General features: G+C 34.1%; 2 protein-coding genes across 7 annotated transcripts; one reads left to right on the top strand and one right to left on the bottom strand.

Annotated features, from left to right (window-relative positions):
• The first annotated feature begins 16,724 nt into the window (after positions 1-16,724).
• Positions 16,725-42,637, top strand: LOC128987149 (peptidoglycan-recognition protein SB1-like). 6 transcript variants are annotated; one of them, XM_054407879.1, is made up of 4 exons: positions 16,725-16,852; positions 18,055-18,380; positions 18,676-18,812; positions 42,108-42,637. In XM_054407879.1, the coding sequence occupies exons 2-4, from the start codon at positions 18,082-18,084 to the stop codon at positions 42,326-42,328; spliced, it is 657 nt and encodes a 218-aa protein (XP_054263854.1). In that variant the 5' UTR covers positions 16,725-16,852; positions 18,055-18,081; the 3' UTR covers positions 42,329-42,637. The 6 variants fall into 6 exon arrangements, with proteins under 6 accessions (XP_054263854.1, XP_054263859.1, XP_054263856.1 ...); XM_054407884.1 differs by lacking the exon at positions 42,108-42,637 and adding an exon at positions 34,878-35,043; XM_054407881.1 differs by lacking the exon at positions 42,108-42,637 and adding an exon at positions 27,499-27,688.
• A 6,119-nt stretch (positions 42,638-48,756) lies between these two features.
• On the bottom strand, positions 48,757-65,158 carry LOC128986555 (venom protease-like). The gene is made up of 10 exons (XM_054406984.1): positions 65,070-65,158; positions 63,865-63,916; positions 62,761-62,779; positions 62,207-62,479; positions 60,827-60,943; positions 57,062-57,209; positions 55,801-55,973; positions 54,190-54,309; positions 51,976-52,127; positions 48,757-48,931 (listed from the first exon to the last, which is right to left on the bottom strand). The coding sequence occupies exons 1-10, from the start codon at positions 65,156-65,158 to the stop codon at positions 48,776-48,778; spliced, it is 1,299 nt and encodes a 432-aa protein (XP_054262959.1). The 3' UTR covers positions 48,757-48,775.
• Positions 65,159-72,089: the final 6,931 nt, after the last annotated feature.

The following is a 72,089-nucleotide window of genomic DNA, read 5'->3' as shown; positions in this document are numbered from 1 at the left end:
AAAAAGTTGAGCTCAGGTGGTAATGGAAGGCTCTAGATTGAAATATTGTTTTTACGTAGCAATATACAAAACTGAGCACCTGCTACCTACCATCCCCTGCTATAAGGGATGATTGGCTGGTCGAGTAAACTATACTTTAGTGTATACCATGTTCCACCATGTATATGTATATTTGATCTTAAATTCAATTTAAAAATCAATCATATGTTCTGTGGACTATAGAGGTTTGTACACTCATGGCCTATATAACAGGTCTAACATACTTTATTAATAGCTTTCAATATATGTAGTATAATAAGGAATTAAAACCACATCGATAATTTGTAAGCTATATCTAAATAAAATAGGTATTAAAGTAATTATTATTGTTATTTAGAGTTGTACTAACAGCTTCACGCAGTTGTATAAACTAACTTCCTAAAGTTACTTCAGCTTACTACGGTTACTCTATTTTACGACATTAAGTATTTTACTGGTATACAGAGTGTCCCAGAACTCTTTACCAATATTTTAGGGCATTGATCCTGGGTAAGAAACGTACCTAAATATCATATTTAAATTGTCCGGAAGTCCTTAGTTACTCACACAGCCACCATTTTGTTTTTTCAGTTATTAATTTTTTTCTAAAGAATGGTTAAAGATACGAAATGGAAACTTTGCACACACATTTATGACAACTAGACAAAGCTACAAAAAATTATGAAGATTTTTAAAATTCATAAAACAAAATTGCGGCCATTTTAAATTTTCTTTCTTAAATAACTCAAAACCATTGATTTTACAAAAATTTTAAATGACCGCCATTTTGTTTTATGAATTTGAAAAATCGTGATAATTTTTTGGTAGCTTTGTCTAGTTGTCATAAATGTTTGTGCATAGTTTCCATTTCGTATGTTTAACCATTCTTTAGAAAAAAATTAATAACTGAAAAAACAAAATGGCGGTTGTGTGAGTAACTAAGGACTTCCGGACAGTTTAAATATGATATTTAGTTATGTTTCTTACCCAGGAGCAATGCCCTAAAATATTGGTAGAGAGTTCCGGGACACCCTATAACTAAATTTAAACCTTCTCGTTTACATAATGTGATTTACCAAATTAATATTATACTTGAGTTTTCATTACTTACGTTACTTTATCACATTTACGGTCTACATGCATAGTATACCTTATGGATACATTTGGTAAATAATATTTTCCGTTTTGATCTCTCTTTTCCAGGTGGGTTACGGCCCTTCTGGGATCCATTCCAGTTTTCACCTTAAAAAGGTAAAACCGTATATCTTCTAAGCCCCCACCTTTCTTTGCTATCTTGAATCTTAACTTTACCTAGGCTAAGGCTAAATACTTTGGTTTTGATTCAGACTGTAGAAAAGTAGGAAATTTGGAGTATTTCCGAGGAATTTTGATAATTTGCAGTGAAGCTCGTGTGTACATGGCAATACATGAGTACAGGTAAAATAATACAAAAACACTCCATATAAACAACAAAATTTGTACATTCATGAAATTTCACCTGTGAGTTACTAATAATATGAGAAATGAAGATGCGATGAGTCCCCAAAATTTTGGGCGTCCTAAGGCCCTTTTTGGGGCCCTTTTTGTTCCGAAGGGCCCTTGTTCCTGAATAATTTTGTTTTTACGTTTAAGGTCGAGTGAGGTGTGGTTTTCGATGGTTTTAGTTATTTTAAATCGATTGGGACTAGTTTAAAGTGTATTAAACCACTCCATACAGGGTGTTTCGAAATATTATTACTTTTTACGATATTTAAACATTTATTCATAAAATGATAAAATTAGTTACCTCCATGCTCTATATAAAAGGGGATTATTAAAATAACTGTAAGTCTTTACTATATAAGAGGGAAGGATCTCAAGGAGTAAGAGAAAATATTAAATACCCCCGTCACAGCAAACCTGCAGACAAAGCGAATTTTCATTTGCCCGATTTTCAATTAAATCTAATAGTTTAATGAAATGAGGTCTAATAGTTTAATGATTACTTAGGTTTGCTGCTACAAGGAAGCTAATAAAGTGTGTTTATAGTAAAATATTAATAGCCAAAACAAATAAACAAATAAATTTGACAAGTTTTATTAAGACATATCTATAAACAAACAAACAAAATAATTTTACACTATTCTCCTTAAGAATAACATGGAATTTTAAATTTACAATTTTTGAATTTTATTCGTAATTAATCCACTTACAAAACACGTTAATATACTAAATTATTTGTTTTCTTTAAGCTCTTTAAAATGCTGTAGAGAAAAATTGGGAAACTTTGTCTTTTGAGGGTCAAAGATTGCAAACTTTTACCACATAAAACCCTGTTCTATGGACCGATTATGCCGGTATCGTTAAAATTGAACAAAAATTACTCGAGTTATCATGTTTACGGACACGTATATAACATGGATATATTATATATATGTATATAAACACATGTATAATATTTTGAGTGGATGGTGCTTTAGGCTTCTGGGAGCATCGAAATGAAAACGTAAATCGGTTTCGGGTCTATGTTTTACCATAAGACCTTCGGTAATATCTTATCTCCTAAATGGGATGTTCGCTAAAAGGGGATGGATTAAGTTTTACACTATAACATAATAACATAGGTTACTAAGCAAAAATTTCAACTTTTAAGGTGGTGTGAATAACCTTTCAACGTGTTTTTTATGCAAATCTATTAAGACCAATTTCAAATTGATATGTATTTTTCTAAGGTAGTTATTTAATTTATTTTTTTACATTTATTAAAAATTAAAACAATTGTATTTGTATAAAACCTTACATTACATGTTAAAATGAAGTACTTAAACTAAAGCTATTTTTCTACAATTTATGTAGTATCTCTCTTTACAATTTCATCATCACAATAATTATTCTCAGACGACTCATTAACAATTTTATTATTCTTAGCAACTTGTCCATCTTTACTGATTTTGTCCAAGTTGGTGTTCAAGCAGGATTCCCCTTTACAAACCTAAAACCTTGCATATTGCAGAACAGGCAACACCAATCTTAAAGCACGAACAATGTGGTGCAAAAACACCTTTCATACATACTGACGTTTGCAACTTGTATCTTAAGTTCCTCAAACTTATTTTTAATAAATACAAGTACAGTTATCTTTCGTGGTTATGACGACCAGGACAGCACTAAGACATCTGAGCAGTATTGTCGGTACATGCATTTTTGTCCAGAACAATGGGAACGAGGTTTATGGGGTAAAAATTGGGTTTTCTTATTTACTTTACCCTCAAAACACAAAGTTTCCCAATTTTTCTCTAGAACATTTTAAATAGGTAGCTTAAAAACAAATAATCTAGTATTAACGTGTTTTTGTATGGTTATTAGTTACGGATAAAAATTCTAAAATTCTAAATTCAAAATTCCCATGTAATTCTTATGTAGAATAGTGTAAAATGATTTTGTTTGTTTGTTAATAGATATATTTTGATCAAACTTGTCAAATTTATTTGTTTTATACTAGGCTATTAATATTTTACTATAAACACACTTTATAAGCCTCCTTGTAGCAGCAAACCTAGGTAATCGTTAAACGCAATGCTATTTTAGATTTAATTGAAAATCAAGTAAGTAAAACTGAAATTCGCTAGGTCTGCAGGTTTGCTGTGACGGGGGTATTTAATATTTTCTCTTACTCCTTGAGATCCTTCCCTCTTATATAGTAAAGAATTACAGTTATTTTCAATAAGCCCCTTTTATATAGAGCATGGGGGTAACTAATTTTATCACTTTATGAATAAATGTTTAAATATCGTAAAAAGTAATAATATTTCGAAACACCCTGTATGGAGTGGTTTAATACACTTAAAACTAGTCGATTTAAAATAACTAAAACCATCGAAAACCACACTTCACTCGACCTTAAACGTAAAAACAAAATTATTCAGGAACAAGGGCCCTTCGGATCAAAAAGGGCCCCAAAAAGGGCCTTAGGACACCCAAAATTTTGGGGACTCATCGGATCTTCATTTCTCATATTATTAGTAACTCACAGGTGAAATTTCATGAATGTACAAATTTTGTTGTTTATAAAACCCTATTTTACCTGTACTACAATACTCATTGAAACTCCAGCACACCATTTTAAAGTCACATTTACTACAGGCTAATTAACATATAAGGGCTGGGAAGTACCACTCGAAATCTCTAAGCTATCAACTCTTGATAACATAAAGACAGGGATTACTACTTTATAAGCAGGGAAAGCAGTTAGATATTATAGTTGAGTAGATTACTTAAGCATGCCAATAGTAAAACATTATTGCGTTCTTCTTAAAGTTATTAACACCATTCATCCAATATATATGGTAGAACGAGGACTACTATTTAGAGTTTAAATTTACATTGATTGACCAGTTAAGGTTTTTGCAAATCGATTGAACAGTTGATGAACGAATAACACTAATGTTTGTTTCCTTATGACGGCAAAATAATAAAATATAGTTATTATTCTTTTGCGTAGTAAACAATATAATGGTGAATTTTTGCTGTTGATAAACATGTGACGAAAACAGTTGACTTCACACTACTGTAGCGACTATAAAATCACCTGTTTTCGTTATATTTATCATCTGCGAATATACAGATAACAAACACTTAAAGTCAGGCTCAATTCAGTTAAAATACCAAGAAACTACAACATACATTACCCTGGGTGGAAAACAAATCATAGTATGAACAGAGATAAGAAAAGAGAAACATAACGGTCATAACTGTAATTTAATGTTCTATGTCTAGAGAGGTTTCTCTCCAGTAGACGATTATTGTAGAATCACCAACGTTGTATGTTTTGATATTGAACAGCTATTTAAAACAGATATTTATTAAAGTAAAGAATTACAATATTATTTATGTTAATGTCTGGTAGTATATACATATCACTATAATTTATATTCATTATTGTTCAAGAAAAACAATTGCAGTTTTGAAAACGGACATTTTTGTTCCGTCTTCATTTTGGTCACTGTATTCACATAGTATTAAAAGAACTATGGTTATTAAACGTATTTTGGTAATACTTTTCAATAATACAATTATTGCACAAATAATACTATTACCATTGACTATTGGATGCTGTATTAACAGTCAAAGCTATTACTCTAATAATGTGCAGATATGATAATTTTTTCATAACAAGTTCTAAAAATAAATTACTTCATTTTGGTCTTAACGTAACAGATCAATAAGGGTCCTTGTTATTACAAGGAGGTATGAATGCTTGCGATACCTTAAGATGACTTGAATAGGTTTGACTAGCCTCACTAACACTTAGTTCATGAATGTGGTTTTATATGCGGTATTTTTTGTTTTCTTACTGACCCATTTTACCTGCCCAACAGTTAAAAGTTAATTAATTTATTTGTATAAATATGATTTATGATTTATAGTATAATATTATAATGAAAAATACATGTTTTGTATGAAACGAATAAAACTTTACATTATACAATTATGACAATTACCTACTAAACTATAAATTTAAATTATAGCGAGAAACGTTTCATCTTCTGTGGTTTAAATTCAAAAGGTATTATAAGGTTGATTGAAGAAAATAGCTTTGTATGGAATTAGAAAACCATTAGTGAATTTCCCATATAGGGAACAAGCTATTAACGCAGGTCTTATGGTCAGACCTGGACCCAGGATTGATTTACTTTTTCGTTTTGATATTCTCAGAGGCCAAAACACTATCCTTTCGAATTCATAATATATATCGAGGGTCCCGCCCAACTTATAGGGTAAGCGCCTTTTTAGCCAAATTTGGTTATTACCATTTTGGAAAACTTATTACATAACCTCTAGACGTTTATCGTTTATTGAAAATTATTTATCGAGTTGTATATGCAGCAAAGTAAAATGCGTATGACACCAACATGTCGTCTTTTGTTACAGAAAAAGTGCGTAAGTTCTAGAGTTATGGAAAGGGGGCGTTAGTTCCAAGTATTGGTAAAAAATAAGGTTATACGTGGTAAAAGAAAGCTTGAGGGCATTGGTTATCCTAAGGAACCTATAAAAGAGAAAAAGCAAAGAGAATAGTGAAGCCTTTGTTCTCTGCAACTCATACCAGTTCATGACTCCTTAGGATCCAGCTGAATTAAAAGAAATGTGCAAGACTGTCACAATACCTGAAGAATATGGTTCTATAAAGACATAGAAAGCATCCCTCCTACCAAAAAAGAAAAGATTGATAAAAAAATATGAAGACGTTGAAATGCAACTTGGTGATATAAAGAGAACTGACTTTTAAAAATTCCTAAGAAATAAATAAAATTATTTATTTTTATTTGTATTTTAGTTGTTTTTTTTTATTATTCTATTGTGACTTTTAACATTATTTTATTGTTTTTTTTATTATGTGTTCAATAAACATTTACCATACCAGCAATTTTGCTTTACTATATCTTTCCAATCCCTATTTAAACACCGAACAAGGAAATTGTGCTTGAGTACTATGGAAATACTTTCAACATGCCAAGAAAATCTGCAGCAGATCGGACCATGTAAGCGTACTTCTTACATTACGAAATCGTTAATGTTGATTTCCAATTCTTTTTTGTACTTTGTGGCATATGTACTTTGAACGTATAGTGTTTTTGGTTTATATTTTGTTGTGATTTTTATTACTGAATTAGAGAGAATTTTTCATTCATTAACGTCCTTGACTTTTTATTCACCCTGTATACTTTGCTGGTAACATATATATATGGAATTTGGCATCCCTATAGAGGTGCCCTACAACAAGGCCAACAAGGTGTCCTAGCCAGATCGTTGCTTTTACATGTAAGTATGCAGTAACGGTGTTGATAATAAATACTAGACAATTCACCTATAAGCCAACAAAACGTATTACAATATATTCGATACGTTACTGCCTGTATCTATCTACCGTCATTGTGCCCTATTTTTAGACAGGTTCACTTACTTTGGTTTCACTACTAATCAGTGTCGCTACCTGGTAATTCTAAAGACGATTGACAAGAAAAATGCATGCATCGTTAAAGGTGATGCACCTACCATCAATTACTTAACGTAACAGATCAATAAGGGTCCTTGTTATGAATGGATGGTAGTTACACTAACGTAATGAGGTTAGTTACGTTTTTCTGGTAGTTGTGTGTACATAAAACTATATCTCTGGTACACAGAATTTAAGCTATATAGTGTTTTTTTACGCTGAAGTTTAAAAAATATATAAACTTCTACTGAGCTCAGATGGGAATGCGAAGCATAAGAGAGATATATTGCTCTGACGTAGCAATATGCTAAACTGAACATCTGCAACCTACCCTTGTGATAGGGGTTGATTGACTGGCTGAGGGGCTATACGCAGAAAGTGTATTTTGTGTATTTATCAATACTTTCATACAGATAGCATACGTGAAACCATCACGTATACTTGAGTCGTTTTAGTACATTGAATTCATTCATGTTGGTGTAACAAATAACGTACCTATTATAAATAAAATACCCTCACCTCAGCAAACCTACAGACTTAGAAAATTTCCAATAAATGTTTGAAAAATAATTATAAAACATTTCAGATTTATTCCCTATTTAGCTATGTTGAACGTGGTCATACACGTTTTTAACGTAACATGGTAAATAATACTATTATTGAAATGTCTCCTATGACCTCGGTAATAGATTACTGAGAGTACCCTATTAATTTTGTGCTGTGGTCTGAACCGTTAAAAGAGCAAGTGAAATAACGCTGGCCATGTTTTCATATTAATTAATAGCAAGCCTCACGAAATAACATAGAGCTTGGTTAATTAAGCTTACAGTGAATCATATTATTTTTTTAACGATGTCTGCGCTTTTTGGACGAGCAAGTGAAAAAGCTCTGGCCGTGTCATCCTAACTAATGGCGAAACACACGAAATAATATAGAGCTGTTGCTATATACATTTATAATTATATTATGTGATTTTGAATAATAAGACTGTATTAATCTACAACACTCCCACTAGAAATTTTTGTTATTTATGGTTCTTTTTTTAACCCAAACTGTTTTTGGTAAAGCAATGAAATATCTCATGGATAGGTTATTTACCAACCAATTTACCTGCCTGTGAGTGTTTTGATTTTTTACCAATGTGTACTGTTCGTATATATTCCCTTTATTCTATAAGCCCTACTTAGAGATGTTTCCATCATATGGGTGTGTCCCCATATCTCTGTGTGACAAGTTTATGCTTTGACAAATTTATTATTTATTCAACAATTTTATGAAATATAATATTCAGTCTTATTCAGAAAATAATCACAGTTATCTTTCTCAGCTAACAATAAATAATTATTTAACTGAAACTTGAAAAACTTGAAACTAAAAAAAATCTACTTTAAATAAGATCACAAAAATGAAATCATAATTACTCAAATAATAGACGATTCCCTAACTGGCAATAATGTAATCCTCTAAGATAATAAATTAAATTTTGCTAATAATAACCCTAATTCGTAGCGTAGTTTGCAAACTTTCAGCTCAAGACCAACTCCAGCACAAGCCGAGTGTAGTATATGGCGAATGTAGTCTTGAGGACTCTCCTCTTCCAGTTAAAGCCGTTAATAAGAAAGAAGTCTATGCTTTTGCAAAAATATTGCCCTGCCATCACATGGGAGTACGTACCAAGCAGAAAAACTATGACGTGTTTGATGGTTTTACTTCTTCGTGGTTTTGTGTACTTCTTCTTACCCAATCCTCAAACCTGGTGTCAATGTCTTTCATCTGTCACGTCATGGAGGTTAGGTAAGTGACGATTACAAACAGAGATCCATGTCAAGTTATTGTTAATATGAACTTAATAAATATCACAGAAATTAAAACAAATTACAACTATATTATATTTTAAATGATCGAATGATTGGTTGGTATTTAATAAATAATAATTTAGGTACGGTCTTTGATGAAAGTCAAAGTGTTGCCGGCAGACGTTATGACGTCAAAACGACGAGTGTATGTATTGTCGGTTATCTCGAACTATTCAGTAAGTTAAATTTAACTTAATTCCGTTATGAGGGACGATTTTTTGTAGAATTTAATTATTATTACCTAGAACTTGGAAAGTATCAAAGGGCCAACGCTATTTGGAATGAGTATTTTAATTGGTAACTGTTCGAGCCTATTAGAAAATTTGATAGTGATATTGGTTTGATTAATATATATTATTATTAGGGTGGTTAATTATGGTAACGTCGTAAATCCATGCAACAGTTCTATAGCAAGAATGCATTTTCCTGCGTGCTGACAGTTACCAGCTCGTATAATGAGGTTAGCTACGTGCTGGTAGTTACCAACTCGTATAATGAGGTCAGTTACGTGCTGACAGTTACCTACTCGTATAATGAGGTTAGCTACGTACTAGTAGTTACCAACTGGTATAATGAGGTTAGTTACGTGTTGGCAGTTACCAACTCGTATAATGAGGTTAGCTACGTGCTAGTAGCTACCAACTCGTATAATGAGGTTAGCTACGTGCTAGTAGTTACCAACTAGTATAATGAGGTTAGTTACGTGTTGGCAGTTACCAACTCGTATAATGAGGTTAGCTACGTGCTGGTAGTTACCAACTCGTATAGTGAGGTTAGTAACGTGCTGACAGTTACCAACTCGTATAATGAGGTTAGCTACGTGCTAGTAGTTACCAACTGGTATAATGAGGTTAGTTACGTGTTGGCAGTTACCAACTCGTATAATGAGGTTAGCTACGTGCTGGTAGTTACCAACTCGTATAATGAGGTTAGTTACGTGCTGACAGTTACCTACTCGTATAATGAGGTTAGCTACGTGCTAGTAGTTACCAACTGGTATAATGAGGTTAGTTACGTGTTGGCAGTTACCAACTCGTATAATGAGGTTAGCTACGTGCTGGTAGTTACCAACTGGTATAATGAGGTCAGTTACGTGCTGACAGTTACCTACTGGTATAATGAGGTTAGCTACGTGATGGTAGTTACCAACTGGTATAATGAGGTTAGTTACGTGTTGGCAATTACCAACTCGTATATTGAGGTCAGTTACGTGACGTGCTGGTAGTTACCAACTGGTATAGTGAGGTTAGTTACGTGCTGGCAGTTACCAACTCGTATAGTGAGGTTAGTTACGTGCTGGCAGTTACCAATTCGTATAATGAGGTCAGTTACGTGTTGGCAGTTACCAACTCGTATAGTGAGGTCAGTTACGTGCTGGCAGTTACCATTTCGTATAATGAGGTCAGTTACGTGCTGGCAGTTACCAACTCGTTAGTTACGTACTGTACTGGCAGTTGACTCTTATAATGAGGTCAGTTACGACCAATTATCCAATACGAGGGCATTAGGTGAATTTGAAAGTTTCTCTAATCCTTTCAACTCTAAATTCAATTTGAGTTAGGATTGTATTCTCTTTATATTTTTTTACCCCCAAAATTTACAGTTCCTAAATTTAATTCGGATATTTGAATTTAATATAATTTTTAAATTAATTTTATTTATTTACCTGTGGAAAATATTTTTTTGTAAATAGTCCAAATTGATTAAGATTACGAAGCGTTTCGTGAACATAGTGACATCATCAGGTGATCACCTATTAATTGCTTCGTCTTCAATGTTAACATAAAAAAGTTATTACACAATGCGCAAACACAAATTTACTGTTGCGATGGTCACAACTCGCGTACGCAATGATTAATTCTGGGTAACAGTACAAGGTAACATTATTATGTATTAAAAGTCTACGTTCTAGTAGTAGGAAATCATACCGATTATGACGGAGGGTGAGGACAATTGGACCTGTGTGTCACATTACATCCAGGGTATTCTCCGCGCCAAGAAGCTCGACCTTGACCGGGATGCGGTGTAGGTCATGTAGTATCCAAATGCCAAAAACGGTGAGAGCCCTGAGGGCTTAGGTCACATGTTGGCCTGACTTGAAGTAATGTGACAAACAATTCCAGTTCTGTGTCCAACAGAGTAGAGGGGGGTTTTTAGTGAGTAGTCTGTGATAGATTCAGGAGTCTCAAACTACACGATGGCTACCCGTGTGCGTAAAAGCATTTTCCCTCCTCTCCCTTAAAAAAAAAGTAGTAGGAAATGAATTCAAATATGTTTTAACACATAGGTCTATGAATCATTTTAATAAATAAAATATAATTGCTTTAGAATCGTATCTTTGAAACATAAATCATATTTCCGAAATCAATTAGGTTCTCGTGTAGATTCTTAAGATGAAACGTTTCAAGTAGGTTAGAACTTGTTTGATAAGAAATTCCGCCAACTGAAACTAAGTTAAGCCTTTAACCACAAGGCAAGTCGGTGGTTTAAGACCGAAGAGAGGGAAGTTTTGGTCCTATTAAGTTAACAATTATGACGTAAAATGTATCGATAAAAGTTGTTTAGCTGATGAGTTGTTACACAGGGAGGTGTACAAAATAACAATGCTGTAAATCTTTTAGAACTAAGTTTAAACCATAAGGTATTAATTTAATTTTTGCAAGACATTTTAAATTTTCCATCTGGTTATTAACATCTTATTTTAACCCTCAAGTATTCATACATTGGACGTTTTTGAAAAGTTTGAATTTTATTCGACTTCTTAAAGTGGAATTTTTTTAACTCATTGGTGTTAAAAAAAACTCGGTGAAGCTAAGTACGACTTATACAAATTTTAATCTTTCTAAAAACTGATAATGAAAGGAACTCCTCGTATCGAAATGTTTAACATTTCTATTTAAATATTTACATCCTTTGGATTGTTAGTATTTAAAAAGTGATCAAATGGCAAACTAAACCACCTTTTAAAACAATAACACCAATCAAAACATACCAAAATCCACTTAAAAGCTATCTGTGAAAATTGTAAAGTAACAGTTAACTTATACAACTTCCTAGGCAATATTTAATTTAAAGGGTTTTTATTTTTCCAAAATAATAGCTAACTGGTGTTAAAACTTGTTTTGTCTTGTGGTCTTGTATAAAAATCTAGATTTTACAACTTGACTCAGAGTGTAATAAATCGTATATTTTAATTCTTCTGAATATAACCCGTCTAAATATATGTAAAATGTAAACCCGATAGAATACAAAATTAATTTTAAAATAAGTGCTTTAGGGTGTAAAAAGTTAATAAAAAAATGGACAGTTTCTCGATAGCAAAAATATAGTATAGGGCTTCTGTAATATCAACGATAAGTGAAGAGGATGATTTTGGAGAGTAACAAACGATAATGTATAATGCTGCTTCTGAACTAAACAAAGCCTAGCTTTGTGCTAAATAACATATATCTCATTTACAGTCTATTTAAGCCGAAATTTATTTCCTTGTTTTGTTTGCTTTATTGGATTTTCCCTTGCATCTAATGTACGAGGGGAAATAGTGCATTAACGCAAAGCATGCGTATACATTTTACATTAGAATGTGTAAAAGCGTAGATTTAAGTAGCTTCCAAAGCATGCCCAGAATTTAAGTGAGTTTCCAACAAATATTCAGAGAATAGTTTACCTTAATTTATTGTTTTTAAGAATCGTATAAATATAGTGTATTTAATATATTTATAGTGTCTAGTTAATTTTATTTTGTGTTTTGCTGCTAGCAAATTATTTTATTGAGACCTCTCTGAAAGTCCAGCTAATAGCAGGTTGATTGAGGTGTGTTTTAGCATTGTTTTAGGATTGTTTGTTATTGATCGATAGGTAATTTTAGGTTTATTTAACCTTTGATAACCGCTTTTATTCTAGCGGTTACCCTTGTCACAGACCCTGGAATTTCACTTGGCCATTGTAGTGTGAGCTATCTTAGCAACATTGTAAATATTTTTTCTCCCTGGAAAAGTATGTAACAAAGATAAGAACAAGTTTTTGTTGACTTAACCACAACTCAAAAGAAATACATAAGATAAATATTGTTTAATACATATGCATTGATGAATTATTTTTATTTAAATAGTCAGTTACCTGATATGGTAATTTTTTTATTCCGAAAAAGACAATCGGGTAGTGTTAAAGTAGGTTATAAATAGAAGTTTGACTAAGACAGTGTATAAGCTTTATATTATTCTTTCCGAGAAATTCTGGAATTGAAAATTGAGTTCCAGTTTTCAGGATTGTTCCGAAAAACAATTCCGTTCCAATCTGAAGGCAATCTTTTGTAACTAAATTCTATTTTAAAAGTTATTTTAGAAATAAGTCCAAACTCCTTATTACCACAGACAATATAGGTAATGATCAAAGTTATCCTTGTTATTTGTTAGCCTGACGCTAGTAATTTATAACTATTACTATACATTAGCTATTATATTTCTATTATATATATATATAATTATGTATTCAGTAAGTCATCTACTAATTTTATAGACCAAATTTAATAAAATTATTCAACTTGTAAACAGAAAACAGCTGTTCCTGAACAATCTATAAAATGAAGATGAGCCTATTTTCCTCGTGTACCCTTCATATTATATATATATATATTTAAATTATATATATACATTTATTTATTTATATTATATATATATATATATTATCAAGACAGGGACAAACATAAGGATGATTCACAATATTATTTTTACTAGTAAACACGTTGCTCGAAATCGAGCAATTGCAAAGAAGTAAAGTAGTTAGATGAGTTTAAAAGACTTTGAATTTGAAAAATAAATAACAGCAATTAAATTATACAGCTGATCAAAATGTAAACAATTATGTTCTTCATAAGGATAACATAGGAACTTTAACAGCCACTGGGGCAGAGCCCAAGGGGCTTTAAAAAAATGTAAGGTCAGTTTGCAAATCTACGCGACACGCTCTTTCCAATGAGACGTCAATGGATAAAATCGGTTAAGAAATGGCGGAGGAGTTCAACCGACAAAGTTTTTCTTGTAGCGTATTAATTATATAGATGAATTACCCAATATAAAATCCTCATCATCCTCTTTGCAAAATCAAAATCATATTTGTTTTTATTTTACATTATTTTCACAATAAAGAGTTTATAAAATACTTAAAGGTAGTATTGATAGATTATTTGTAAATAAAAATGAAGAGTTTAATCTACTTATAAAATTACAGTACATTACAATTAAATAGTACATAAACGATATGATAATTTTGCAAATTGAAAAACAACATAGAGCAGTTTTTACTGACTAACAAATTTTATAAGTCATGACAAGTTAAATCATTTAGGCTACTTATTGTGAAAACAATTGAACATAATATAAACTTTATATTATGTTAACGAGTGTATATGTTATTCTGCAAATTAAGTTGGTAAAATTTATCTGTTTCATGATGGCAAGTTTTAGAAAATTTGATCACTGCATATACATTTCATATAGCTTAGTATTATTCGAGATAAGTACGAACGCCACCCTTGTAGCCTAAGTGCTGGACGATAGCAAAACTGTCGCGTTTAATACTGATTACCACGTAGTTTTGGCTCCGGCAAATGTTTCAATGTACTTTAATTTGGTGAATCTAACAACAATCTACTGCGATAACAGCTATACCACAGTATAGCCACAAATATCTTAACCAAACATGATTACTATTTTCATAGAATAGTCACTTATTGGACCGCTTTAATTGAGGAAAATCACCAATGTAGAGGACATTCTCCACCCCTGAGAGAGTTTCTAGATAACTGGACATAATTTTAAGGTGGGCTACATCAGGTTACGGCATTTAACTCATTAATTAGTGATTGGTAGCATTTTAATGTTGGCTAGCCGATGTCATTCCATAGAGCGCCAGACTACGTATTTTATGCAGCATGCAGTGATGTCGTGGGTTAGTCTTCGGTGCCGCCATTATTTATCAGAGTTTTTTTTTCTTGCACTGCATCAGCTGACCCATTATTGCTAGCAAACCTTGCTTACTTGCTCACCCATTATTGCTTAATACGTTCTACACACTGGCCCGAGCCTATGTGGATGAGCAATGCAAGTGTAGAAGTAGCATCCATAAAAGTTGTAATCAACTATATCAGCAAATTGACACATAATACCTTCCATTAGCTTGTAAATAGCCCTTATCTGAGTAAATAGTGAAGTAATTATGGTACATTGTAGATAAAATCACACAAAGATTTTAATAATTTTTGGAGCGTAGTTTTTACAGCATTGTGAGTCGTGCTGTTGTTTTTAGTTAAAAGGCCCATAACGTTTAGTCAAAAACTTTAGAGCTGTTTTTTTATCTGAGTTTTCGTCTTTTTTATAGAAAAATCACCGTCAACATTAAAAATTTAAAAACTGAAGAAAAATACTTGAGATACCATAGATTTGTACCCACATGCCGAATTGCATCACAATTAGACCATTGATGTAGTATGTAGCTCTCTGTATATGCACACAATACAAACACATCACGTCTAAAACCACTTTTTGGGTTCAGTGGGGATATTTTCACCCAAAGCTCAAACTAGAAAATTTTACAAAATCCTTACCTTCTCCGTATACTGTGTATTAGGGGATAAATTACACCCAAGGCTCAGTGATGAAATTCTCATGTTCCGGATCCCTACCACTATAGACAGCCCTGCCTCTATCTTTCGTCAATGTAATGTCTTTTTAACTTTAGCATGTTCCACCATTACAATTACCACTAATTACGCTTTATAATTACTTAAAACAAATAAGTCTAATACTTTAGTAAATGATATTGCACTTAATATGAGCCAATGACTTCTCCAACTAATGGTACCGAAAACATAATCTTACGACAAATACTTCTAACACAAAAATATACGGGCGTAGTGAAACTGCCCCGACGTTTTGGGTACTTTTGAAACGATGAAACTGCCCCGCTTATTAAAAAGGATTAGCAAGGGTCGCCTCGCAAGACTAGAAATGCTAAAACTGCCCCGAGCACCCGGCCAGGTAGTCGCTACAGGAATGGAGATAAAAGGGAATTATTTTTGTCCCTGTGTCCTATCCTATCAGTGACTGCAGTCTTCTAAGTTCTTCTGAAGTTAACTGCCGTCGACTGCTTTTCCTACCAAGCCAATTGTTTCTGTACCAATACCTAATCCAACCTAACCTAAACTAACCTAACCTAACCTTTAAAAAGCTAGAAATTCATGATATTGGTGGTAGTTATTACTGTAGAAGAATACAGTCACTGACAGAACGCAGGGACAACAATAATTCCCTCTTTTTGTTTCTGTAGTACCAATACCTAACCTAAAATAAGCTAGTAGGATAATTCCTGATATTGGTGGTAGTTATTAGAAGACTGCAGTCACTGACATAACGCAGGAACAACAACAATTGCCTTTTCCCCAGACCCGTAGCGGCTACCTGGCCGGGCGCTCGGGGCAATTTCAGCATTTCTGGTATGGCGAGGTGACCCTTCTTGATGCTCTGTAATGAGCGGAGCAGTTTCATCATTTAAAACTTACCTAAAATATCGGAGCAGTTTCATCGTTCCCAAATATACAGATTTAAGATGACACAACATATTTAATGTTATATGTATCTGTTTATAAAGTACTCTACCTGTAACTAGTTTTATTATTAACTTTGGACTAATCATAATTGCCACTAATATAGTTCTTTACGAAATATATAAAAGAGATGTTTCGCTCAAAGGAGAGAAATTTAGAGATGGGTCAGTTTGTTAGTTGTCAGTTAATTTTGTTATCACTATTCTATTACAGATTAGATAATTTTATCTTTATCTTTAACTCTATAATGTTATGATAACGGAACGCTGTTTCATAACTTGCTAAGGTACTCTAGTTTAAAACAACAAAACATGTATTGATTTATTTAAGAGTCTTCATGGATTATTTATTATAAAATAGTTGACGTTTTTATGTGGAGAGGTTGGGTTGACACTTATTTTGGTGAGTAAGTATTCTTAACTATTTGCAGAGTTATGTAAGCATTTAGTAAGGTTTTATAAGGCCACACACACAAATTGGTGCAGCACACTAATTAATTTTTTAATATCCTGATCTGTCACACTGAAACTAGCCCTTATGTCATAGTTAAACGTGTAGATTTCTTCACAGCTTTATTGCAAAAATAAGTCCATGTTCTTCAATGTTCTAGGTAAAAAGGGAAGTTGTTTTTAGAGATTTAAAAACTCAATCAAATTGACAAAACTTTTCTAATAACATCTTTTGTAGTAATCCTATTTATTCAATTGGTAACCCTTGACTTTTCATTACCAATTTATTTGTGTATTCTACGGGGTTAAGTCGTTTGTCTATGGTTGTATGTTTAACAGACAAACAATTCAATTTCTTCGTTTAAAGTAGAATTCATCACCATCGTCCTCATATTTCTTTATTGATTTTTCCTTCAAAGGATACATCAAATAAATTTTCCAAATACAATTACATGAAAACACAAAGCTTGGTAAAGTAGTTTTACTAATAACTAATAAAGGTTTATTTATTGGAACAGTAGAATTAAATAACGTCATTTATCTGACAATTTTCTTTTTAACAAATAACGTTCACGAAAAAGAGATTAGAGTAGATACACAGTATTTCGATCAATCAATCACGCAGTTCGGGCCCAATCACAGAATCTAATTATTATTCTCTTAATCTGATAATTTCTCTGATTGTGCCTGATTATAATCACTGTCGTTGGTATAAATCTACCACTATTTGTACACAACGTTAAAAAATGTAGTTAATTACATTTCACTCACAAGGGATAAAAGGTGTAAAATGTTGTATATTAAATTTAAAAGGTTACAGCAAAAGGCTTAGAAATAGTTTTAACAATATACCTCGGAAACTGTTTCCGAAATTATCGTATGGTTAGAAGCCAGTAGTTGTGTAAGCCATAGAAGTCAGTATCTTGGATGTCGGTGTGAAAGGACGGATTCTCCCCCAATGTATCCAGTAAACAAATAAGGAAATAAGGAGTAAGGAAAATAAAGAAGTAAGGCCTATGATTAATTTTTCTTCAAAGCTATAGATAGGCCTAATCCTTGTAACAAAATTCCGTTAACTAAAAAGAACTCAACTTTGTGTAAATAAATTTATCTATTTATGCATGGTACATAAAACGAATGTTTTATTTTCCACAGTTGGCAAAAAGTTTTATCCCATAAATCATGGAACCAGAAAACGTGGAGTCTTTTGAGGTGCCCGACACACCTAAACCCGGCACCAAGGAAGCTAAAGATGCTAACCCCACCCCAGCAAAGCCCGCTCCGGCGAAATACATGAGACGGGCGGACTGGGGCGCCAAGCCTCCGAAATGGATCGAATCCCTCGAAACTCCCGTGAAGAAGGTCGTGCTGACGTGGACTGAGACCGAGCCCTGTACCACTGAGGAAGAGTGTATACAGAGAGTAAAAGAAATACAAGCGGAACATATGAAGGACGACAAGTGTCCTGACATCAGACACAAGTTAGTTTACAGGAATAGAAACCTCATCTTACTAAAATAGTAAACATACTGGTTTAGTTAACATTTCTTGGATTAATCCTAAAACATACCTCTGATCAAACATTTATTACTAGGAAAAATTGTTTATGATGGTGCTTAGACGGGTTATTGTTTAAATTACTTTATTTGTAAAATGCATTTTAGAGATTGTACTAAAAAGTTATGCTTAAACGCAAGGCATTTATGTTATGTTATGAGTAAAGGTATTTATTTATTTTTTTATAAAATGTTGTATTAACGTAGTGTTTTCTTACAGTTTCCTAGTTGGAGGGGATGGAGCATTGTACGAAGGACGAGGATACACTAGATTGGGTCCTTCTTATCCAAAATCTGACAAAACACATGAGGAGTTATATGGGAAAAGTATAGAAATCGCCTTCATCCAAAAACATGGTAAGTTTAAATATTCAATTTTTTATCGACATTTGTATTTGCAAGAATATACAAAAAAGTTAAAGCTATTTTTTATTTGAATTTTAATAATAACTTTATTTCATTTCCACTGCGAAATGTAGAATCCTACCCGAGAAAACTACAATTTCGATACAACAAGTGTTAGAATCATTGTTATGTGAATTTCAACCCATTCAAACCTTGGGTTCTTGGCAAGTTAAGCGATACACTTCTTCATCAAAGTGATCTCGTTTCACAATGAAGCTATATCCTTTATCATTCTCTATGCTGCTAACTATTTACAAAATCAATACATCTAACTTGATTAATTTGAATTTTTGCTTCATCTCTTATGAGAATTGTAATTATCTAATCCTGTATACAGCTTGCAAATACAAAGTGCCTTTTAATCTAATACTTAATGTACATATAAACAATTCAGCATATTTATTATGAAATTTTGGTAACGTAGTAAGTGCAACATTTTTAGTATATTTTAAGGCTATTTTCCTAGCATTAAATAGAGCAATATTTATTTCTTAAACTGTAAGCTGTTATTAAAATAGCGTTTAATTTTCTTTAACATCGAATTTAAAATTATACCTTAAGTTGTTACGCCGCAAAGTATAACGATTCAAGCGACAGTTAGTTACCTTCACCAAGTATTTCCCATCAAAAGTGAAACAATTTGAAGGAAATGGTTGGAATGATTAACGGGGAAAACAAAATTTTACAATAACCATTTAATGAAGTTTCATGATAAAACGTTAACATATTTAAAAAAAATGTCATTGTAAAGTCTATACAATACATTTTATTCAAACATGCAGATTGGATTAAAAAAGACGCGACTTACATTGAGATAATGACAAAACAGGCCACCATATAACTAATTGTTTAACCAGTGTTTGGTTGGTACTATCCATCAAAAATTATATGAGCTGTCTCTTAATAGTAAAAATTAAAAGTAGCATTAATATTGTGCATTTACTTGTTATTAGTTATTAGTTTAAATGCATTTATAAAATACTACTTCAAACTATCATACATAAAATATATTTCTAATCTAAATTTGCAATTTTCAATACCTTTATTGAGACTACTTGATTTCAAAATAAAGTTGCTCGTTATCTAGTAAATATGATACTCTTCTGAAATATGAAACTGAATATTCACTACTATTAGTTCCGCTTGCGTAAAGGTTCAAGAAAAAAACACGTCATAGAATCATTTACCTTTGTTTTTAAAACTACAAAGGTCTTACATTTAATTCTTCGAAGTCATATTCGATTATCGAACTTTTTTTGAATTAAAGTCATAAGTGTAATAACAATTATATTGCGTGAGACTCTTTATTTTCAAAATTCTCAGAGATTCACACTTGGTTTTCTTTAATTTAAAAATATCGGTTAAAATAAGTTTACGACCTACCAAACATGTAATCTTTTCCTCAACCAAATAAATCTCTGTAGTTGTTAATAAAAAGACCTTCATCATGATAAGAGCTTTGTGACAGAATTATTATTTAAAATTAGTAAAATATATATTTATTTATATTAATTGTAAGGCTTCCACACAAAACAGAAACAAACCAGGTAATTTGTAGTTAGTTTGTTTACTGTACTTATTGTTTCAAAGCTCATTTCTACACATTGAACGATGTTAGGATTGTTCAAATATAAAAATATCAAACCTGCAGACTAAGCAAATGTTTCCCCGATTAAATTTTGACTGAAATATTTCAATAAACAAGACTTAGTTAATCTCTGTTAAAATGGCATTAGATTTATCAAGTACTTGGGCAAAATGTGAATACTGTAGCATTAAAATATATAAATTTTACAAATGTTATAAAAATAGATTTATAAACAGGTAAACTACATAACATGTAATTCAAATGACCTAAGTAATAATAAAATATAATGTTATTTTAATAAGAAATCAATCTGGTGGTTTTGAGGAAATATTTTAGTGAAAATCGAACTAGGCAATTGACAAATCGCTTAGTCCACTGGTTTTGCTTTTTACAAGGTGCTTCATAAATAACATAATCTTAACTACGCACTTGATCTTAATATATGGGACGTGGTTTGTATAGTTTGTCGATTCAAGAACGGTAATAATCAAGTTTTTAATTTAGAGAACGCACCTTATTTAATGGGGATGCAATGGAACGTCACGAACTTAAGTGTGGTGTCGTAGGCTATATCTCAATAAAAACTTGTACGTGCACCACTTTTGTTCAAACCATAACCTCAATCTTCTAAGGTAACCTTGATTTTTCAAAGGTTTATGTTTATAACATCTTAAACCTGATTCTTGTGTAATTAAATCTTATTTAACGTTATACCATACACCTCTAATTTAATATGAGCAGCATACACTCAATTAACATTAGCATTGATGTTTTTTTTTACAACATATTGCTGGATAGCGTGATTTTGCTGCGATAAAATTTAAGGTTCTCTCATCTAAAAAAAAAATAATATTATTGTATCATGCTGCATTCTTCTTTTCTTCCCAATGGAAGTGATAACAAAAATAAACTAACCAGTTATATATTCGTTGAGATTAATAAGCTGCTCCCGTTTTTTTCTTGAGCAATTTAAATATAACTAAAAATTAATATTACAGAGCTTTTTTGAGCTTGCTTCTTGTTTGACTAACATTCTTGATGTCTAACTGGCATTGCAGTAATTACTCTCACAGCAATACAAAATCTATTACAGCGGGCATCACGTTTAACTTATAGTATGAAAAGTCCCACTAGCATTTAATAATGATTTAGAGCTCATTACGTTTAACTTTTAATTTTGATGCTACCCAACTGGTTTTATAGTAATCCTCCTTCTAACTGAGAACACCTCTGAATCCTTAGTACTCATTACGTTTAACATATAATATTGATGATACCCAACTGATTTTGCAGTAATCCCACTGACTGAGAACTTTCTGAACCCTTTTGAACGCATTAATTTAGACATATAATATTGATGATACCCAACTGGTTTTGCAGTAATCACCCTAACTGAAAACATCACTGAACCCTTTAAAAGTCATTACGTTTAACGTATAATAATGATGATAACCAACTGTTTTGCACTGAGAACCCCTCTGAATCCTTTAGAACTCATTACGTTTAACGTATAATATTGATGATAACCAACTGGTTTTGCACTAATCCCCCTGACTGAGAACCTTCTGAACCCTTATGAACGCATTAAGTTTGACGTATAATATTGATGATACCCAACTGGTTTTGTAGTAATCCTACTTCTAACTGAGAACACCTCTGAATCCTTTAGTACTCATTACGTTTAACGTATAATATTGATGAAAACCCCACTGGTTTTGCACTAATCCCCCTGACTGATAACCCATCTGAACCTTTTTGAACGCATTAAGTTAGACGTATAATATTGATGATACCCAACTGGTTTTGCAGTAATCACCCTAACTGAAAACATCACTGAACCCTTTAAAAGTCATTACGTTTAACGTATAATAATGATGATAACCAACTGTTTTGCACTGAGAACCCCTCTGAATCCTTTAGAACTCATTACGTTTAACGTATAATATTGATGATAACCAACTGGTTTTGCACTAATCCCCCTGACTGAGAACCTTCTGAACCCTTATGAACGCATTAAGTTTGACGTATAATATTGATGATACCCAACTGGTTTTGTAGTAATCCTACTTCTAACTGAGAACACCTCTGAATCCTTTAGTACTCATTACGTTTAACGTATAATATTGATGAAAACCCCACTGGTTTTGCACTAATCCCCCTGACTGATAACCCATCTGAACCTTTTTGAACGCATTAAGTTAGACGTATAATATTGATGATACCCAAATGGTTTTGCAGTAATCCCCATGACTGAGAACCTTCTGAACCATTATGAACGCATTAAGTTTGACGTATAATATTGATGATACCCAACATTACGTTAGACGTATAATATTGATGATACCCAACATTACGTTTAACGTATAATAATGATGATAACCAACTGTTTTGCACTGAGAACCCCTCTGAATCCTTTAGAACTCATTACGTTTAACGTATAATATTGATGATAACCAACTGGTTTTGCACTAATCCCCCTGACTGAGAACCTTCTGAACCCTTATGAACGCATTAAGTTAGACGTATAATATTGATGATACCCAACTGGTTTTGCAGTAATCACCCTAACTGAAAACATCACTGAACCCTTTAGAACTCATTACGTTTAACGTATAATATTGATGATACCCAACTGGTTTTGCACTAATCCCCCTGACTGAGAACCTTCTGAACCCTTTAGAACTCATTACGTTTAACGTATAATATTGATGATAACCAACTGGTTTTACACTAATCCCAATGACTGAGAACCTTCTGAACCCTTATGAACGCATTAAGTTTGACGTATAATATTGATGATACCCAACTGGTTTTGTAGTAATTCTACTTCTAACTGAGAACACCTCTGAATCCTTTAGTACTCATTACGTTTAACGTATAATATTGATGAAAACCCCACTGGTTTTGCACTAATCCCCCTGACTGATAACCCATCTGAACCTTTTTGAACGCATTAAGTTAGACGTATAATATTGATGATACCCAAATGGTTTTGCAGTAATCCCCATGACTGAGAACCTTCTGAACCATTATGAACGCATTAAGTTTGACGTATAATATTGATGATGCCCAACATTACGTTAGACGTATAATATTGATTGTACCCAACTGGATTTGCAGTAATCCCCCTAACTGAAAACACATCTGAACCCTTTACAACTCTTTGCGTTTTACATATAATATTGATTTTACCCAACTAGTTTTGCAGTAATCCCTCTAACTGAAAACACCTCTGAAACCTTTAGAACGCATTGTGTTTTACGTATTATATTGATGTTACCCAACTGGTTTTGCACTAATCCTCCTGACTGAGATCCTTCTGAACCCTTATGACCGCATTAAGTTTGGCATATAATATTGATGATATCCAACTGGTTTTGCAGTAATCCCCCTGACTGAGAACACCTTTGACCCTTAGAACTCATTGCGTTTTACGTATAATATTGATGATACCCAACTAGTTTTGCAGTAATCCCCCTGACTGAGAACACCTTTGACCCTTAGAACTCATTGCGTTTTACGTATAATATTGATGATATCCAACTGGTTTTGCAGTAATCCCCCTGACTGAGAACACCTTTGACCCTTAGAACTCATTGCGTTTTACGTATAATATTGATGATACCCAACTGGTTTTGTAGTAATCCCCCTGACTGAGAACACCTTTGACCCTTAGAACTCATTGCGTTTTACGTATAATATTGATGATACCCAACTGGTTTTGTAGTAATCCCCCTGACTGAGAACACCTTTGACCCTTAGAACTCATTGCGTTTTACGTATAATATTGATGATACCCAACTAGTTTTGCAGTAATCCCCCTGACTGAGAACACCTTTGACCCTTAGAACTCATTGCGTTTTACGTATAATATTGATGATATCCAACTGGTTTTGCAGTAATCCCCCTGACTGAGAACACCTTTGACCCTTAGAACTCATTGCGTTTTACGTATAATATTGATGATACCCAACTGGTTTTGCAGTAATCCCCCTGACTGAGAAAACATCTGAGCCCGTTAGAGCTTGTCTGGGAATCGGTGCAGACCGTCAGTTTCTTGAGGAAAGACCACAATTTGTTTATGTGAAAGATGGAAAGCCGCTTTCTCTGGATCCTAAAGAACAGTTTAATGATGTTGATTTGAAAGTTTATACGGATGAATAAAGTCTAGTATTGTCTAAAAATGTAGGATAACGTTGTGTAAATAATGTATACATGAATTAGGTCTAATGTTGCATAACTCTTCTATAACCAAATGCGTTATAATGATACTTTTGTATGTAAATACCAATCTGATTTAGTCAGATGTTTTTACATGAAAAGATTTTTCTCATACAATAGGATATAAATATTATCAAGAAACGCCATCAAATTGTATGTATTCATTCTTTATCATCTGTTTTTATATAGAAACAACAAACTGTAAAGATTTAAAAATCCACAAAATCACGGTATTTTAGAAACAAAAAAATGTGTTACACAATGGCAAGAACATCGCATTTCTGATATTTTATAACTATTCATATTTTTCCTTAACCACTTTAGGACCGTTTTTTTTATCAAGATTACTAGCATTTATGAAGCTTTAACCGTGTTATGGAGAATAAAATTCTACCAATTGTTCTTTAAAGGCTGGGATTCGAAAATAAGAGTTCAAATTCATTTGTCCTCGATTCAGTTTTGAATTAATCACTCAAGCATTTGTATAAATATTCTTAAAAACTTGTGTAAAGAATGAAGGTGGAATGTTAAGGGGAAATGTCGTTTTTCAGTGCGAAACCCGCCGTACACAATGATCAAGGCCGCTGCTGACTTGATGGCATACGGGACAATGCCTGACAATCGGTGGCTGGAGGAAACATTTTTACTGTATTGGCTATCAAAAGACTCAACACAAATGAGCGTACAGAAGGGAACGATAAACAATGAAGGGAACTTACGTTTGGAACCAGTTCACACTAAGAAACTTACCTAATCCTGAGCATTAAAATAATATATTTTCGAAAACTAAATCTTTGTATAAGCCATAGATGTTATAGTTTGGTTTTACATTTGCTCAACTGTATTATCACATGTTGTGAGATGGACTTAGCTAGATCGACCTGGAGGTTACATATTGCTTACCTAAACTGAGTTGAATACATAACAAAGCTGTTTGTTATAGTTCAATGTTTTCATGATTATTTGTGTTGGATTTACCTAAATTTTTATTTTAATATATACATAATGATAGTAAGTAATATATGCATATATTATAACACATATAACAAGTAAAGATATATACAAATATATGCATATAATAACTCATATATAATAATAGTAATATATACATAATGATCTAATTTTTCCACATTTTACGTTCATAGTTCAATAATATAACACTCATTTCCATATTATTAGTTATCATTATAACCGATAAAATTGTATAATATATAAAATCGTACAAAGTAGTGTATTTTGAAACCCATAATGTGTTTCTACGCGTTCCAAAAAAGTAGTTGTAAATATTTGTCATAAACAAAACAACACCTGTGACTAGAAACTAAATAAATTTATTATTTGATAATATTATAATATTTTTTAGTCTTAAACCTTCACAGACAATATATTTAACAGTATAAAAAGGTAAATATGTTCATTTTGAATTTAGTTTCCAAAAGTAAGACTTAAAAAAAATAATTTAAGGGGTCAGATGAAACTTTCAGCTTTATACTTTCTTGGTAGGGATTTAGCTCATGTGTAGTAAATACTGCAATGGCCCGAAAGGGTTTTATTTGGTTTCGTGTAATGAAAAATTGATTATCATGATTTCTTGGTCAAAATAATACATTTTGAAGTTACCTTTGTTTGAAAACAGCGGTTTGGTAATTTTAAGTTTATATTACTTAAAGGAAGGTCCTTTTAGGTTTAAATGAGATCAATTTTAAATCTGCAGTATTCTTTTAGCATTGCTGCCAAAACTTAGATTGTAAATTGTATTGGTTTTCAGGGAAGGATTGTTCTGGCATAATGCATAAATGTGCTCATGATGCTATAGCGTTTTTTGGGAAGGCATTCATAGACAAGCAGTTTGAGCTAAAATGGTTAGCAAATGATGAGATCTTTAGAACAGATCCTATCGAATATGATGATTCTAAAAATGAATATGTCCCAATATAAAATAAATAAATTGAAAATTCATTAAAGAGTATTTCTTCTCTATTTAAATAACCTAATAAAATGTCCATGCCATTTTAACTTAGAAACCGAAAATGTACCTCATATTGCCACAACTTTAATAAACTCCCTATACATTCAATCTCTACCTCAGACTCAGTTCGACCAATATCCCTTTAATACACTAAATATGCAATAATTACGAAGTGGAATTATTGAAATGACAATTTTTCAACATTATTTGCACTTTAAAGAGACAGGTATAGTACCAGTGGCTGATTAATGTTACACATTTATCATTTGTTAATTCATCAATCATCATTGGAGACTGTGTGTACATGGTAGGTACTGAATCAAAAGGAGTAGGTATGAAGGCAAACAAATGTTGTGTTTTTTTTTATAATTTTAACATGGAATGTGCGTGTCGATTTTTTTTTGTATAATATGCTATAAAGATTTTCATCCAAATCTTAAGTAGCCGGAATTGTTTTTTTTTACACTAATTAAATTTTACTATCTTTATGAAGTCCTTACAAAGCTAAAACCTTTAGTTTTGTAGTTATAATCCCTCAGAATTCTAAGGTATATTTACTTTTCAGAAATGTCTTCATCAGATATTATGATCTATCTCATAGCACAGTTCTTGGGTGATAATATGGAACAATGGTTTGAAGAACATTTTACTATGTATTGGGTTGTTGACCAAGTAATCAAGAAACAGCAGCCACTTACTTTTGATGATTTCACTGGTACAAAAAGACTTAAATAAGAAGATTCAATCATTTTTAAGTCGGTGCCTCCAAAAAGAAATTAAATATTCATATCTATAATTAAAACCTATCCATCATTTTAGATTGGAAAATTTAAATATAACTCTATCGATTGGTTTTTCAGAAAAAGATGTAGAGAAAAAGATAGCAGAAGTTGTCCCCGACTGTATATCTAAGATGAGACAACAACATTATATTGAGGAGAATTTTGTGTTTTACTACGTTTATCAAGATGAAATTGAAAAGCAAAATCAAGCTAGAGCTAGAGTCAATTATAATGTGTTAAACCCTTACAAATAAAAGATTACAATCATTATCTTTAATTATTAAGTACCTTTTCACTATTTAGAAGAAAATGAAAGAGAAAAGTGTCTCTTGGATGCTTTTGTACATTTCAGTCAATCACACAAAGATACTGAACCATCCACCAAGAAATTAAAATTATCTTAATAATATTACCAAAAAATAAAGTAAAATAATATATCTAATTGTTAGTATTGAATTCTTAAATCAATCGAGATATTAAAACTTCGGCGATTATTATTTAAAACACTAAATAATTATTACGACTTTTTTACGACGGCAAAATAGTAGTCGTAAAAAAAAACTCAGTTTTCAACATCGATGAACCTAGTAAAATCTGTGTTTATAATCTTGTTATATTTGAGAGTGGTTCACTACATCCTTAAGGTATTAATATACTGATGTTATTCAATGTTTAACACTATGTATAGCATTATTAATATCATCAGAAATAAATATCGGTGCTGTAAATTTACTTTTGTATATTTCTAATGTGAGCACACTGTTTTAGACCATCGTTTCCTCATCATTTTCACTCACCTTTCTTGATAAAATCAAAAATTCATTTTTAAACTAATATATTAAGTTTTAATGACAAATATTATTGACAACATAACCCTAAAATCATTCTTGACAATTGTCAAACTGCTTGTTCGAAAGCCTCAGATTCAGTTGGGTCACCTGGTTTTCAGATTACTACCCCAACAAAGCAATGATTATTGGAGCCTCTTACTGTACAGGACAATTGGGGAAAGAATACATTCCAGAAGACTTTACTTTGTTTTGGGTTGTCGGTAACGACATTGTAAATGAACAAGACTCACCAGGACCACCTAGAAAAAATCATTGAAAATAAAAAGCTATACCTGAACCCTAATTTTGTATCCCTTGGTGAAAATGGATGTATATAAAAGTTCAGATAAATCAATTGCTTAAATATGTTTATTTAATAACAGATAGTTTTCTCACAATATGAGGTGGCTGGTATTCCCTTGGGAGAACTTAAAAGTCTACCACTCGTTTAAAATTACTACTTTGGTATGGTCAGGTAACAGCTATACTTTATGCAAGACAATACATTAGAACACCATGACAAGATATTGCATTTTGTACTAACATAGACACTTCTTAAACAGACGGATGAGTTTCAAATCTCAAACTGAATTTTAAGCTGTCCTACCATTGAAAATTCCCTTTCCTTTTACTAAAACATTAAATCTGTATCCCTGAAGTAAATATAAGTACTGTTTTACTTTTTAAAGAATAAAATATTGTAGTGTGTTTTTAAAGTGTGCCGAATGCAAATGTCTTGATTAAAAGGTTGTAAGATTAGTGCAGGAAAAAATTTTGCTAGTCTAAAGATAAGCATCTCGGACTTTGGTGCAGAAGGGATGGGTGTGATACCTGGCATATACATATAAATTTGACGGGTTTGCTGTTCGGACTGCCTTCCCGAGCATGTTCGACTCTTGCATTGAAAAATTCCACTTGTTTTAAAACCAACAAAAGAATACTTAAACTCAACTATGGTGTCCAATTGGTCCAGAATACTTTTAAATAATTACTCAACACCTTACAGATAATGAGCTCCAAGATCTGTATATGGATGTTGCATCTGACAATGTATCCACTGCAAGAAGCAAACGAGTTATATCAAACGAGTTTTACTTCTATTGGCTCATTGGAGAGACCATAATAACCAAAGAAGTGTTTAATCGAAAGAGGTATTCAGAAGAATATGGTGACGTGGACGTGAATTTAGATAGTAAAAAATATAAAGGATTCACAGTTGAAGAATAAATGTTTAATACGATTTTTGATAGCTTTAAACCATTTGTTTTATACAGTTTTGGTTTATGTTGTTCGCTAAGGTTTGAACTGTATGCTTACCGAAAATGAACAGTGTTATTTCAAATACCCCCGCTCCAGAAAACCTGCAAACTAAGCGTATGTCCATTTGCCTAATTATATTTTACTTATACTTTCATTAAATGAGAGATTCATCCCTTCGCTATTCAAATAACATTGGGTCAAACGAGTATTAAATTTGCTGATACAGGGAAGGCAATATGATGTGTGTTAGGATGAAATAAGTAGTTTTGCCTAATTTGATCCATAAACAAGCAAACTACAACAAATTACTTACTCCATAAGAATTACATTGGAATTTTAAATTTATGGTTTTATGGAATTTTCTCTGAAACCATCATGGGTATGTAACTATGCTTCGATATACTCATTTATTGAGCTCTACAAAATAGGTTGGATATGAATTACAAAACCTTTTGTTTTGAGGGTCGTAGTAAAAAAATAATTATACCCCATAAAAACCTGCATAATTCTTTCCCTTGGTCCAATGATGCTGATTCGCAAAACAATTACATTTACAGGATTGTACCATATCATCAAATTCGGCAAATTTTCTCAAGTTCTCACTTAAACGATCGTGCTACATATATTAATAAATGAATATATGTATATATATATATATATATAAATGTGGACGGATTGTTTTGTTGGTCTCTTGGGTCATCGAACGAAAAATGGAATGATCCTGGGTCCAGGTCTTACTATGAGACCTACACTAATAGCTTATTACCTATCAAATATGGGAAATACGCTAAAACTAGACTTTATATTGTTAAGAAGAACAGAAAATTAAAAAACTTTTTTCCTCCTTTGTTTAAAATTTTCATTTTAAAGTGGATTACAATTTGTTTACCGTAACTGTTATCTAATATCTTCAATATATTCCACACAAAGATATTGAACTATGGAAAGGAAAAGTAATTCCAAAACTTAAATATATATTATTTTGTATGCTTAAAAGATGATATGGTTAAATTTTATTGAATTTTTAAATTGTTTGACAAATTAAAAAACTCATTAAATCCAATTGTTTAAAAGTTCTAACAACAATTTATTATTTTTTTATAAAATAAACTACTACTGTATTATATAATAAACATAAATCTTCAAACATATTTATTTAAGTTTTATTTTACATTATGGTTTCCAAAAAGTATATTATAACAGATAAGTACTATAAAGGCATACTATAATAAATTAGTTATATCACATAAACTGCGGAATATGCTCTTGTAAAAAATTTTGTCTCTAAATTAAATTTTTGTAATACAATTTGTTGCAGTAATTTTCCATATTACCTTTAGCCTTAACCCCTTTAGACCAAATCATAAATACAATTAAATAAACCTTATAGTACGGTGCAACTGGACCTAAACCCGGACATCCATAGTAAAAGGACACTTTTGAATCCAAGCTGTTATAATAACTCCAGTAAAGTCCACATAATGTTGGGTAAACATTTAGACCTATTTAAGCTATTTGGTTTGGGAAGGAGGGGTAAAAGTTGTAAAAAAGGTACTTTTATTTGTTTTTATTTAAATTCTCAGAAACTATAGATTATAGCGCAAATTAAATCCTGCACAAAAATATTTAACACAACAATCTAAGAAGAATGGTCCTCTTCATAATATTGATAGAGTTAATGGTTACAAACGCTTAAAAATTGACACTATTCGACAATGTTAACGCTTTTAACATCCCGGAGGCAGGTAACTAAAAAGAAATACTGTGTATACTGAGCTTCGAAACTTAACGCAGTCACTGGACCTAAATATAATTTCAATTTAATATTTAGTGATACGCTACCTTTTCAGGGGGAAGAGACGCTACGAGACGGAAGAAAAACTTCAAGATAAGAATAGGTTCATATGTACATCAAATTAAAGATCTTTGTTAGTAAAATCCAATGCCGCAAACCCGAACTCAAACGCGTAACCGAGTCGAAAATGGCAGCCATTCGAAAATCCCTTGATTTTGAACGGCTCCCATTTTGACTCAATCGTCCGTTCGAGTTCGGGTTTGTGGTATTATAGTCAAATAACATAGAATGTTAATTAGATATGCATATCAAGCCATGCCTACATGATGGTTTTCTACTGACTTTTAGCGACCGCCCCAAAATTGATACCTTCAAGAAATCTTTCAACGACTGCCATTTTTGACTCGTTTGTTCGTGTAGGTCCAGGTTTGTGGCATCGTATTTTACAAGACCTTTAATTTGATGTACATACCAATACCTGATTACCTTAAAGATTTTCTTCCGACTCCTATTGGGCCGTCCCCTTGAAAAGGTAGTGGTATCACTAAATATTTTTTTGTTTTCAGGTGACTTTGCTCCAAGTTTTTTTAGCTCTATCTTTATTATTTGAAAACAATATTTAGCTGCCTCCGGGATTTTTAAAGCGTTAAAAATTGTCGAAATGCCAGTTTTTAAGCGTGTGTACTCATGTAACCGTTAAATCTATCAAAATTATGAAGATAACTACCCTTTTTTATTTGGTGTTGATTAATTTAGTACAAGACTTATTTTGCGCTAAAATGCATAGCTTCTGAAATATTCAATAAAATAAAAAAATCCCATTTCTCAACTTTTACAGCTCCACTCCCAAACACGACACTTAAATAGGTGTAACTTTTTACCGAACATAATGTTGACTGTAATGAACAACTTGGAGTTGAAAGTGCGATTGAACTTTGGATGTCCGGGCTTAGGTCTAATGCACCGTACGATAAGTACTACACTACAACTATAAGAGTCGTAGACAATGATGAGAGGGTGGGTCTGGTCAAATCCCGTCTTCATTGTAAAACAAAAGTAGTAAACAACAGTTCTTTCCCCCCTTTTTTCATAATTATGTGTTTTAGAGACATTTTTATGCATTTGAGCTGCATACGGAATGTTGTTGCATAATTATCGATCACTTGGAATAATTAATCATTATTATCAATATAATGTACTTAGTTCAGTTGAACGTAAATATCTCTGACAGCTGTTAGCTGACATAAACATGAGGTAAAGTTCTTGTATATCAAACACTAATAGACAAATCCCTTTGCAGAAAGCGAAATACCTGACGAAATGATGTTTGCTTCATTTATATTCGCTGACAGTCAAGTGTTGGAAAGGAAAATTGAGAAAAGTTTTATGTATGAATGGTATTCTCCTAAACCTACAGATTTTTACAGATCATCAGAGAGATTTGATTACATAGAAAGCTTAGATGATTCAATGGTAGTGATGGAAAAAGAAAGGAAGAAAATAATTGAGCAGGAAAAATATTTAGGTTTACCGGATATTAAATATAAATTTTAATTTTTTTCCAATATGGACTAATTATAGCCTACTCAAAAATGGACGCCAAGAACAGTATTCCTAACATCAATGTTTGAGGCAAGTTTCTTCACTGTTATGAACGTTTTTTTTATAAATGGTTAAAAAAACAAGTTTTGTTCATATTTTACCAACTTTGAAAATAGAATTTTAATTTAAAATCTTAAGCTAAAAATGGGTTTACTATGTGTATTTAAAAGTTATATACCATTTGTTTTACCTGTACACTAACTACTTCTATATGTTGTAGATGTATATAAACAAACATAAAACTTAAAAGTCTTTTAAATTGGCTGGTTCCCTTACTTTCTTTAAATATGCTCATTACAAGTTCAACACTAGTCAGTTCAACTAGTCATTAATTTTAATTTTGAAGTACAACATTCACATTCAAAGTTTCTAGATGTGTGCAATAGGACATATTAAACATAGTGATGTGATTTGTATAGGTTGTAAGTTTGGTTCATTACTTTCAACCGTATTTGGTTTCCAGATGTAGTTGATAACACTACCAATCACTACCTCAACAATGCTGAAATCATCCCTGCATTTGGTATAGAGGCTGGAATGATAGAAAAGCCCTACCGAGTGTATTATGTTGTCAATGGAAAATGTGTGTTGTCAAAGTGTGAGGGTCTCGATATGAATTTTACAGCGGCAGACTTTCCTGAACTTTTGGAAAAAGTTGGTCCTAATGAATATAAAATAAAATAAAATAGGACTAAATAGAACAATCATAATGATTATAAAACAATATTTGATACAGATTTTAACTATTTTCAGAATATAAAGCGTCCTATATTTGTCTGTTTAGGATGTTTGGCTTTAGGAGACGCCTTTAAAGTTAAACTATCGATACACTACACTTAAACATTTTAAATTACTGTGTAGTTTTAATCAATCGATTTCTACTTGTATAAATACTGCCATTTATAACATTTCTAATACATAAGCCGTATAGGCTACTCATTTTTTAACATACCATATAAAGTACAGTAAATTAAACTATTGAACTAGTGTTGATCCATTTTCATAAACCACTCTCCCTACATAACGTACTAGTCTCAATCGCTCAGTTAATAGATTAAACACAACTAGATTTGTCATGCTATGCATATGGATAACCGTAAGACAATTTCTAAATACGTTTCTGTACAGTGATTTTTGGGTATTTAACTTCTTCTCTTTATTTCTGGGTCGGTTAAATAACTCTAAAATTATAGTAGTCAAATAGTGTGATATGTTTGCAAGTCGCTGATTTCTCTTCACAATTATCACCGTAGAGTAAAGCACTCTTTATTATCCACTCTATAATAAAAGCTTAACATATTTAACCAAATCAAACAAATTTACATACATACATGAAACAAAATTCAAATCTTACCGTAGATGAGGGTTTTACTTGCAGTTCAATGTCAATGTTTTAGTTTTATTTTATAAATGATGACAACTTACATATTAAATTGAAAAACGGGAAATGGATAAATCAATGATCGATGTACCAGCAGATGCACTCAATAAGGTAACCACAAAATACTTTGTTTAGAACCTTCTTCAATTAAAAATGAATTATGCTGACATGTTTATTTATGTTTTATAACATTAAGGTTAAGTAGGTATTGTAAATATTTTTGTTTACATTGTAATAATTAACATTCAACCGGTCAATATCATTTCGGGTATCAGAAAGGTGGTTTTGTATCTTTTACTCTGAGTATTAATATACAAATAAACAACTTGATTAGACATAGCAAAATGTGATTTCTTGACTATCCAGCACCTTGACTTACAGACAAGTTGTTTCTAAGTAAGTATAGTGTTAGCTAAATCATTATTTTTTTTTTAATGTAGCAATAGATCCGTTTATGAAAAAAAACAATGTGACAATATCAACTTATCCAACTTATAGCAACACTTATCCTATTATCATATACCTAGATAATAGGATAAGTGTTGATAAATATTTGTCCCTCTAAAGTAATCAAATGTATGTATTTCAGAGAACATATCAGAACAAATATTGACAGGGGCAAATGATGTGATTAGATATGGAAATAGTAAACAATACATTGAAGACAAATTCGTTTATTACTATGTGATGAAAAACTCTGACACAATGATTGCAATGATTCAAGGGGAGACGAAAGGAAATTAAAGTACAACTAAAGCAAGCCAAGACCTTTTGCTCTTAGTTTTATACAAAATAATAAATGTAATCTTTTAAACAAGAGACCGTGTATAAATCATAAATTCAAAGAGTTAAATCAGCCCCATCATTAACTTAATCAGTACTGTTACAGTAGGCTATATTTCAAAACAATACTTTAAGAAAGGCTAAGGAAATATCACAAAACATTGCAAAAATTTAATTAAAATTGAGAAGAGGACTTTTGTATTGAGTGATAAATTATTGTACTTTACATCACAATATATAAATTGCAGTTCTTTAAAAATAATTAGTTTTTAATCAATAAAATCACACAATTGTTACAATCACTGCTGGCTGGTTTAAACTATTATTGCATTATTGTTGTCATTGTTAAAACTATCGTTGGTTGTAGAGACACCCAATGTGTTTCATAACTCACATTGACGTAGATTACAATTTTTTAAGTTATCACAATCCGTGTATAGTGGGGAGGGAAAGCTTGGAAAAGGCCCTCCCCGACTCAGCTTAAACAGCCCGTGTTGTTTGATAAACGTCCCCACACTGGAACATTTACGACTACACCACTGATGATAATACCATCGTGTTTGAAAAACATCGAAAGTCTGGAAAACAAGTGTTAGATAGATAAAGTAAGCTGTTACTTCCATTAATAGCTGATTATGGGAGCATTTATTAGTCTACGTCTTAATAGAAAAGTTTGGTTGGGATCAAACTAACGATATTAACATGCTTTTATATCTGGAATAAAATAAATTGTTGCTATTGAAATCTTTGTTCTACCTCCCACACGTAACACATACTAGTCGAACTAGATATTACAATGTTTACATCCTGCAATTTTAAATAGTTTTCTGATATTCAATTGTATCTTTAATTTTGAGTTTTTAAAATAATTACTGTATTTTATGGATTCTAAAACAATAAATTTATAGTTTTTTTGGGTGCAGTAGATTAAGAAATGAAAGATATGCAACAATAAAGTAGGGAAAATAAACCATATATTACTAAAAGTATAGCTGCTTCAAATAAAAAATAAACAAGGTAAATAATAGTATATTTCATCACTAGAAAGTGGCCCCTTTCGATAAAAACACATTTTGCCCATGGGATGAAGTAGTCCAGTAAATAGAGACACAATAGGGCGGTTAACTTACAAACGGTCTGGTAGTTCTAAATTTGTTATAACTTATGTTGTCTAGGATGGTAGGTAGGTGTTTAAAATGCAAAACGCACAATTTCCCCCCTCCACTCCCACCACCATATTGGAAAAATCTTTAAAAATTGGTAATTTCTTGAGGTTTTTGCCAATATCTCCGTTTTGGTGCTTTTTAGCGAAAATGATGAATATATAGTCAATGTTGTAGACAATTGAATTTCCTATAATCTATAATATTAAAACGAAAGTGGGTTTTTTTATTTCACAATTCTGAATCAACCACTCAACGGATTTTCATGATTTTTGTGTTGAAAGAAAGATAATTTTGAGAACTAGGGAATGTCGAAGCCATAATTTTAGTTTAGGGTCCCAGTTATTTAGAAATTAAGTTTTAATTATGGAAAAGTCTAGCAGCCGACGCTAAGATTCTAAACTAGCTTTTGGTGTAATATAATTTGTTTAACATAACAGCTGTAAACATTCAGAGTTTGTAACACAAATTCAGCATTTGGATAAAATTAAAAGACATACTAAGGGTTGACTTATTTATACTATGTGTAATGCTAATCATTGATACGTTCAATCCTTCGATAATAGTATGACAGATTATTTAAATATACAAAGGTAAAATACTAGGATGTTCAAAGGATTTTTTAAATAAATCTTTGTAATCTTCGGTTTGTTTTAGTGCAATATAATTTCCTTTTAACTAACAGCTGGTTAAATATAAAAATGCTCTATAAAACCATATAGAACTGTGATGAGGTTATTTTATTTACTCTGATTTTGTCATTGATTATAGGAAATAAGTAAGATTAGTAGACCACCGAGATAAGTAACACCATCGATGTATACAAGTCGAGGCTCTGTACACGAGTTTTAAAAAAGGATATGCAAATTATTTTACTGCTCAACTTTTTTAGGAAACGGTAGGAAAATCACAATTTGTACATGTTTTAATTCATCTTGGTGGCTTTTTGTTTACAACCGGTGTTTTTGAATGCTTAAACTTTGTTTGGATTAGGCCCGAAAATATTAATGTCATAAAGAAAGGAGGTCAAGAATCCTCAGGAATACGATTTTAAATTACCACCACAACTTCAGACAGGTTTTATCCAAAGATATAAAGATGAATTACATAGATTGAACACAACGCCATCATTGACCTAGGATACTGCAATTAGACTAACCACCCTTTTATGAAATCTAAACAGTTGTTTGGCGTGTGTTTAGTTGTGGTTACGTTTGGAGACGCTGAATATTTGATATAGACAATTAATTACGTCACTAGCTTTACTAGCGTGTTTACGTTTTAAATTCCTTTTAACATGTGACCAGTTCTTTTTTTCCAAATGAATATTATTTTATTTTTGACTCAGCTGTTTACAAAACAAACTATATGTTGTTGTTTTTACTTTTCTTTGTTTACACTTATTTATTTAGCTAGCAATTGATGCAGTAAAATTGATATAAAGGATATGTGTGGACTATTCGTTTAATGATGTAAGGACACCAACGTTATAATTATGTGTACTGTGAATTTTATTGGACGTTTTCGTTTTACTTTAGGGAGTTTCTATTCAGATCTACTAGAAATTGTGTATAGTATGAGTAATTGTATTGTGGTGATATTGATTACGGAAGAAGCAGGTATGTGATGGAATTGGAAGGTGATATCGTTGACTAGGCCTATTCACTTTCTCAACTGATAATTACTCTTTCTACTGTAGGCTGCTATAAAATTTGTCAAACGTGTAAGCTAGCTGTTCTGAATTATACCACAGATAAAAGGAGTATAGACACAGTTTTAACTGACTAATCCCGTACGTAGGACGGGCTAACACCTCGTATACGTTAAAACTATTTTCCTATTATTCTCCATATTATTTTTTTTTAATATGGATTATGGTTTGTAAGGATTACTAGTGTATTTTATCTTATTTTATTTAAATAAATCAATCATTTACAATTTAGCCTACTTGCTGTGTTGGTGGGGTTTTTTTTTTAATTAAACATCTCTCACCAGTTGATATTTGTAAGGGGAATATAGTATGTGCTGTTGTATTGTGCTGTCACATGTAAGTACCTTAAGTATAGTTTTTATTAACTAAAAATTCAAGCCAAAACAGAATAAAATTGTGATTTTTAATATCAAATGAGGGGCTAATAAAACGTAAAGAATTGACCCATTGTTTTAATTTGTTTAGATTGTTTTTATTTTTTATCCCCACTGCTTAATTTTAACGTATATTAAAGGAAATTAATTGTCTACAGCATCGATATTCTTTTCGCTAAAACGCATCAAAACGGATATATAGGCAAGAATCTCTAGAAAGTGCAGATTTTTTTCAATTTTTCCAATATAGTGGTAGGTGCAGAGGGAAGAAAATTATGCATTTTGCATTTAAACACCTACTTACCATCCTAGACAACATATACAAAATTTAGAACTACCGGACCATTTGTAAGTTAACAGACAGACCTCTTCACTGGACTAAAGAACTGTATTTTTCATCACGTTCAAACATTTTTTTTAACAAACTAAGTTTGAAAACAATAACATACTTCTTTATTAGGGCCTAAAGTGACTTTTTTTGACCCGAGCTCAAGGTTTAAATGCATTATTACTAATGAACGACAAGCAAACTATATTACAAAACTGAAATAGCTTTCATTTAAAGATAACCTACTACTTCTAGCTTGTTTCCAATTTAATTTGCCAATGGAAAAAAGCAGCTGTAGTAAGTCATGCAATCGTTACGTCTATAACGATTGTGTTAGTGTTCATTATCAACATGTCAAACTATTTACAATTAGGCAACAATTAACTACAATACTTTACATACATTGTAAATCTTTTACATACTTTCGATACATCTGATTTTGTTTACAATCGAAATTAACAACTTAGTTGACAACAGCTGATTTTTACTCCTTATGGAGTAAAAAAGTTACTTTAGACCCGCAAAGCGTGCATTGAAAACTGATGTTTTTGCTGCAGAATTATGAAAATATACTTCTCATATTAAGATCACCTATCAAAGAAACTTCGAGCGTTTTTTTTTTGCAATTTTTATAGTTTTAATAAGCAGCTGTTCGGAGTTCGGTAAGTAATTCAATAATTTCACCAATTCTTAGGGTAATTTATCAATATGTCAAACTATTGAAATAATGCAACAATAAGCTACAACCGATTAAATCAATCGATAACTAATCTTTATAACCAATCGATACAAGTAATTGCTTACAATTGAAGTTTACAACAACTGACTTTTACTCCTTAGGTCCTAAAAAGGTTTTTACTCCCTAGGAAGTCAAAGACTTTAGGCCCGCAACGCAAATATTAAAAACCGCTATTTTTTGCTGCAGTATGACGGACAAATAACGTGACAGGTGAATAAAAGAGAAAAAATAACGGGATCAGCAATCTGACTCATACTTTCACCCATTAACATGTCGCAACCTTTATCATCGGTATGCGGGGGGAGTAACTTTGATATTTTATAGGGAAAATCAGAAAAATTGGTAATAATTTTGAAACAGTAATGTCTATAGCAAAGGGGGTTGCGCTATTTTGTTTGGGGAATTAAAACAACCATAACAAACTAAGTTAATGAAAACTGCCTTTTTTTCCAATAATCCATTTTTTATTTTACGGAATTTATGATGAAATGACCTAAGTTAAAATAAAATGTTGATCCATAATTTTAACAGCAATGGAGGGTTGCACTACTTTGTTCAGAATTATAATGACCAAAATATAATAATTTTAATAAAAACCCATTTTTTATTAGATTTTCTGTTACTTAACTTTTAACAATAACATAGGTTAAGTTAGTTTAAAATAACATAAGTTACAATAACCTTTAAAGCAATGGGAGTTGTAAGGACTTTGAGAATTTTTAAGGAGTATAAATACTAAAATTGTACCTAAATCATTCGGGCTTTTTGTGGGAAAATTATATTTTTCCGTTATTTTATGGGATTTATGGAAAAATCACCATTAAAAATCGAAGTTTCGGTAAAGTTTAGAAAAAAATTCCTGCAGATAACATGGATTAGTACCGTGAAGGTATGAATCAAAATCGGACTACAGGAGTGTACACACCCACATACAGAAATACATCACTTCGAAAACCACTTTTTTGTTCAGGGGAGCCCAAAACTAATATATCCACTCAAAACTTTAATTTGAACTTTTTTACGAAAACAATACTTTCTCCCCTAAACAATAGTATAGGAGGAGGAAGTAATAAACTTCTAAAATAGTTTCTTTGATATTAACAACAGATTATTGTCTTTCAGATAAGCCTTGCGACAAAGAAATGAAAGGAGTGCACAGTTTACTTACAGTGGCGAATAAGATGGGATATATTGAGGACAAATTTTTGTATTACTATGTCATTCATGGCAAAAGGCGAGCTTTCGTTCATGGTGAAGTGAGAAAAGCCTAATTTTTGCAACCAATTAACTATTGGAAAATACCCCCCCCCCCTTTGTTTGTAAATTAAAGGGTAGTTTGCAATATATAGCATATGATTTTGAAATAAAATCGTAGTTCTCATAATAAATATACCTTAATCTCCAAGTATTTCAAGGGGTGCCTCCATAGCGTTTTTGTGAGCTAGGATTAAAGTTGAACCATATTTGAAAAAAAGTGTTTTAGCAACTACGTTTAAGTTTTAATAGGCAAAATTTATACTAAATAAAATACCCATAAAATGTAAGAAAAGAGCAGATTCAAAATTCACTGTGTAAAGAAGGTGTGCGCAATTAGCCTAAGTTCTTTACTGTTCTGTTTTATAGACATCCTGAATCATACAAAAATATCAATGGCTTGTCATGGCCCGTATAGATTTTATGTCTAATTGTTAGATATGAAACTTTGTATTTAAACGTTTGTTTAAGTGTAATACGTCCTGTTTATGACAAAAGATGGGTTTTAAATAAAGTTTTCTCATAATTTGTAAGAACGGTTTATTTATTTGCAACAATCTTATTGTGATAGACTTCTCCTGCTTGTTTGGATACCTTGAGACTAAAAGTCCGAACTAACATAAGACAATAGAAAAATGAAACTACAGTAATAAAACAGCACTTTGTGTGGACTAATTAGTGAAATACTAAAATTACAATCTACTAAACAATAAAGCAATATAGCGATATTATATTCATCAATAGGTGTACAAGTAGTAACTCATTTGTTTTTGAGATTACCAACAAATTGATCATTGACAGGCGGTTTAAATAAACAGATCTAAACATGAAAGAGTCTACTATTTAATTTCCGATGAAAAATTATTGTTTCGATCTAGAATTGAACCAATTGACTCCACACTCTGCGCAGATTTAAACAAAAACTTGTCTTTTTGGCCGTTTGGGTACAGTTTTCAGATTCCATCCCGATCAGGATCAACGGTGGACCTTGATGCCATTGTCATTGGGCTACCAATTGTAATGTTACTTTCAACACTAGATAGTATCAAAGCCAAAGATTGGATTGTTCCTTTACAAAAATATTAACGATACCATTAGCCACGTAAAACAATGGAAAGTTTTATAAATAAAAACATTGTCTACGTAGAGCATAAGAGCAATCTATGCTCTCCAGTTAAAATAGAATGCAGTCACATCCAATTAAAGATATAACTAGGGATAAGGCTTTAATTTGTATGCTTAATAATTATAATTATATAATATTGCAACTATTATCCCTGCCATATTTTATAATTTAGTATATTAATCTTCTCTAAATGATTAATCAAAATCAAGTCAAGTCTCAAGTGTTAATTTTTTTCTGAAAATATAAATCAAAATAAATACTTGTGTTTTAGTTTCCCAGTTAAAAGATGTTTTAAAAGTCCAAAGGATTAATGTACATTTGATCAAACATATTATTTGCAGGGAATAATATCGATCGAGCCTTGTCGTTTGGAGCCTCGCACATATTCATGTGGGGAACCAAGGAAGAATATCTAGACCCGGATTGCATGATTCATTGGGTTGTGAATGAAGAGATTGTACACAAATACCCAGCAAAAAATGTCTACCAAGTGATGCAGTTGAAAGCTGAGGAGAGGGAAAAAGAAAGAGTTCGTAGACAGGGAACTTCACATGCTTTTTGATTCACAAATCCAAATTACTCTCACATGTCATAACAAACTTTTATTAAAATGTTACTCCAAACTTTAAAACAGTAAATGGAGGGAAATACGGAAATACAGATAGAGAAGAGGTATAATAATTTTTTCAACAAACACAAAAACTATACACATAGACTGTAAAACGTTGTTGTTAATCGTCTATGATGTATTTCAATCTCTGTGTTGTTTTGAAACCATAACGAATAGGCTTTTTCTAAACACAGCAGTAAAATTGGTAAGATGGAAATTAAGTCATCCTTTTATGAGACACACCGTTTGTTTCCTTTTGAAGATGTGGGCAGCCTCTTTTAACCTTTTACCTGTCTTCCTTTTAATTTTAAATTGTCCTCAGGGAGTGAGACATACCAATGAAAGCATGTGGTGAGTTGGACTAGCACAATGATGAATACATATCCACGCTTGGTGCCAACACGTTAAACAAAACCCCTACATTGTTATAATGGAGTTCTCCTACTGACTAGTTTACCGACTCATCTGTAATTTTGATCTCTTTGTTTTCCCTCCCAATACTAAGACTGGAAGGCAAGCTTAAAACTGCTACACTTGGACTATGGGATTATCAAAGTATATACTACATAAGTTAAGTCTGATCAATGTCCAAGCACTGAGAGTGGTCGAAATAACTTTCTTGTTGGGGGACAACAATGAACAATGTAAGGTTGGGGATTCGAATCCTGCATCAACCATGGTGAGGTCATCAGCCTGTGGAAGATATTAGGGTGGATACTCTCCTAATATAAACTGTGGACAGCTCGGCAGGAAGTTGGCCTTATGTGTGGTAGTTGTTGTTATCCCACTCCAAATCAGGTGTTTTTGGTTACTGTTATGTTTATCCTTACTGTGAGTATAAAAACACAAATACTCCCGCCGCAGCAAACCTGCAGACTTAGCGAATTTCCATTTGCCTGAATGGATTTAGACTAAAATGTCTCCTTAAAAATATCACATTTATTCCCTATTTAAACAGAATTAGTTTAATGAGTACTTAGGTTTGCTGCAACAGGGAGGGTAAAAGAGTTGTTTTTATGTAAAATGTTTAAAGGTACTGTGGTTTAGTAAGAAATTAATGAATTTTCCAAATTTGATCAAAATATGTTCATAAACAAGCAAACTACAACAGTTGACTTTATTCTCCATAAGAATAACATGGAAATTTTAAAATTACAATTTTTTTTTAATTTTCTCCGTAACAATTAGGCGCATAATAACGCTTCAATATACTAAATTTGTTTTTTTAAGCTCTACAAAATGGTTTAAAAAGAAATTGTGAAATTTTGTGTTTTTAGGGTCAAAAATGGGAAAAACCCATTTTTACCCCATAAAACCCCCCATAAAACTCCCCATAAACCCCCGTTCCCATAGTTCGATCATGCTGGTTTGCGAACTCATTCAAGTTTATCCCGCCTTACACCTTCACACCAAATTTTATCAAAATCGGACAAAGATTACTCAAGTTATCGTGCGGATGGACACATATATATATCTCTCTATATATAGATATATAAAAATTTGAACGAATGGTGTTTTTGGCCTCTGGGGACATCAAAATGAAAAAGTAAATCGGTCCCGGGCTTAGGTCTTACCATGAGACCTACGGTAATAGCTACTTCCCTATAGGGAAATTCGCTAAAAACTGGGTTTAATGGAATTATTCGTTCTGTTATCACATAGCTAACAGAATAAATCGATAGAAAGAATAGTTCAATCAGTGATAATCCCTGAAGTTTTTGAGGAATTAGGTGTAGGTACAGTTGAAAAAAAATTTAAATTATTATTCTTAACCTAGTCGATACATATTATTTTAAAAACAAGAAAACAGGACAGTGAGTGACTAGAAAGATTAACTATGTATATGCTGTTTTGCGAGATACTTTCTAAAGTTCAAAAAAAGAAATTTAGCAAAATAAGTTATAAAAAAAGCATGTAAAAAAAGTTTTGTGTTTGAAGCCAAAGTTTTAATTGGAAAGCTGGAGGAAGGAGACACTACAACAAATTACCGCTTCCTTTGCAACGTTTCCCATCTTGTGAGGATGACTTGGGAGGACTACGTTGATTTGTTAACTCTATCATTTGCAATAACATTCAGTACCAATATAAACATTTTTACATCAATCTTGCTGCTTTGCAAACTCATTTAAGTGCACCCAGCCCTACATGATCATGCCACATATAATACAAATCTAACCAAAATTACATACATAAAAATTGTAACGAATTGTTTTTTACCTTAATGGATATCAAAATTAAAAAAGTAAATTTGTAAGGTCTTGCCATACCACATAGGTAATAAATTTTGATAAAAAGTTGTAATGTTTCGATTAATGAAAGGAGGCCTATTATATGCCAAAATTATGAGATATTTAGTGTTCAACAGAAATACAAAAGTATTGTGTTTTAAATGTTTTACAACTTACAAAGGTTGTAAATTGGTTGTAAATTAAGGAGACTAAAATATTCATTTGGAATTCCCTTATATTTTATTTCACTACTTCAATACCCGGAAAAGATCATGAAATCTAAAATAATAAGGGTTTTTGTATTGTTTTTTTTTATCAAATAATACCACAAAACTATGTTAAACCCCGTTATATTTGACTTTTAAGGGATTTATATTGTTTTGCTATCAGTGACTATTGATTATTTTGGGTTCCCGGGCACTTTGAGTTGTTCAAGCTGGAAGCTAAATTTCCACTGTTCAGTGTTCATCCATTAGAACCACAATCCAGGAAAACGTGTTATGTTAGCTTCCAGGTCATAATCTGTTGTTTAATTACGTTTAGTCTACATAAGATGAGGCATCATTTTACACAGTGCAGATCATCAAAAATCATTTGCTGTATTGTCTTCTAAACATTCTACAATTCGTGACAAGAGCATTGAACTATCATTCATGACTATACATATCAGGTAAATGGATTATTTTCTGTAGTGATATGTGAAATCAACTACGACAAACCACATTGTTATATACTCGAAGAAACACATTTTATCCACATTAAAAGTAGTTGACTAATTTATCTTGTAACTTTATTAAATATATTGTTCTAACAATATAACAAATTTAACAACCAAAATCCTCGCTTCCTCTTCAAATAATGTTAGTTAAACATTTGATTCTCAACTAAAACTTTGATAGCAATCATCAAAGTTTGTTGTTCTTAATGAACAAACTTTAAGCAAGTCTGTCAAATGATGAGAAAGACATGTTGTGATTATTCTAAACTGAAATGTGTGGTGTAAGTTTTTAATTGTGAATATTTAACTTAAACTTTGAAGTTTACTATTGACTCATAATTCTTATTCTCAGTTTTAGTCATTCAAGGCCGACTATTTTAAAATGTGATTATGTAAGAGCAGGTATTTAGAACACGTGGAAAATCCACTTGTCCCTCACCCACTTGCATCCCCATATTAACTTCTTGTTGTGTATACAACCCATATATTTTGGTCTTAAATTAACTGATGGCGTTACATATTTATTTATCAATAGCCCCAGGTAAGCCCATGTAAGCCAATGCCAATGCATGTCAATACGTCGTGTAGTAAAAAAAGAATACACTGATTAAAATAGTAAAAATATATTTATTTATGATCTAAATCAGTGATGAAATTTGCAGTTAAATGCATTAATTGGTGATTTATATTCCAACACAACACAACAAATCAAATCAATCCAACTATAAATATCCTTCATAAAGTATCTTTCCTGAAAGTTTGATACTCAATTTAAACTGAAGTATTCAGATGGCTCAGCTTTCCATGTTTACTCAGTCAGTTTTGTAACTGTGGAGTACCAATGGCTTACGGCACTTCCAAAAGTCCACTTGTAGTCTATTGTTTCAAACTACAGTTTGCCACAAAGTTATAACTTATTTCAGCCTTTGGCGCTTCTGTAACGTTATTGAGTGCTAGTTTTGTTTGTTATAACTTGGGAACATGTCTGAAGAAAAATGTACGAATCTTTACCCAACAGACTCCATGATCCCTCTTTAGTTGGCACTTTGAATTTTCTTTGTGGTTTTGCGATAGGATAGTGCTAAGAGGATGGATATAATACGGAATTTGTTACATTTTTAATTAATTTTATTACTAATAGAGAATATAATAATGCAAATAATTAAATGTACATAACTAAATTTAAAAGTAAAAAAAAAAAACCAATATATAATAAATTATTTTAATCCACAAGCGCTTTCAGAAACTATGTTTCCAACGTCAGGCTGTGTTCAAACTGATACAAAAAGTAAATATTTACAATAATAAATTAATTTTAAGTAAAGTTAAAACAGATGATGAAGAGGATATTGGAAAAATATATGAAAAAATAATCTTTTGAAACTCAGTGTCATTAACTCAGAATTACTTAAAATAATTACATCAAGAACAACACTGTGATATATCAAAATTTCAAAATATTATCTTACTAATATTATAAATGTGAAAGTTTGTGTGTTTGTTTGTTTGTTTGTGTGTTTGAAGTTCAATCACGCATAAACCACTGGACGGATTGGGCTGAAATTTGGCATGATGATAGCTTACATTCCCGATTAACATATAGGCATATTCTTATCTCTAAAGTCCTTTCGGGCTCCGCCCCAGTGGCTCTGTAATTCCCCATGTTAACCTTATGAGTATTCATATTTAAAGGGAATTAAAAGAATTCAGTCAGCTGTTTCAACTAAATAAGTTGGTTCTATGATATGGAAAAGCATTACAAAGTTATAAGATTTACCAACAGGGTGCAGCACTATAATTTTTTTTTTATGAAAACAGCTAATTTGAACTAAGCGGCAACAAAAAACTGTGATTCGCAATGAGAACTGACAAAGTAGGATTGTTTACAGTTATGTTTATATTTTTCATTTCATGAATAATTTATGATATTTTGCGAATTGTTAATAATTTATTTTTCTCTATTGTTTAGGTGAAGTGGTAGAACATTATGGCTATGGTAGATGTGTAATACTATAGAATACTGTAAATTTAAAAAAAGCAAATTTTGTCAAACTGTGTCCTCTCTTATTGCAAACGCAAAGCTTGAGTATAACTGCAATAAGCATTTTATACTTATATTCCAACCCCGTACGAAGGACGGGTACTCTGCTAGTTTATTCATATATTTTTCCAATATCCTCTTCATCATCTGTTTTAACTTTACTTAATTAATTTATTATTGTAAATATTTACTTTTTGTATCAGTTGAAACACATTCAAAATGCCAACTTAAGAGCTCTAACACAAACACTCCAAAGTCTACTATTGAAAATATATTATTGTGAAACCTAATGGAGGAATTGCTTTGAATAAAAAATACTGTATTTGAAATTTACAATAATTATCCGTAACTTGATAAGGATCGATTTGTGTGTTGAAGTAGACATCGTGTCCATGGGCTGATTTACGCCATGGACGGGTTTATACTACAGTACAGTATTTCACATAGTGATGGGTTACTATACCAACTACTAACAACACTATTTTTTGTTACAATTTTTTGTAACAAAAAATCAATATTTTACTATACGTTTTTCGTTTGGATTGGCTTGGTTGAGTTTATTTTGGTCTGTAATGGATGAAACATAATTAAATTAGCATAATCTATTCTTGACTTAATTAGGCCGAAATTGTTTTTTTTATAAAACATTCCAAACAAATTACTCTAACTTAAAATAGTTTGTATAGTCAACGCTTTGACATACACACAGACAAATAACAATATTTACAATTATACTCGAGAATAAACTGTATCCGAGGATTTCATGTGTGGACAAGAATAAACCCTCAAATGTTGCGGACTCGATGAAGCCATTTGTTCGCAAACACAAATTAATTGTGTCTCAACAATTTTTACTGACATTGGTGAATCTGGACAATAAATGGATTATTAGTTCCCCCCTGCCAACAGAACTAACCTTGTGTTTTAACGTGGAAAGATTAATTTAGTTTCAGTTATATGCGTTTGTATACCTACAAGACGGAATTAACAGAGCAAAGATAACCTATAATAAAGAATAAGATGTGAACAAACACAAGGAATAAAAATACTGAAAACTTGACAACAAGTGTTTTATGATTCAAACGGGTGAGTAAAGTACTGATTCCTCTTAAGAAACAAATGCGTATAAGTATTGCAGATGAAGTGATGACGAAATTAATTGCTGCATTTAAACTTAAAAAGTATTGACAGAAGCCTAAGTATTGATATTTAATTAGTGCTTTCCCGACAATACGCCATTTTGGTCTCCTTAGGTAATGTTTAACTTTCTGTAGCCTCCAAGAATTTGGAAAACTTGTAACTTGTATAACTTGTATTTGTAACTTGTGTAACTTGTATATAACTTGAAATTGTAACTTGTTTTTGTATGCCAGCACCAACAAGGATAAAATAACACAATAAATTCAATATTTTTAAAATTTTAAATTAGAAATAATCCAGTCCATGTATATTGACAGTCTTGTAAACAACCGTGGGAATACTTCATTATAACACCCGTGCGTAGCTACCACTCCTATCAAGACATAGGTGTCCTTAATCTTGAGCATCAGAGGGCTGCCAGCATCACCCTGCAAACCAAAATATTAATAACAATCAAAGATTCTTTCTTTGAAAAGGTAAAATGCAGATGGCTGCTGTATAACACTGCAACAAATGTTAGGTAAAAGATTAGAATATTTATTCTGAGAACGGTAATTAGAACTCAGAACTGTAATTAACTTATAAATTACATAATCACCTGCAGAGTAAACAACTAATAAAAGTTACTATGTTAAGGTTAGTTATACCAGACTGATTTCCGCGGGTTTAAAATACTTCAAATTGGGAAAACTATCTATAAGTCTCTTTTAATCTTTTTGCAAAGATATGCTTTTTTCCATCTAAAAATTCAACAGTAGATACTTTTAGCGAATTTCCCATATAGGGAATAAGCTATTACCGTAGTACTCATGGTAAGACCTGGACGCGGGACCGATTTTTTTTTCGTTTTGAGGTCCCTAGAGGCCAAAAACACCATCCGTTCAAATTCATATATATATTTTTATATATTTATATATATACTAGCTGACCCGGCGAACTTCGTATCGCCTAAGTTATAGGTTTCCCCTAAGACAGACCGATGGAAAGAAAGTACCGTTACGTTTAATTTTCAAGATGATCTCGTTCGCATCGCTCAATCACGTCCTGGTTGAAGTTCGTTTGCTACGCTCACTCACCTTTGGGTTGGAGCTCGTTCGCTACGCTCACTCACCTTTAGGTTGGAGCTCGTTCGCTGCGCTCACTTGCCTTCAGGTTAGCTCGTTCGCTACGCTAACTCGCCTCCAGGTTGCAGTTCGTTCGCTACGCTCACTCACCTTTTGGTTGCAAATTAGCTGTTGTCATAAATGTAAAAGAAATAATAGTGCTGCACCCTGTTGGTAATCCTTGTAACTTTAATGCTATTGAACATCATAGAACAGAACCAACTTGTTTAATTGAAACAGCTGTTAAGATTCATTAATTCCATTTCTCATAAGGTTAACATGGGAAACTCCAGAGCCACTGGGGCGGAGCCCTTTTAAGAATTTCGAAACGGGAAATAGTTTACGACCGATACGCATACCTACAGAATTTACACACCAAATTTCATAACGATCGGTGAAGTCGTTCCGGAGGAGTTTGCAGACAAACACTGTGACACGAGAATTTTATATATTAGATATATATATGTCCGTCAGCACGATAACTCGAGCAAAAATGATCCGATTTTGATGAAATTTGGTACAAACGTGTAAACCTACGTTTATTCGAACGAGTTCGCGATCCAGCATGATCGGACCATGGGAACGGGTGTTTACGGGGGGTTTTATGGGGTAAAAATAGGTTTTTCCCATTTTTGACCCAAAAAACTGAAAATTTTGCAATTTTATTCCAAACCATTTTGTAGAGCTTAAAAAAACACAAATAATTTAGTATATTAAAGCGTTATTATGCGCCTAACGGTTACGGAGAAAATTACAAAAAATTGTAAATTTAAAATTCCCATGTTATTCTTATGGAGAATAAGTAAACTGTTGTAGTTTGCTTGTTTATGAACATATTTTGATCACATTTGGAAAATGTTTTTATTTCTGACTAACTATTAACATTTTACAAAAAAAAAACAATTTTACCCTCCCTGATGCAAAAAAACTTAAGTACTTGTTAAACTAATTCTATTTAAATCCGGAATAAATGTTATATTTTTAGGTAGACATTTCAGTGTAAATCCAATCGGTCAAATGGAAATTCGCTTAGTCTGCAGGTTTGCTGCGGCGGGGGTATTTTGTAATATTTCAGCTTTTTACGATAGTCTTAAAATTACAGTCGTTAGATAGGGATAGGTTAGATAAGTTTTAAATGTTGAATAACAGTTTTCTTAAAATGTCTTTAATAAAATCTGCCTTTTTTTCTTAATAAAAAAATGGCCGCATTTTGAAATATCAAACTGAACCAAGTTTATGTTTTTTTTTTTACATAGGTATCTTCTACCTTAGCATACATACCAAGATACATAAAGATCGCTTTTAAAAATCTAAAGATTAGAAACCGTATGTAAAAAATACAACGTCAACTAGGTGATGTTGGAGAAATGTTTTTTTTATTTCCTCTCTATTTTGATTTATTTCCATAGAACCATGTCCCTGAGTTTGACTGTTCACTTACGGGACACCCTGGGCATGCACAAATTTATGTGATTGATACGTTCGAGGCAATGGACCCTCGCGTGTCAATAAATTTCAATGTTGACAGTAACCTCGTGACGAGATTACACAAGATCCTGCCAGAAGGTTAGGAGTTACCACATAAGTACAGAATGATGGCCGACATGGTAATCAAAGGAATCGAAATTACACAGCATGAGAGTTCCAGATACATCCCCATTGAAGTAAGAATGTTACTGCTTTCTGGACAAAACATACAACACAAACATACACAATAGTCCGCCTCTCGCTGATAACATTTGTTTATTGTTAACTACCAAAGATGGCGATTCATTGATACGATCCAAATACAATCCAAATCAATTAGGAAAAAAGGATATGGAACCAGTATCAGTAATATTAGCTCCCTCCATCAGATGACAGACCCAATTTTATGTTCACTCCTTTTCCAGTTTGGCAAAAGATCATGAACAAGAAACAAACGTAAGGTTCTGCAACACCCTTTTGAGCGATCTATTGCTGGGTAAAAGGATCAGAAATATGTTTTCAACGTATTCATCAACCACGTTTTAGCGAATTTCCCATGTAGGGAAAACAAGCATATAGGGGAAATAAATGTAGTTGTCAATTTAAAAGCAACCTTTCACCAAATCATGTAGTCTGTCGTGATCAAAGGATGTTAAGATGAAATCGTTAACACGCCAAGTGAATTCCGGACACTTGTCATGCATTGACCACCCTAGGTAGCTACGGGAGCATTTGGTGGACCTTCGATTACTTTTCTGGTCAATAACAAGTCACAATTATCTTTCCCTGTGTAGGAATTCTTTGTTATTGGGTTAGGTAGCTAAATTGGTAACCAAATCTTATGTTTCATGATTTTTTAAAGCTTCTGATATATTTCACCTATGTAAAACATTATTTTATACCTGACAGCTTTTGTTGACTGGAACAGAAGCACAGATTAAATCCCATCCAACAATGATGAATTCGTCTGACTGATAGTTTCTGTAGTTGTAGTTACATTCTGCGTGGTTGACAACAGTGGCTTGTAGTTCATGCAGGATCAGCTGATGATGGCCTGCCAACAGACAAGTTTTGACTGTGAAACTAGCAAAATCTTGGTATGCAACCGAAATATGTACTGTGAAAAAATGCTTAAGATGATCTCATGAAATGGCCAAAGCATTTATGGTAATACAATGTTGCCTTTCACAATTTCATGCACAATAGGATAATCTCCCATTTGGATTTGAACTATGGACGGTTCAACCAGTGACCACTGGGATGGACTCACACACTCACATGTGCACATGTCGCTTTGTCCCATAAACCAAATCAATCAAGTTACACCCAAACCGTTTGTCTAGTAGTGTTCTGTATGTAAGAAGGTTTAGAAACGTATAATTTTATGTGGGAAACGAGTACCTTTGTATAGTACGACTACATTACTATACAAAATAATAAAGGAAAAAAAATATCTTCAATGTATACAATCTAGTACTAGACAAATGGATTAGGTGTAACTTGATTGTTTGTGTGAGTGTGTGAGTCATTCCCAAGTGGAGACGGGTTGAACTATCTAAAGTCTGAATTCGGATGAGAGGGAATCAACTGTATATGAAATTATGTAGAATTAAGTTACACTAATTAATGTTTTACTAAGTGTATGGTTTATACTTTTATTGCTAATCATGATTAGATTTTTTAGTTGATGATGATGATGGCTGTCCAGATGAGAGAATGTCTACAATACTATATTATTGATTCATCTTAACACAGCCCAATTTCCAAACTAATTATTGAAACTATTTCTGCTGGTAATTGCTAACTAAGAGCTCCCAGTGTACTGTGGCAATGTACTATATTTTATACAAGCCGCTATACCCGTGCCTTGTAACGGGGTAAGTATTACAAAAGAGATAATGTTGGTTCTTTGAAAATGCTTTAAAAATTGATTCACATCAGTAACGTATGGTTTTTTTTGCCCCTGGGGACCTTAAAAGTCAAAATTAAATCGGTCCAGGGTCTATGTCTTACCATGAGACCTACGGTAATAGCTTATTCTCTATATAGAAATTCCCTAAAACGCCCCTCTTATTGACGATGCTTCTTAGGAAAAGATTGATGTTTGATAGTAACAAGACTAAGGTTTAGATGCACCTACAAATGTTAAAATGGAAATACCTAAAAGGCATAAATATACACAAAATAAAATTGATTAGGTAGTTACCCCCGCCTTACAATTGACATTTAATTCGGCCTACTATTTCCTAGGGAACAGTCGCTTACGTTGAGTTAAACGGAAAAATAAGTGTACTGTAAAAAAGAACGGGAGAACTCTTTGTGAGTATCACCCAAATACAGTAGTATGTTTCATTTTATTAATTTGTCCCTTATCCATACCACATTTTTTTACTGAAATAATTTCAATCTGTATCTTCATCAGATGTGGGAAATCATAGTAAAAGTAGGCACAGTTGAATACTGTGTAATTCCTGACTTATTGTGAGCTTTAACAACTACTGTTATGACCTATCGACTATATCAGTAACAAAAATAAGGTGGAAAAGAGAATTTTACACACTAGCGCATTCTGTGCCTGGCTCAGACAACTATGTTCTTTCTTATTGAAAATTGGCGACCATATTATCATTGTCTACTTCAGTATCCAGTAGTCAATGGTAACATAGCCTAAGACAAAAATAATTAAATATAGACTGTCAGCTGTACTGCGGATTACTCTTATTGCCTATGATGTAAGTAAACGTCAAAGGTTAATTGATTGGTGAATTAAAATAGACTGTCAGCTGTGCTGCGGATTACCCTTTTTGTCTATGATGTAAGTAAACGTCAAAGGTTAATTGATTGATGAATTAAAATACTGAATTTGATAATTTGTTTACAGTTATTTCAGATGGGAATATTAACTAATTAATAAGTGCTGTACACTGGACATAAAGAATCCTAGCACACTCTGTTTTACCTCAAATTGAGCCATGTATTTCGTTGGTTGGTAAAATATACAATTTGATTATTTACTAAACCAGAAACTACTAAAATATATGAATGACTATCTAATTTTAATGTTACCATAGACTAAGCAACACAAGGGAGTATGTTTTATCTATGATGTTACCCACGTTTACGACTCAGCTCGCGGTCATTGTCCGTCTGTCCCCAGCTGGCGAAGTAAGCGGTGGCATCATCAAACGACTTCCTTGTAAAATCTGGAGTTGGAAGACATATTGGTCTTATATATTCTGAAAATTCATAGTGACTTTAGCAGAGAACCACCGTTTGGAAGTATATAACAGTTTTCATATTATAAGAAAAGAATTCTGACGGATGCAAACTTCAATTAAAAGAGGGTGAGCTAACAGATAACACTTCCTTTGTTCACAAGTCTGGTATTACTTTTGATTATTTTGTGAATTTACTTTTTTCAATCACAGTTTTAGGTTTTAGAAATCCCTCCCACTGAGGCCCCTTAATACTCTGCGGCACACCGCACGCCGCTGCGGCCTTCGGCCCTGTCACGGCCGATATATATGGGAACATTTATACAACCATTAAGAGCAATGCCATAGCTGACCGTGCCATTTGGGGAAAAAAGGAAGACTGCTACAAACTCAATAATTTAGCGTGATCGTGGACAATTTTCCTAGCATTGGCTATTTAAAGAATAGGTATTTAAACAGCAATACGATAGTTAACGAAAGCGACGTTGTGCAAAACAGTTATCCTACCGTGTTTCGTAACAGCCTCTCTGTTAGTGGTCTACCACCTCATTATTACTCAAGCTCAAGAAAACACCATTTTAATGTTGATCAGGAATCTAGATACCTCGTCCGGCTTGATTAAAGAAACGCTTATGCGCCTTGAAAGAATCTATCACAACACTATTGAGTGTGAGGCGTTAATGGGCTCATTGCAAGTAAATACTGATTCCTAGAATCAAACTGCGACATCTTGGAATAACTCATTTCCCAGTTATTTCCTTGTTTGCCATAAACATCAGTCAATTTCAGGGACAGTCTTTATATTTCGTTGGAGTAGTGCTAAAACACGCTTTGGTTTGGTCATAGAATACACACGTGGTTGACCCCCGGCACACGTACATGTCGATACACACGTGGTGCACTCATGATACCATTAATTTTAAAAACTGTACACTCAATTGGGCCTTTCACCATTACCACCTTTACCAACGAATCAGAATACCCCTAAAACGCCAAATAAAAAATATCAATTAAAGTCCTTGTTCTCCTGTGTATAGATTGCTTCGCTAGTAAGCCTTTAAGTCAACAACTTCAAAGTTCTCAAAACCCCAACTCATAGCTTCAAAGACCTTAAAGTTTCCCAGCTTTTACTATTTTCAAAATGATTGGGGTGGCGGCTCCCTCTTTGGGCGACGCCCCCGTAGGTGTGGGGTGGGGAAGGAACTGCATGGATTGATTTTTGTATTGGTGTTTTGGTAGTAATTAATTCCTTTAGGTTTGCATTTGATTGCTTTAACAAACCAACGCATCTAGTGCATCAAGTGTGTAGTCAATGTTTTCATGCACTAATAAAGTTGCCTAGTGCAAAAAGGCCAACCAAGTCCATTTATTTAAACAAGTAATTTCTGTCCCCAACTGGCAAAAGTGCAAGTCAATCTGAACACAGTAGTGATTCTAAACTTAATGAATTGTAAAGATATTTTTTTATTTCTATGAAGGAGCGTAGAGCACATAAATAATAACAAAGATAACCTGAAACTGATATGCTTGAATTCATCTTGATAATTGCAAGATTATGAGAGAATTTTTGTTCTTTCTTGAATCCAGGATGAATAGCAATTGTATTTTTTTGTATAACGATATCAATTGCTCCTTTATCATCGGATTTATTGTCTAGATCAATATCATTGAATCTGGCAAAAAACCTAAAATCAAAACAGGTTATGAAATACCATCAATAAGATAGTGAATCATAATTTATGTAAAACAATAATAATTGATCATTCATAATCTCGTTGTTACTTTTTACCAAGAGAAAATTATGGTCAATGATCATCATTGAATGTATGTCAGATTGTAAGGTCAGGCAAAATAATTTTTGTATAATTGTAACAATTTAAATATGATTTTCATAATATACCAAAAAAGTTTTTAAAATCAAATATAAGAGTAGCATATTCTTTCGAATTATCCAAAAAAATTATAATTAATTTAAAATAATTAGTTTTATATCAACAATTTCACTAATACAAGTACAACAAACACAAACAGGAATTTTCTGTTATAAAAATTCAATCCAAAAACTACCCAAGACAACAACCATTCAGCCAGTATCAAAAAACCAAATAACTAATCTCTATCTAAGTTACTGCTGACTTTTGGGACTTATGCCGTAAAGGTATTACAGTATTTCACAGTATAGTCTGCACTGTCAGGCGAATAAAAATCATACTACACTTCTTCTCCAAACAGTGTGAACAACTTTGATCAGTAATAAATAATTTAAAAAACTAACATTGATTTTTTATACTAGTCTTTCCATCTTATGGCAGCTGTAAATATATATATATATGTGTGTGTGTTTATTTTTTTTAGAAAGCCCATAGCTAAATGAGCCAATCAGTGTGCTAGAGTCTGATATTATATTTCCTCCTCTATTTTTGTTACTGTAATAGTTGAAGTAATATTAAAGATGCTATATTTTACAAACATGCCCTTTTTCGTTTGGCTTTGTTAATAAAGTTAGCGCCTTCGACAAATCAGTGATTTATATTAGCGTATATGTTGGTGGCTCATGTACTAGAAAATTTAAAATGCGTAATGCACCCTACTCTTTAATCAAATTATAAGATTAATGTAGGATGTGCAGTATTATGTCTATTCCAGCTATTAAATAAGTGTTGATTAAATATCAGTAGTTTCCCTTTCTGAATCTACTATTTAGAGAAAGATAACTTATTTTTTTGGAAGATATTTTCTTATAATTTTCTAAACGTGGTGTCGTGTCACTTACAAGTTCCTCCTGCGATAGTCAGCCACACAGTGAGCTGCAGTGAGTATATGACGGGTCGTTACTAGAGTCCCGGCACAGAACCAGTGGAACTCACCATGCTGGGTGTTGTTCTTACGCATGCCTAGTATAACCATCCACGGCCAAGCCCCTGGAACAAACATCAGCTTTCACAGATTTTACTATCCTTACCGTATGCATCAGCTGAAGGTATTTATAATGACAAAATCAATAAATTATCTTCGTCATCGCCTTCAAAAAGGTGTAACAAATTAAAAGTAATACCATCGCCGCCAGCAAACCTGCTCAGACTAAGCGAATTTCCATTCACCTGGATTTCTACTAAAATATTCCCTAAAAATATATTTATTTCCTATTTAATTAACATTAATATTAGTGAGTACTTAGGTTTGCTGCTACAGGGAAGATATTGAGATGTGTTTTTTTATTGCAATGTCGATAGCTTAGTATTAAATAAACAAAATTTCAAATTTGGTTTAAATATTTTACCTCTAAGCTGCTGAAAGAGACATTGAACCAAACAGCGTATTACAAAATTCATACTTTTTTAAGGTCATAGGACAACCTTTCCCAGGGTCTCCTGACCAAAGGTTGGTCGTAAAATATTTTTGCAGGGGCGGCCAACCATGGGGATCAGTCCTTGAACAGGTTGGCCGCCCTAGCCAAAATATTTTACGACCGACCCTAGGCTAGTAGAACATGGGGCAGGGGTTTAAAAACAGGTAGTCGTGCGATATCAGTACTAAACTGAAACTTGCATAGCGTTGTTGTTTCTAAGTTGCAACATAAGTTTCAAATAAAAGTAACAACACTTTAAAGGAATATCTTTGTGTTTCCGGATCAAATATGGAGAACACAATGTTTTGAGGGACTATACAATTGACAACTTGCTCTTTGCGCTTCTTAAAACAATCGAGTCATTGTAGACAGGTAAATTTAGCCAAAAAAAAAACTCCAAGACAGAAAAAATAATAACCGGTTGTGCTTTAAAGATTTTTGGTAACAACAGGTGTAGTTAGTTAGTTATGTTATGTTATGTTACTTTGTCAGAAGAGCCGAAACTCCCCGACACACCCGGTACCTATTACTCAACTCGGGACCTCTGATGCCAATTGGAACTTGCGCACCAACCTTTACGACACCATAGGAGGATGACTTAAGGTCATCACGCTCACCGGCTGCCAAACGGCTAATAACCCATCGGAGAGAGGGTTGCCCCTCAATCCTAACCAGGGATACCGGCTACTTTATTCCCACCCCCACCCCAATTAAGTTCTAACAAGGCCGAAGCCCTTTGGACTAAAAGGAGTGCCCTGGACGTGCAATAGTGCAAGCAACACTCGGGACCTATCTAATCCCTGACATGCAGAACCCGCCATCATAGCCAGAAGGAAGGGGAACCTCCCATTTACACCACTACCCGATCGAGGCCTTACCCAGTTGCTGGGAAACCAGAGATAACCAGAGCGATAGATCCCTGGATACCCCAAGCGGGCTCGGACCCAGCACCTGATCTACTTCGTTTGCCCGTCAGACCCAACATCATTGCCAGGCCATCAAGGTTTCCCAAAAGGAGGCAGGTATAGAAGTGGGACCCACCCGGATGAACCTATCCACCAAAGGTGGCGACACCCTTAACTCAATTGAGGTTCCAGGGAGAACCCCCCACACTCCAGATAACCATACCTTCCGTGCTCAGAGACAGGGATTGGCTGGAGAAGTGCCTACAACCAATACCCTCACACTGCGGAAAGTTACGTCCCCTAGAGTGTCCCCGTGAGCTACGGGTACTCGCCCGATTTCACCTCCAGGAAAGGCTACTTCCAAAGTCGAAGATTTGCCACACTGAATGCTGGTCGCACACAACAAGCGGGCCGAAACCCAGAGAACCACAGACACAGGTAGGTGGGAGATTGATGGCGCACTTCCATCTCTCCGAGAGCTAAACACCCCGCCATCCTGGGTGAAGGAATGTCACTGGGATCTGCCCAGTCGTCCATGACTGTGGCCTACTTAAAAATGCCGATTCCAACACCGAGCAGTTGCCTCCCCTTTGGGGGCTAGCTTTTCACTCCCAGGACGAGGCTACTTCCAGAGTCGAGGATATGCCTCACATAATGTCAGTCGAACACAACAGGCAGGGCAAGCCCAAGAACCACAGTTCCAGGTAGGTGGGGAGAGGCGGAATTAACGGCATCACTGAGAGCTAAACACCCCACCACCCTGAATGGAGGGAATGTCACTGCCAGTGACATTCCCTCCATTCAGGGTGAACCTTTTTCACCTTTTTCAGGGTTCTCACTGGGGACTCTCCCCTTTTTAATTTTCAAGGGGGCTGGCCTTCCCAGTCGGCCATAACTATGGTTTACCTAAAGTGCCGGTTCTGACACCGGGCAATTGCCTCCCCACTGGAGAGCTGGGGTCCGCGTGGTCGCCAGGCCACGTACCCACGCAAGCGTGGGCCCCCTGCGGGGTGTAGTTAGTTAGTGCCAGAAAGTCTACCAAAATCGGACAACCGGAATGATGACTGCAATTTCGTCGATTTTATAGTTCAGGATTGACTGATTTCCGTGAAAATTTCTAAAAATATCTAAAACTATATTTCTAACCTTGAATATTAAAACCAGGCAGACAACGTAACCCTAAGATGGGTTTTTGTGGTGTTAGTGCCAAAAAATAAGGTTTTTTCCCTCAAATATAATTTGTTTAAATATTTTGTTCAAAGTTGATTATAATTTCAAACTTATTTTTTCACCATTATATCCAGCACAAAAAACAGACAATTTAGTAATTTTATTGAGTCTTTGTTCTGCGTCAATGTGCTACCGAGATATTGACAGTAATAACTAGAGTATGTTTTGCTGAAATAAACTCAATGTTAATCTTATGGAGAATAAGTATGAATATAAATATTAATTTTCAACATATGGATAATAAAGACATTGTGCCCTGCTTCATATTTTCTGTTTTAATATTTTTTTACTCAACACTCCTATTTTGGCAGTTACCATGGCAGCAAATCTTCTTATTCGGTTTCAATGTTAAAGAGAATAAAAGCAAAAATCAATTTCTTATAGTAATTACTTATTTCAATTTTTTATCAATTGACAATTGTGTATTTTGATTTATTTTGCCAAAATATTTTTTGTATTAAAACACGCCCCTTTAGAGTTGTTATTGCAGCAAAACTGCTTACTTGGTCCCCATGTGATTCTTATGGAGGACAACTTTTCTCGCTTACCTACTGACACATTTAAAGAACATTTATTTTGCGTATTAATTTTACTGTAGACCGTTATTAAAGGAGCATACTTTTATGATACTGCCACCCTCTAAGCAGCAATCCTACGGTTGTAATATGATCTTCCAGTGCATCGGAGTACAAAGACTAGAAATATAATATATGGCATCCTCTGTCAACTATCGTCAAACTCGATAATAATCCTCGCAGCACGGGCGGCCAACCTGTCCCACCCCGACCCCGCATTAGTGCTGGGAAATGTTGTCTATCCCTGCAAAACAGGCCAGAATTTCGCAAGTCAATTTGAACCCTGGAAAAGGATGTCCGTTTCCCCTTTTTTTAGATAAATGTTAATGGCTTTACCCTTGGTTTGTTGGGATAACTTAGATTATGGAACTTAGATGTATAAATGACTATGTACCAGCTTGGGAATTACTTATGTAATTGTTATGTGTCAGGCTTTAAGTACAGCAATGCTTTGTATATTGTATATTGTCTATATATACCTTTTCTTGACACGGTCCCATCAACTTTCCTCTTTATTCTTGAATGTTGAGCTGTTTTACCACAGTAGCTGCTTGAAGATTGAAAATGAGGCAGGTTTAGAGATTTGTAGTGAGTTTCTAAAAGGAAAAAAAATTATTATCAGAGATTGATGTTAACAACCTGTTGTAATGCTCAAACAAATCTTCAAATCTTAATAAACAATACCCTTGGAAATGTGCACCTCTTATCAGCAGGCTTATTTTAAATATAAGAATATGAGGATTAAAAAGTGATTTGACTATTGGAAGAAATGGTATTAACCCTTTACATGCTTGTGGTGCTCATCCACACCAACACTCTTACATTACACATTACACTAAGTCGACCAGTTGGTGTGAACAGAGTTAAGGGATAATTAAGAAGATGGAGAGGTGACCTGACTTGGAGTTGGAGGATTTGGGAAGAAAATCGTGAGGAGAATTCCGCGGACTGCAAGGAAATATGGAGCGTGTGTGTGTGCGTGAGCTTCAAAGGACCATTTTAACATCATGTAAAAAAAAATAACTAAATTTGTAAAGATGTAAAAAATCAAGACACATATTTTGTAAATAACCCAATCTTTATTTTTTCTAGTTTTTTCTATGTAAATTAACCTTGTACATTTTCTTAACTATTGATGTTAAAATGTTTTTCAAAGTTCTTATTTTGTGTTCCCCCCCCCCCCCGTTGTACCAACTTGTTGATTTCTAAATTTTATTTTGTTTCGTTACACGTTTTATTGCACTTCAAACAATTTTTCCACCCCCCCCCCCCCTAAACTGGTGGCTGTCGACCCCCAACCTCCCTTGCTACATTTTGATACCATCTACCTAGCTGGAGCTTTATCTGCTTTGAAACTCACAAAGTAATCCAACCATACATTCCATTCCCATTCTTACCATTATAAATGGGACTCCAGTACACATTCTTTTGTTTACACATTGTGTTACCTCCTTTAATTATGATTGTAAATAAATCGCAAAGACTTATTTTTGGACAATTATTATAGATTTTAATACTTTAATACTTTACTTTGAAACGGTGAACTTACGAATGAAGGTATTTTAAGCCAAGTATGAATTGAGATTTTACAACCTTACAAAGCTCACAACTGTATATTTAACATCTCAAGGGGGGGGGGGGCAATTGCTACCCTGGTTCTCCAGTAGCCCTCTAGAGTTTCACCATCCTAACAAAGGCACATGTAGTGTATAGCTTTAGAAATTCATGATTGTTTTTATTTGTTTGAACTGGCAATATTTGTTTTTGGATTTTTACAACCAATGTAATCAGTCTCCGAGTTTCAAAGGGTTATGGTTCGTACCACTTAAAACCTATGTGTCGATAACGATCATACAAACCTACACAGGAAGGCAACGTAGGTAACCACTGTCCACTTCTGCAGACTGAGGCCGTTTTCTCTAGGGTGATCTCCCCCTGGGCCGTAAGCAAGTTGTAGCCCGGGTCACAGCTGTAGTACAGCGGATAGTTCTCCGGGACCCAGGAACCGGGCACCATCCTGCAGTAGTCGGAGGATTCCCCCACGGGACATCTCCTGGAGCTGGGCATGTATTGACCATGCTTCAGTGGGGAGGGGAGAACACATCCCTTCACCTCAGCACTCAGCACTCCTCCTGAAAAAAGACAAGTACGAGCTACATGGTCAAATAAATCCTTTTAAAATGGAAACGGGATATGTTCAGAGATTTTATGATGAATTTATGAGAATTTATGGGTCTTGAGATTTTTCCTTCTGAGCCCTGGTATATCTTATCCAGTAAAACGACTTTTATAGCCTACTAGTGCTATAACATTATATTACGTTACTGGCCCGGTAAGTGGTGTTTTACCGTAAGATTATGGTAAAACACATAAAACAGCACTAGTCAAGAAGAAAAAAACATCACGTTAATACCACCCCCAGAAAAATACAACTGCGACAAAAAAAAACAGTCACACAACATAACCAACCAAACCAAAATACATCAAAGACCCGAACCAAAACTGAAGTAAACATGAAAGACTAAAAAACGACCTAACAAAACCGACCGGCGTTATTTATTTATTTATTGTGTCTGGTTGTGTTGGTTGTTTTTAACTTTTAGTTTCTCTGCAATCGGTGGGTGGTTTGCAAATGGTTGTAGCTTAGTTGTTTTTGTTATTATGCGTTTGGTTGCTTTCCAAAGCAATCCGATTTTTACCCCACTTTATTTTGGCACGAAATCAATAGTCGACATTTTTTAGCCAAGCCGAAGTAAAAGGTCCCACAGACCCTTGATATTATTATTAAGAATATAAAATGTAATTTTTCGGCTGGCCTCCTAAAGGTATATTTATAGTTCGTCGAAAACAAGTTCATCACGTTGAAGCAATACCACATATATTTCTAATCCCCTAAGCCCCAGCGACCAAAGTATCAGAATAAAGGGGCCTTATAAAGTCCTTAAATAATATAAAACAAGTTACAAGAGAATGTACAACCCATTTTATTCAACCATTCAACCATTTTAACTGAATGAAAAATAAATAAACACAAACATAAACATTAAAAGCCATAACATAAACCATGTGTGTTAACAAATCATATGTTTATGACAACTCCTTTTTAATCCTCCACCTCAAATTTACACGGCTGACCATTTTTATCTGGAAAAGCATTGATTTCATATCTTGAAAACTACATCCTTCAAGTGACGTCCTTAAAAATGTTAACATTCTTCGAATCGCTTGAAACTCCCTCTGTTTCAATCATTTCTTGAGGAATCCCTTGAACCTTTTGGCGATTCTCTGAGCTCGAGCAAGTCCCTTGGCCGATTTTGGAAAACCTTATCTTTCAAATAGCCACATAATGTGGTTAAGAGTCCTTGGAGCCTAGACGTTCTAACTCATAAATCTACAGAGCAAATTTCTAATCTCACAGTATACAAGATATTTAAATTACAATCACTTTGGTATCTGAAAAAATATTTTAAGGTGGTAAATAACTCTTCAGTGGCTGTTTGAAAATAACAACATTTACATTGCTCTTGTGGCGGGAAAATCCAAGATGGCCGTTGGCTTCCATCGACTCCCTTGGAAATACATTCAAAACAACAAACAACATTTATAATCTTACAGTATACTAGATATTTACATTTTAATCACTTTTGTGTTTGAAAAACTATTTTTGTATGATAATTAACTCTTCAGCAGCTGTTAAAAATTATCCAAGATGGCCGCTAGCCTCCAAGGAAACACATTGACCGTAATATAGAAGATCTAGCAAAGTCCTGTCGTCCAAGCTATTTGAAGCAGAATCTTCCTGAAAAGTAGCCGTCCATATTTGGCTGGTTCCATCAGGACCTTGGCAACGAATACACAATGACTTTGAAGGCCCAATTTATGGGCAATACCTTTTTGTTATCGTTGACGCCTATTCAAAGTGGGTAGAAGTCATACCAACCAAAACTACAACATCTAATTGGTGCATTCAACACCTCAGGAAACTCTTCTCTACCTTTGGTTACCCGTTCACGTTAGTCTCTGACAATGGCCCTAACCTCATATCTATCTTCATCCAATTTCTACAATTTTGTGGTGTGACACTCAAATTCTCTGCCCCCTATCACCCTGCAACCAACGGACAAGCAGAGAGGTTTGTTAAGACTGTAAAGAAACAGTCAATAGCAAACAGTCAATGCAGTTCAATAGAAAAACCAATTTTTACCCCATAAAACCCCGTTCCCATGGTCCGATCATGCCAGTTCGCAAACTCATTCAAGTTTATTCCACCTAACACCTTCAAACCAAATTTCATCAAAATCGGACAATAATCACTCGAGTTATCGTGTTCACGGACACACACACACATATGTAAACATTTGAACGAATGGTGTTTTTGGCCTCTGGGGACATCAAAATGAAAAAGTAAATCGGTCCCGGGCCTAGGTCTTACCATGCCACCTACGATAATAGCTACTTCCCTATAGGGAAATTCGCTAAAAAAATAACATAAACCATGTGTGTTAAGAAATCATATGTTGATGACAACTCCTTATTAGCCTCTCTGGCGTGAGCCACTGAAACTGAATTTTCTTTAAATATTTCATGAAGTTTCATATTCTTGTAATCAGATAGATTAAACTGAAACTATAGTTCGGCCGCTTAGAAAGCGACCTACTCCACCATTGGTTTAGCATTAGCGCGCAGGTCGTTTTCTAAGCGGCCGAACTATATAATACTAACTTGAATATTCCGCTGACATCTCTGACTTCTGTGATGTAAACCTGAGTTGCATGTGCAGACTGGGCAGCACAGAAGAACGTATAACCCATCACAACTATTGTAACAGAAAACAATCAAGTTAAACGATTGTCAACTACAGAAGAACGAAAATTTATTAAAATGCTTTTTAGTTTTTACAACCTTTTGATAAAAGTATCAAAAACAAAAACAAAAAATATTTGGTAAGCAATGATAACCAAAGAGAAACTGCATCGAAATAACACACAGTAACACATAGGCCTAGGCTTAACCATCCAAAATTACTCCTGCTACCTTACACCCAACCAGCCTATTGCAGAGTTCCACCAGATGGTTGACTCTCTAGAGGACGAGATCCTAAACGTCAATGGTGGGGTGATTGTATGTGGAGATTTCAACGCTAGGGTGGTGGAATGGGTTTTACCCCCAAACAAACACAAGGGGACGATATGTTTTAGAGATGGCAGCCAGGCTGGGTCTTCACATCCTAAACACGGGCAATGTCTCCACTTTCCGTCTCCCGGGATATGGAGAGACGATCCCTGACATCTCTCTGGCATCTGAAGGCCTAACCAATCGGAACACAGACTGGCGAGTCTCCGAAGACTACTCTGCAAGCGATCACCATGCAATTATTTTCGGGGCACTTCCTGAGCGCAGGCGTCCATATGCTAACTCAGCCCATCCGCCTCGACGTTGGAACCTCGGTCGTCTTTGCCCAGACACCTTTTGGGGATGTTTCGGGGATCAAACTGTTGAGGATATTGGAAGTGCCGATTTTCGTGCCACATTGACGAGGCGTCTCATTTCTTCGGCGTGGGACTGTTCCATGCCCAGGATTTCCACCCGTCGTGGGAAGAAGCCAGTTTACTGGTGGACACCCGATATTGCGGAACTCCGGAGAAGATGCCTCAGCCTACGACGAGCAGCGCGGCTTGGCAGAAACCAGCCTGAAGCAAATGCCAGATCGGCAGAGCACAAGGTCGCCAGGCGAGATCTAGGTGGTGCAATTAACCGGAGCTTACTCCGGTACCTTAGTCAGGTGCTGGAAGCAACTGTGTCAGAAAGTCAACAATAACCCCTGGAAGATGGGCTACAAGATAGTAACCCAAAAGCTAGGGACTCGTTCACTACCTGTGGTTGTTTCCAAAGCTCCCAGCACGACCAACTAGAGAATTCAGGGATCTTGGCACGTTCCCAGCCTTTCGGGAAGAGGAACTTACCTCTGCTGTCCGATCCCTGAGAAAACAAAGAGCACCCGGTCCTGATGGCATTCCTGCGGAAACCCTCAAGCTCGTCGTTGAGAAAAGTCCAAAGCTACTGTTGGATATGTTCAACGCCTGTTTGGCTGTGACACATAGCGGCACGCTATATTTTATATAGTGTGTGCATTTCGCGAAGCCGGGCTGCATGGCCAACTCGTAGCCTGCCGCGACTGCAGCAACGCTCCATCCCCGCCTTCCTACTCTTGTCCTCCCGTCTTTGCCCATCTCTCTTCTTCAACTTCGGCATCTTGAAACAACAAGACCAATATCAACTGTCAGTACGTTCACGAGATGGCGCAATGTGACACCCGATGAAGTTATGAAAATTTTTAACAACTTTAAAAACTCCCACAGCCCTGATGTGCATGGAATGACTGTCACCATCTTGAAATATGTATCAGAAGTAATAGCCATACCTCTAGCAAAAACTATTAATGCATGTTTACAGAGCGGAGTCTTTCCCAATTCACTGAAGGTGTCAAGAACGGTCCCGGTCTTTAAGAAGGGTGATCCAGCATCTATCAGCAGTTATAGGCCCATCTCAGTAATTCCAGTTATTGCAAAGGTGTTCGAGACTGTTATGAAGAGGCAACTAGTGGACTACTTGGAGCGCAACTCTCTACTTGCGAGTTCCCAGCATGGGTTCAGGCGTGGTCGCTCGACTATCTCAGCTGTCTCTGAGCTGATAGGGGAGGTCCTAGATACATTTGAGGATAAGGGCTCTGCTGCTTTGGTCCTTGCAGATCTCAGCAAAGCCTTTGACACCGCCAACCATAAGATGCTACTACAAAAATTAGAAAATCTTGGGATCCGTGGCAGTGTATTTGATGCCTTCAGGTCGTATCTCAGTGACCGCAGACAAGTGCTGTCGATATCTGGAGCCAACTCTTCACCTGGGTTAATTAAGCATGGTGTCCCGCAGGGCTCAGTATTGGGCCCTGTCCTCTTTTTAATCATGATAAATTACCTTAGTGCCATTGGAAGCGTCCTAATGTTTGCTGACGACACAACAATTGTTGCCAGAGGATCTACTCCAGTTTTGGCCCGGGAAAAGGCCGCAGAAGTTTTTGAGTTGGCAAAGACTTGGTTCCAACAAAACGGATTGAGCCTCAACCGAGAAAAAAACCCAAGAGATTGTGTGCAGTCTCAGTCGTACAAACGCTGACATTTTAACAGAGGTGAAGCTGCTGGGATTTGTAATAGATACAAAGATTAGCTGGAGTGGCCATGTGGACAGTATCTGTACGAAGCTCTCTCGAGTCATCCATCTACTCCGCAGACTTAAACCCCTGTTGACGAAGCAATACCTGACCACCGTCTATCACGGCTTGTTTCATTCCCACCTCTCCTATGGACTCCTGCTTTGGGGACACGCTGCAAGGTGTGAAGATATTCTTCTCCTTCAAAAGAAGGCGGTTCGGATTATTGCATCGAAGAGTGACAGTGAGCACTGTAGGCCTATCTTCAGAAGCCTAAAAATCCTTACTATCTTCAGCCAGTATGTACTGTTTAGCCTCTGTTATGTGAGGGATAACTTAGATCAGCTCACAACAAGGGAATTCCACCACTCCCACAACCTTCGTAACAGAGACCAGCTCCACATACCTTACTGCAGGCTGTCCAAAACGCAAAGCTTTTTCCGCATCAGGGCTCTGAAGATGTACAACAGTCTCCCCCAAAGATTTAAGTCTTGTGAACCGTCCACTTTTAAAAAGAAAGTTAAAGCCTGGCTAGTCGACCGACCACTGTACTCAGTTGACGAGTATTTTGATGCGTTCCATCGAGTATAGGCTCAACGCCATCTTGCCAAAAGTATTGTAAATAGTGTAAACATTATTTTTAGTTTATGACACAGTCTATCCAGAAATTCTGGTCAACGACGTCGCAGCAGGTATTCAGGTATTCAGGTATTCAACACCCAAATTTCTAGCACCGGCGACCCGAAACTGATAAGTTACATTTAGTATACAGGGTGATTGATATAAGTGTGCCAGCCGTTTTATTCGAAGACTATAAGAGATATCAAAAAAAGTTAAATGGTAAGTGCCTTGGATTTTTTATTAAAAAAATTATAGTCAAGTCAAAAAAAATTATTTTAGCCGCCATTTTTCCGATATGGCCGCCAACTTTGATTTTTCTTATGGAACACCCTGTATTTTATGATGTATTCTTGTAGAAAAAGTAATTTTAAGACGATTTTATTCTTGTAATTTTTTTCATAAACCTAACCGTTTCAAAGATAATAATGGTTTAAGTTGTGCGATTTTGAATGGTTTTCGAGCAAAACAGCTGGCATGCTTGCTTAGGCCTTTATCAAAACTCTTTCTCATGCAGAAATTTCAAAACTTTAACCATTATTATCTTTAAAACGGTTAGGTTTATGAAAAAAATCACAAGAATAAAATCGTCTTAAAATTACTTTTTCTACCAGAATACATCATAAAATACAGGGTGTTCCGTAAGAAAAATCAAAGTTGGTGGCTATATTGGAAAAATGGCGGCTAAAATATATATATTTTTTTTATAAAAAATCCAAGGCACTTACCATTTAACTTTTTTTGATATCTCTTATAGTTTTCGAATAAAACGGCTGGCACACTTATATCAATCACCCTGTATTTATATAGAATATAAGTTCTAATTATGGAACTAAGTCAGGAAGCAAGCGGGGAGCCCTTCTGGCTCGCCCGGCTATTGAAATGTAGGAAATTACAACTTAGCCGGTTGGCTGCCTTCTGCAGCCAACCTTCTCAAACCTGAAAACTTAATCACATGTTCCCAGAATGTAGCTTCACAATTATCAATCAAATTAATATATGTATTTTCATTCAGCATTTAATTTACGGACTATTTTATTCACTCATCAATATTAGTAAGTAATTATCCATGTACAGTTCATAGTTGGAAGGATAGGTTCATAGTTAAATAGTTAGTCAATTATTGTAAATCAAAGCTGGCTAGGCAAGTGTTCTGATCTGGGTAAAGATCTCCGTCCCTCTGGTCCCCAGCAATCTTCCTAATTTTATTGGTAGCAGATTCAGCACGCTTAAACTAAGTTTGGTCCAGACGCAGCTATTCCTAACCTATTAGCATTACCCTGTTTATTCCCTCCTGACTCCCCGAATTCCCAGCGATATCCCACACCATATCACACCATTAACCTAACAACCCATCACTTCATATGAACAGCCACGAAAAGCCAGACAAGACCCGCCTCGCTGGCTATGCCGACGACGTCGCCGCTCTGGTTGCAGGCAGAACCATAGCTTAAACTTAGTGTAATGATGCTCCGTGTCAAGGAGTGGATGCAGGAGCACGGCTTGTCATTGGCGGTCGAAAAAACAGAGATCGTGGTCCTAACCGAGATAAGAATTCCCACCGTCCTCCTTTGCAAGTAGGCCATGCCCAATTGGAGACCAAGCCCAAGCCGTGTGCCAAGTAACTTGGTGGTATGATTGATATCAAAATGTCTTTCGGCGTACAGATTAAGCGTAATGTTGACAAAGCCACTAAGAGAGTTGTTGCCCTTAGTAGGCTTATGCCAAAAGTTGGGGCCCCTGCACCTGCAAGCGCCACCTACTGATGTCTGCCGTCCAACCAGTACTCTTGTACGGTGCTAAGGTCTGGGCCCATGTGCTGGAGAGGCGTGTTTTCCGTGAGGGTGAGGTTCAGGACTGTACCACACATTCCACTTGGAGATATGAGACTCCACTCAAATTTTGGAGTTATGAGACTTTGGTTTAATTTTTACTTGGACTTATGAAACTTTGGAGTTATGATCATTTGGACTTATGAAACTTTGGAGTTATGATCACTTGCACTTATATTTACTTGGAGTAATGAAATTATCCCTTTTCGGGTACTTGTAGTTGTGAAACTTTGGATTAAATATAATTTGGAGTTATGATATCTTGGACTTATGAAACTTTGGAGTTATGATCACTTGGAGTTATGAAACCTTGGAGTTGAGATGATCCCTTCCGTGACAGGCTCTCCCGTTTTCAGGGTCGAGGGGCCTTGCGAGTTGCTTCCGCCTACCTGCGAGTTGCTTCTGCAGGTCTCCGAGCCTGCAGTCATGGTGATTGCCAGTGTCATCCCCGTCTTCCAACTCGCAAGAGAGTGACAGGCGATTTACCTACCGCAGGAGACCTGAAGTAGACAGAGAGACTGCTGCCAGAGAAGAAAGCGACCGCAGTTTCAACCGCTGGCAGCGCAAATAGGAGGCCAAGTCTCGGGGACGTTGGGCCGCCAGGCCCATTCCTGGCATCCGACCATGGGTGGAAAGGGAACATAAGAATAAGAATATCTTTATTGTCGTTAAATACAGAAGTACAATAGACAACGTCAAAATATATAAAATTTTTCTATGAATTAGGTATATTGTAGTGATGGAAAATAAGTTAAAACAGGATTTTAAAAAACAGAAACTATATATTAGACATTTGGCATCCAAAAAAATCTTCCAGTGAATGAAAGCTTCTATCAAGAAGCCAATCACCCAATCTTTCTTTAAATTTATTAAAATCAAGCTCTTGAAACAATACAGGTAGCTTATTAAAGAGCTGTATTTGGAGGAATTTATGGCTATTGGTTGATTTTGATAATCTTACTGTCGGAATATCTAGCTGGTTACATGCTCTAGTATTATAACTGTGAAATTCGTTACGTTTTGGGAATGATGAAAGATTTTCTTTAACATATAGCAAATTTTGAAAAATGAATATACATGGCAGAGTCATTATTCTGTGTTTGATAAAGAGAGGTTTGCTGATCGTTCTGCGAGGAATATCAAACATTATTCTTAGTGCTTTTTTCTGCCACCTGAAAACCTTCTTGGCTCCAGCACTATTACCCCACAGAATGTTTCCATATAGAAGATGGGAGTGGAAGAAACTGTAATAAGATGTAATGAGCATACTATCTGATACAAGAGTCTTCCTTAGTGGAAACCATGTTGGATTTCTTCCCCATAAGAACAATGTTAACTTTGGGTCCAAATATCTCATCAGCAAATTGTCATATAATTATGGATAAGGAGTTAAATTTAAGGAATTACGGTCCTCTAGTGATTGACGTTTTTTATTTCACAATTTTTAATTTTATAATGAATAATTGATTATTAATTAGCTTAAAATTAATCTAATTATTGAAAGGAAATGAAAATGGATTTTCGAAATTCAAAAACCTCAGTCACGAGTCTATTATGTTAAAAATACAAATTATAAATGTCAAAGCTATATCTTAACAAATAACGCCGTTACGTGTCCACAAATGATGTAATGTTTAACATTGTTCTTATGGGGAAGAAATCCAACATGGCTACCACTAAGGAAGACTCTTTTAACAAAAAGCAGACTCGGGAGATCTTAGACACAACATGCGTAGTGTGGCGTTGCCAGGTAAGCTTTGTATCCAAATGTATGCCTAAGAGTTTCACTGAAGACGGGATATTTGAACCTTCTAAGTGTTTTAGCGAAAAGCAAATTCGTTCAGTTTTCTGATGATTTAAATTAAGAAAGTTTGCATTAAACCAATTAGAAGAGATTGTGATTGCGTTGTTTACAGTTACTTCAGACTCAGTAAAACTACTATTTGAGGAAAAGAAAGTTGTGTCATCGGCATATAAGAGTGATTGGCAAGATATGTTACTAGGTAAGTCATTAATCATTAATAAAAACAAAATAGGCCCCAACACTGACCCTTGAGGGACTCCAGCTAGAGTTTCCAAAAACTCAGA

The sequence above is a fragment of the Macrosteles quadrilineatus genome, unplaced genomic scaffold (assembly GCF_028750875.1).
Source record: "Macrosteles quadrilineatus isolate MER2022 unplaced genomic scaffold, UCM_ALF_1.0 Scaffold_2__2_contigs__length_208266976, whole genome shotgun sequence".
Taxonomy (NCBI): Eukaryota; Metazoa; Arthropoda; class Insecta; order Hemiptera; family Cicadellidae; genus Macrosteles; species Macrosteles quadrilineatus.
Note: the sequence above shows the minus strand (reverse complement) of the source record. Positions and strands in the feature narration are given on the sequence as shown.

Coding starts and splice junctions, on each gene's coding strand:
- LOC128987149 (XM_054407879.1), top strand. CDS start 18,082: ATGGAACCAGAAAACGTGGAGTCTTTTGAGGTGCCCGACACACCTAAA. Junction 18,381..18,675: donor TGTCCTGACATCAGACACAA/GTTAGTTTACAG, acceptor GTTTTCTTACAG/TTTCCTAGTTGGAGGGGATG. Junction 18,813..42,107: donor CGCCTTCATCCAAAAACATG/GTAAGTTTAAAT, acceptor TATTATTTGCAG/GGAATAATATCGATCGAGCC.
- LOC128986555 (XM_054406984.1), bottom strand. CDS start 65,158: ATGGGTTATACGTTCTTCTGTGCTGCCCAGTCTGCACATGCAACTCAG. Junction 52,128..54,189: donor CCGCGAGCTGAGTCGTAAAC/GTGGGTAACATC, acceptor GTCTGTTGGCAG/GCCATCATCAGCTGATCCTG. Junction 48,932..51,975: donor CAGTCAACAAAAGCTGTCAG/GTATAAAATAAT, acceptor TTTGGTTTGCAG/GGTGATGCTGGCAGCCCTCT.